This window comes from Magnolia sinica, chromosome 9 (assembly GCF_029962835.1).
Source record: "Magnolia sinica isolate HGM2019 chromosome 9, MsV1, whole genome shotgun sequence".
NCBI lineage: Eukaryota > Viridiplantae > Streptophyta > Magnoliopsida > Magnoliales > Magnoliaceae > Magnolia > Magnolia sinica.
In genome coordinates this window covers 26629817-26701905 of record NC_080581.1, presented here as the reverse complement: position 1 = coordinate 26701905, position 72089 = coordinate 26629817, and the positions used below count along the sequence as shown (strand labels likewise).

General features: G+C 39.3%; 1 protein-coding gene and 1 pseudogene across 1 annotated transcript; both read right to left on the bottom strand.

Annotated features, from left to right (window-relative positions):
- Nucleotides 1-5939: 5939 nt before the first annotated feature.
- LOC131254916 (pyrophosphate--fructose 6-phosphate 1-phosphotransferase subunit alpha-like) lies at nucleotides 5940-7021 on the bottom strand. Its single transcript, XM_058255619.1, has 4 exons — nucleotides 6858-7021; nucleotides 6676-6780; nucleotides 6476-6592; nucleotides 5940-6071 (listed from the first exon to the last, which is right to left on the bottom strand). The coding sequence occupies exons 1-4, from the start codon at nucleotides 6942-6944 to the stop codon at nucleotides 5940-5942; spliced, it is 441 nt and encodes a 146-aa protein (XP_058111602.1). The 5' UTR covers nucleotides 6945-7021.
- Nucleotides 7022-33820: 26799 nt separating this feature from the next.
- On the bottom strand, nucleotides 33821-46579 carry LOC131254754 (aquaporin SIP1-1-like; annotated as a pseudogene).
- Between the last annotated feature and the right edge of the window lie 25510 nt (nucleotides 46580-72089).

The window sequence follows — 72089 nt, the reverse complement described above, 5'->3', positions numbered from 1 at the left end:
TTAATGACTCAATTGGTCTGATTTTTTGTTCATATGATCTCCGTAATGGGTTGCATATGTTAGATGGCTTGGATGTTATACACATATCACATGGGTGAATTGGACTTTTTTTTAAAAAGGGAAATTTAGACGAATGTAATTGTATAATTTCCTTCCTCAAATAAGCTTATCCCAATAATATCTAATAAATTTAAAATGTATTTATAAAGAAGGTTATTTTACGTGTGAAATTAAATATAATTAATAGTGAGAAATTTTGTCACAGCGAATCTCTGCCTTTTTCTTAGAATGATTGATAACGAGCACTGGCAAATATAGCAGGTGGCATTCAGGTAAGTCTGAACCGTCCAAATATTGGGTCCTGATTTAGATTTCTTCTAAATCCAAAAATACAGTGGTTGGACTACCTAAATGAAAGATCGGTGGACATTTAGTGAACATACCAAATGAAAAAAATAGTGAACGGTCCGTGTTAAACAATTAAATTCCCGTTAATAAAATATTAGGAACCTTAAAAGCTATGGCTGATGACCTGCCCACAGTGGGTCTCTCAATTTGGACAGGTTTATTTAATTTAATTTATGCCATGTTTATAATTTCTAAGCGCCTGCATATAAACCACCCTACTGTGCCAGAGTTTTAAATCTGGCGACTTACCTTCCACCCCGGCACGAGCGATATAGGTGGGGGACCTGATCTTGGGGCCCACCTATGTATTCCTTGTATATCTATGCTGTCCATCCGTTTTGCCAGCTCATTTAATGGCAGAAGCCTAAAAACAAAGCAGATACAAATCTCAGGTGGACCACACAACATGAAACAGTAGTGAATGACTATTAAAATCTTTTTTTTTTTTTTGGGCCACAAAAGTTTTGGATCAAGCTGATATTTCTCTTTTCCCTCGGTCATGGATTGGGGAGATGCACAACACATACACCGAGGTGGGTCCATGGCCAGGGTACCATCCACATTGCTAGTGCCGGGACGATATAGTTTTAAATATTCAAATACGTTACCCTTCAATAGGTATTATGATATTCAAATATTTAATATAGGGTTGAATGCCAGGTGCGATACCCAATCATCAACTGGAACAGTTAATTCAATAGTACCGTTGGAGCAAATCATGGTACAAGAATCTACCCGTTGATGGGGACCAACAACCGTCCATTATTATTTAAAAATAGGGCTGTCAACAGGCCGGGCCTGGGGTAGTTCTTAGTAGAGCTGGGCACCAGATGGAGTCGGATCGGATTTGGCCCAACCCGATTCGGTTCAAAATTTGTAGGGTCGAACACGACCCGATCCGATCCGGTACGAGTCCGGGCCATCTTACTCGATCCAATCCGATCTTCTGCTGGCCTGAACCGATCCGAGTCCAACTCGGTCAGGAAAATCGAGTTGGATCGGATTGGACAAGGTTCGGATTGTTCTTTTTTTTCAACGGCGTGGAAATTATTTTTCTCATTGTTTCCTACGGTGTGATCTACTTGATTATTGGATATATTTAAAATTTAGTATCAACCCTTAAATTGATATGGAAAAACTGATGGACGGTGTGGATAAACTAAAAAATTCAAGACGGGCCCCACATAGTTTACTTAGTAGGATAAAACCGTAAAGCTCACGCCAGCTACATTCGCGATATAATAAGACACCAGCTTTACTAAGCCACACGTGTACAAGTCAGAACGCACGCCCCAATAGCATTGCACATACGTGAAAAACCCAATCCACCCATCATGCAGACCCAACGGTGTAGATTCTACTGCTTGAAAGATGAAGGTGGTCCACTCAGTAGTTGTGCCAGATGTGTTAGAAACTTAGCCAATTTCTTTTACAAATGTACATTTGTTCAGTTAATTTTAGTCCACTTGATTAGTGTTCCGATCCTATTCTACGAATAGGCAATCTACATAGTGTTACCCTTCTGATTTAATGGCTCGGATATTGCACATGTCTACCACACTGGCATATGTGGTGAGGCGTGCTTTGACTGACCTGCACATGCGTGTGGGCTTCTGCAAAGTTAAATCTCAAATAGCTTCTTGAAGAAGCTTATGCGTGATATGACTTCCTGAAGAAGCTTCAAGTCCTCTCTGTAGCTAGCTAACACCAGCTATACAGCTGCTCTGGGTACGTGTCGCTCGAAGACAAGAGCTAGCTAACACCAGCTATACAGCTACTCTAGGTACGTGTCGCTCGAAGACGAGCACTGACGCTCCTCGAGCTCCGAGTTGTACGAACGGTTCAAAGGAGATCAAAGTTACATGAGCCTTACAGTGATGTATTTATTATATCTACATCGTTCATCTATTTTCAGAGATCATTTTAGAGCATTATCCAAAAAATGAATCATATCCAAAGATCATCTGGACCACACCATAAATAGAAGCGGAGATAATGATTTTCACTGTTAAAAAATTTGTACGATCCACCTACTAAAATGAGATATAGGGAGGGGTAAACTTGTAATTTACTAGTTACTACACCCGGTGTTGTCCGGATCGAATTGGATTCAAACGGATCGGATTTCGGTTCGGTTTGGTCGGATTTACTACGTACCCGAATCCGATCCGATTGTCGTTCGGATCTGATCAATCTTACCCGAACCTAACCGATCCAGGCCATCGGTTCTGTTCGAATCGGGTCAGATCCACCGAATCGGGTCCATTTTGCCCACCTCTAGTTCTCAACCTTAGAGACGCAGATTGCTTCCTACCCCCACCCAGACGGTAATCCGTTCGGGCAGGGCTCTATGGGGCCCACCGTGATGTAAGTATTTTATCCACACCGTTCATCGCTTTTCTCATATCATTTTAAGGCATTATACAGAAAATGAAGCAGATACACAGCTCCAGTGGACCACATCAAAGGAAGCTGCAGTGATAATGCCACCCACTGTTGAAACCTTTCTAAGGGCCACCATGATGTTTTTTACCACCCAACCTATCAATAAGGTCATGCAGACTTGGATGAAGTGAAAACATAAATTTCATCTTGATTCGACACTTGTCCAGCTCCCAAGAAATTTTTAATGGTGGATGTTCAATCCCCACTTTGTGGTCCACTTAAGCCCTGAAACTACCTCAATTTTTTGTTCATACCTTAAAATAATCATATAAAAATGATTAATGGTGTGGATAAAATACTTATATTATGGTGGGCCCCACGGAGCCCTGCCCGGTAGGATCTGATTTTCAGGCCCGAGACCCGCCCATTGATACCCCTATTTAAAAATCATGAGTTAGCGTTCTTCTAACGCATTCTTTTTTATACAATACGATGTACTGAACACCAGTTCTCTCTCTCTCTCTCTCTCTCTCTCTCTCTCTAAAGCCCGCTTTTATCAGATTTGGACCAATGACTTAGGGGTCATTTGGCACTATGGATTTGGAGGGATTTGAGGGGGTTTCAAATCCCCTAACTCAAATCCCCTAATTGTTTGGTAGCATAAAGTAACTGGGGGTTTGAAATCCCCTCAAAAGAGGGGTTTGAAATCCACCATGAGAGCTTAGATTACACCTAAATTCATTTCAATAGTTGCATGTGTAACATGTGGGTCACTGTACTGTTATTCTATTGGGAACATGGCCCATTGATGATATTCAAAAACAATTAGATTATTAATGACATCACCATTAATTACTTTAATATAATGATCAACACCCTCCAAACATCGTCCATACAAATCAATGGTTAAAAATCGTTGGTTAGTCACTCAGATGTGATCTTATGTTTGTGGCCTATCCGAGACTTGGAATTTCATCATTTTCTGAAAGAGTATATATTTCAGCAGGCTTATTACAACCATTGTGTCAAAAATTGCATAAGTTCACTAATTAGAGATTAAAATTGATTTAGTACTTAAATTCAAACCCCTACAAATATACTATGAATAGCTACTTTTGGATTAAAGTTAATTCTTAATCTATGGTGCCAAACATAGCAAGAGGATTTCAAATTCAGGCGGTTCCAAAGCCAGGGGTTTCAAATACAATCTCCCAAACAGGCCCTCACACACTCGCCTTTATTCATCTACTGTTCCGCTCACTAGATAAGAAGGGGAACACAGCATCTGTCATCACTCGCCTTTATTCATCTACTGCAGCGCTCTCTAGATAAGAAGGGGAACACGGCATCACTTACAGCACTTTCCTCTGCCGGGGACATGGACTAAATGAAAACAACGGAATATTGATTTGATGCGCATGATTTTTGCATCATGGCTCGTCCCTTAATTGTAGGAAAGAGTTTATGGTCCTGTTAATGCCTAGGCATTTCATGTTTCAATTAAAACCTTTAGGGTTGCTAGGTCAGCAGAAATACTCAATCAGCCCCCCATGTTTGGTGGTGCTTGGGTTGAAGGCTCGAGTGACTTGTCCCAATCTGTCAACCATAGTTCCAAAACTCGACTAATATGGAGCCAGGTCGGGTTGACTCCGATACCCGCATCGACTTGACTCATTTTTTAAACGTAATGATAAGATTAGAAATGATATAGGTACATAGCAAGCTGGTTAACCGCATCTGGGTCCTTACACTTACTCCAATGATAGACTCGTAGGAGTTTCAACACCTGGTCAAGGATTCGAGTACCCATAGGTGGTGAAATCCCACCATGGCGTGAGTGTGTGAGGGTGTGTGTGCGTGGATTTAAAAAAAAAAAAAAAAAAAAAAAAAAAAAAAAAAAACCAAAATTTGCCCATGGTTAGAAAAAACTGTTTCAAAGTCAGTATTTCTGAAAAGAAAGCTTTTATTATAATTAAAAGTTTTCAATAAAAAATATTTTTTAGGGCAATTAGAGAGAGAGAGAGAGAGAGAGAGAGAGAGAGAGAGAGAGAGAGAGAGAGAGAGAGAGAGAGAGATTGGTGGTCATCACCCATTGATAAAAATTGAGTAGAAGGTGAAAACTTTTAGTAGAGAGGGACTAATTTATATGTGGATTACTTTAAAAGGAAGCATTTGAGAGAGGCAAAGAACACCATTCAACTGTCAATATATGTTGTTCTTATTCTACAAAAATACACAAATTATAATTATTTTAATTAAAATTTTATATTTGATGCTATTTATATATAATATATAAACACATATAGCCATTTGTTTCACTATGTTTTAGGCCAAAATGTATTAAACTATGACTTCTCATTCTCTGAATTTTTGGGGTTTCCATTCCTCTCTCTCTCTCTCTCTCTCTCTCTCTCTCTCTCTCTCTGAATTTTTGGGGTTTCCATTCCTCTCTCTCTCTCTCTCTCTCTCTCTCTCTCTCTCTCTCTCTCTCTCTCTCTCTCTCATACACACAGCTTTGGGCATTTAATGTGGAGCATTCCTGTATTTTGAGTGAACCATTCCTTTCCAGGTTAAAGATAGTATGGCTGGCCAGTCCAATCCTCTTGATTTTGGGGATGGGACCCATACACACGGTGACCCACGGGCGCGATTAGATACTGACAAGGTCAGTACCCACGGTGACGTCACCAAGCTTTGTGGACCCCACCATGATGCATGTGTTGTATCCATACTGTCCAACCATTTGTAGAGATCATTTGATGGCATGAGAAAAAGAATGAGATAGATCTAAAGTTCAAGTGGACCCCACCATATGGTAATAGAAAAACTTTTTCCACTGAAAAGACGGTTGGGCTGTTTGGATGCGTGGATTCCACAAAGTAATCATTAAACTTATTCACAATCTGGATTCTCTAGTGCCAAAAACTAGGTGATCGTTATCTAATAAATCTGAAGATTCCACTTTCTATCCAAACAGGACCCCTAACTATGGAATCCATTTTTCAACAACGTTCAAAGAAACAGTCATTGGATAATCATTACTTTTTCCATAGTTTCCCTCCGATTCCTTGTATCCAAAACATGCCCTCAAGTATACAAGAATCCAGATTCTGAGGAAGATTTCAACAAGCAAAACTCTCAGTAAGTCAGAGCAATAGAGACTTGGGGACATACTCATATGCTTTGCCTTTCAAGTCAATAGTAGCAGGGTGAACAGCAGGTTTGCCTATCGAGATGGCCTTAGGACCCTGCGACCATCGCTTTACAGTCATCATTGCCTAAGATCCATAGAAAACGCCATGTTATGCTTCTCCATTATGAATGATATCAAGGATAAGAAAATACACATGCTACAGTCAATACTTCAGTAATCAGAACAAGTTCATAAATTAGAGAGAGAGAGAGAGAGAGAGAGAGAGAGAGAGAGAGTTTGTCTTTATGAGAAAACAATACTTGTAAATTAAAAAAGAAAATTTCCTTTTATGAGAAAACACCACGAAGAATTAGAAGGCAGCACTGAAGATCCCTTTTTTCCTGTTGAGGTAAAAGGTAAGCTGATTTCATTTTTGTATGAAACTTCCAATTTCTCCATTTTTGCTGCTGGGAACAATCTCTGACATTTCCTTGTAGGAATCAGAACTAACGAGCATTTTGATCTAATTAAATAGAACAGAGAACATACTGTAATTGGAGCAACACCACATCGCCACTTGTTCACGGGATTTTTCAGGTTGGTCACAGTTGCCATGTATCCATTCAAACCAGCAGCTAGAATGTGATAGCAGATGTGCCCAAGAACCTGCACAGATTTGATTCTTAATCATGCACAGATCATCAACATAACTGGAAAAGGAAAGAAAGCTGCTGTTGTTTAGAACATACATAGGCATAGTCACAGTCAAACTTCGATGGTAAAGAACCCCGGGCCTGATAGCCAAAGAAGTGGCAGATAGCATTGAATTTCTTTCCTTTGTAAGTACCTTCTTTCTGAACAGATCCACTAATATGTCAGTCTACCAGAATATTAAGGATAAAGATAATGAACCTACAACATTGAAGTTTACCAATCTCTTGTTCATCTCATTCTCTACTAACTGCGCTAGGAGTTTCTCCGTCTCAATCTGAACAAAAAGCGCAAAGCACAAAATCATGGCACCGTGTAACAAGGACTTGAAATAAGCAAGTTAACCATGTCAATAGACTCAGCATCTATGATTTTCTTTTTCTTTTTTGTTCCCAAATAATTTCATTGTTTTTTCTTGGTTTTCTAGCTTTGCTATCTCTGTTTTAATGTATTACCAATTCTCCATTAATAAGATGGATAGATAAAGCCTGCATCTGTGATGACGTCATCACCTACTACTCGAGTCTCCTCTCAGAAGAGAAGTGGATGCAGCTGAGCCCAGACAACCAAATGTTCGATAGGATCTTGGAGGTGAAAGCTGAGGCCCTTAGTATGTCACGCCCCATTGTCGGACGGCCTGGATAGAATACATACCTCAAGTGGGTCCCACTAGACGACTTGTAATGGAGTAGTCCTATACTTTAGTTTGTTTGTTTAGAAAAAAATGACCTTGAAATGATGGTGAAGTGAAGGGAATTGACTGTGAAATGAAACGGAATCATTGGAATTGACCGTGAAATACATGGAAATGACCGTGAAGTGAAGGGAAATGACCGTGAAGTGCATGTAAATGACCGTGAATCAACATGGAATCAGCGGGATTGACCGTGAAATGCATGGAAATGATCAGTGACCACACTAGCTTCCCTCGAAACATGATAAAAATATCAGCACATACCTTATACCAACTTTTTTAGTTTTGCTAACAATGAAATTTGATCTGCATTTTCTACATCTCTTTCCACTTTAACCAGCCTAGAAAATAAATGAGACTCACCTGCCTTGTTGGAGTCTCACCGGTCTGAAACACCATATTGTTTCTCCCTAATCACTTCTCATAACACGAACTGAATTTTTTTGTCCTTGTTGTCGCTGTTCAAGCTCTTTCCATACAGATGTCAAAGTGACACAAAACCCATTTTCACTAATTTCAACCAACTGATGAAAAATTATTGATCATGTCTCTCACTCACTTCTAATCATACTCTATTTTCAAAGAATTTCTTATTCCTTTCCTTCTAGATCCACCAGATTATGTCAAATGAAAGCATCCTCAAAATTCGCCCTACTTGATTAAACAACAATTTCATCCACCCACCTACGACCAAGGCCACTTTTTTGGAGAACCCAACAAATTAAAAAGCGTTTGAAGAAGTTCCATATCCCTAGGTATTCTACAAACAAGATATAGGTGATAGAATGATTTTTCTATTTCTCTACACAAGTGGCACATTTCTTGCTTGCTAAGGTCATATGATCTTTGTTGAAATCTCAGACTCTGGAAGATCCTAGCCTTTTTTTGCTGTTGTAGCCTGAAAATATCTTTGGAGGCTTCCTGTCTCTTCATGGCACCCAACAATGTAATAATGACATTAAGTAAACATGGCAATTAGAAAACACTGGTTTGATGAGAGTAATTCAGCCTCTGGACAAATTGAATGTTTTTTTTTAAAAGACAAATTCAATACCAAATTGACCCGCTCATTTTCCATTTTGTCCCGCTCATTTTCCAGTTAGGCTAGTTTGGCCCACTCATTTTCTAGTTTGTCCCGCTCATTTTCTAGTTTGTCCCGCTCATTTTCCAGTTAGGCCAGTTTGGCCCGCTCATTTTCCAGTTAGGCCCGCTCATTTTCCAGTTTGGCCTGCTTAATTTCCAGTTTGGCTCGCTCAATTTCTAGTTTGGCCCGCTCATTTTCCAGTTTGTCCTGCTTAATTTCCAGTTTGGCCCGCTCAATTCCCGCTAAATTCGCTTCACTTCACGGTCATTCCCGGCAATTCTGTGTTGATTCACGTCATTTCCATGCATTTCACGGTCAATCCCAGCGATTCCGTGTTGATTCACGGTCATTTCCATGCACTTCACGGTCATTTCCCTTCACTTCATGGTCATTTCCATGCATTTCACGATCAATTCCAGTGATTCCGTTTCATTTCACGGTCAATTCCCTTCACTTCACCATCATTTCACGATCATTTCCCTTCACTAATTTTGGTTTAGAATATATTCTTACTATATGAATAAAGAAAGAAATGAGACAAAGTATAACCGTGAAATTTTTTTAATATGCGTATATATATACACATATTTATATAAAATATGTGTTAGAGAAAAATTGTAGGTAGAATAAAATTTTACATGTCAAAACAGGAATACGACTATAGCTACGGTTATAATCCGTAGCCATAGATTCGGCGATCAATCGCAAATCCTGCGATTCCGCCCCAATTTGCTGTCCCATTCAGGGATCAATCGTAGATCCCGCGATTCCACCGCTGATCTATGGCTACGGATTATAACCGTAACTATATCTGTATTCCTTTTTCTTTTCTTTTTTTATTTAAAAAAAAAACATGGAATCAATCCTCTTTGCCTTAACCTTTCCCTCACTATTTTGTGACCTTTTTTTAAGTACATATTTATCTTTATGCTTCAATGGTAGCATTATTAAACCTGAGATCTGCATCCGTGAATTTCTTGGTTTCCATGCAGAGAAACCTCACAGACCACCCTTCTCTTGAGGTTATAAAATTCAAACATAGAGTAATTTATATTAGACTTTCAACATTTAGGTTAGAAATAAACAATCTGAGTTCATGTGGACATTTTCCATTAATGAATGTAAGGTTGAGTTCATGACCTACACATGCATGTGTACCTCCTCCCGTTGGGAGTTATGAATGAATACTTCTTTTATTTGGGAAAGTACATACTAGTAGGCATACTAGTCATGATGCAATGTACACTGAAATGAGAAAAAGGTATAACAAAAATGTTGATAAAGCATGCCAAAAACATCACCATTCAGTAACAAATGCACATCCACCCATGCCTGCCTAACATCACCATTCAGTAACAATGTACACTGAAATATTGAGGAACCTTTGGGATTGAAGTGAAGTAGATCAGCAATTCGTTGCAGTTAAATCCTATTGGACCAAAATACCCTTGGCGGCTATCTTGTGTTGGGATTAGAGCTTGATGAAAGAAGGAGAGTGCACGTGCATTAGCATGGGTGAGGGTCGCAACTATGATGCGGCCAGAAGCTGACACATGTGAGAGAATTCTGAGTATATTTGAAAATTCCAGCAGCGTCAAGGCCAGAGATTGGTTCTTTAAGAAAGAGGACACTTGGGTTTGCAGCAAGCTCAACGGCAATGGTGATCTTCTTCGCTATCTCGAAGGTTTTTCTAGTGGCATCACGGAGGGACCCAACAAGTTGGTTAGCATAAAGCTTCAAGCTGAGTTGGTTGAGGACTAGCTCGACATGGATGTGCCGGCTCATGGAGCTGATTGTTCGGTCAAGCCTGAGGCCAGCACTGAAAAGGAGGGACTCGCGCACAGAAAGGTAAGGCTAGTGGGCGTCTAGCTTCTCAACATAGCCAACAACTCTAGAAAAGGCATTAGACAGGTTGTAGCCATTGGCTTGGACCTCGCCATTAAGGCTGCCATCTGGAGGGACTCTGCCAGAGAGGCATTTGAGGAGAGTGGTCTTACTTGCTTTGGAGCCACCTAATAAGGCTAGCATGGTTCCAGGTTTAGCATAGCTAGTGACACTGTTGAAAACTTGAACTCTTTCTTTCAGTCTGGCATCATACCTGTGGCAAAGGTTAAAATAGATTTAGGAGATGAAGAGATTCATGCTATTGATGCAAGAAGAGATTCATGTATGTACAGATTTAGGGGAATTTTGTGGCAGTGAGATTGTGAGCATCTTATCGAATGATAGTTGGAAAAATCTCAACATACCTAGTGAATGAAATATCCAGGAACAAGAGTGTCACTGGCACAACTGGCAGGCCTAGCCGGCCCCACTCCATATCTAATCCAAACTCCTCAATCCAATTTCCAACCCTTCCATCATCCTCCACCACTCTGGGACCTGACATGGGTGTCCGTGGCCTGGCATGCTTGGAAATGCTGGATTTGTCTGGAAACTCATCATAACCATCGGATGAACACCCAGTGGAAGATCCACATGCACTTAGAAATTGCAGAAACAGAAAAAATGTTTCAGTCTAAGAAGTTCTTACAGAAAGACTTCAAATAAAATTCTGCAAAAAGAAAAAAGAAAAAAGAGAAATAGCAAAGATACACAGAACTCTAACAAATAATAATAATAGTAACAACAACAACAACAGGAGGAAAAAAAAGTGTTAAATGTCTCAATGGATAATTTCAAAAAAATAAAATAAAAAATACACTCACAATGTAGCAAGAAAACTAAAGAGAAAGTACATATGTCTAAAGCTGTTTTGCTAGATCTAATTCAATATATATATATATATATATATATATATATATAGGCCACCTTTTCTCAACATACCAAAACAAAGGGGGAGGCAAAACTCTTTTCTTTCAAAGCCCCAAAATGCCTTGTTGGGGAACGACAGCCATTCCAGTTGGAAGTCTAGAGAAGTTGTAAAAACAAGAAATTTCTGGTTTTGCAGAATTTCCAATCAAGAGTATAAATTCCTAGAACTGAAAAGAAATTAAATTAATAATTAAATTGACCAAAAGCAGTTTATGTGACTTGAAGCAACTTATCCCACTCTATTTGTTCTCAAAACCTAGTATGCTAAAACCATACAAAAGTCATTAGAAATCAAATTAAGATTATTACTAGGGTAAACAGAACTGTAATGAAAAATATGCAGAAAGAAAAGGCAACCTAATTTACACAGATCAAAAGCAGGAAGCAAACCTGCCAATTGGTGTCATCAAATAACAATTAATACCAGCAGTGACTGGGGAAACTTTCTAGAAAACTAACAAGTGGAATCTATTTTAGCATATTGATTCCAGTAGAAAATTGCCAAAAAAAAATAATTGTAAAAAGCAACTCAAAAGAGCACAGTTCAGAATCTTCAGATTTTCTTTTTATCAATAACCACAAAAATTATAGAAGCTTAGTTCAGACCATTTATTGTAGCATAATGCAAGGACTGCACAAAGAAAAGAAAACCAGTGCCTAACATACAAAGAACAGACCATAGCAAAGGGCAAATTGCTAATCAATTTCAGTGAGAAATTGCAAGAAAATTACACAAACGCATTGAAAATTGTGGAAACCAACCAGTGGACCTACTTTAAAATTCTGCAGAAAGGAAAGAAGATCACAAAACCGAACATGTGAATATCAAACAACAGCAAAATATGAAACTACTAATAGACTCCACTCTTGAGTGAGAGATATTTCATAAGCAAACCTTGTAAAATTGCAGTAAAACTCGATAAAAGCAGTTCAGATCACAAAATGATAGCCTAGGAGTAAAAGACGAGCACAAAGCAAATCTACCAAGGGATTATAGAGACAGGTTTCCAAAAAAATACAGAAAAACTCTGATACTCTGGCAGAGTGTGATGGATGATCCACATGCACTTAGAAATTGCACATGTTGCATATGAGTAGTCAAATTAGGCTGTCTAAATTATGCTACCCAGTGTAAATGTTTCATGAACCAAAAATTGAGCTTATATGATTATCTGACCATCAGATTGGTGGACATTTCTTGGACAGTTAACAATGAAAAATATCTAACTGTCCCATTTACGCAAACAAATGTTCGCGAGCTAGAGGTTAGGATTGTTCGTCCAATTTGATATTGGGATTTTGGATTTGCCCAGTGGTCCACACAATCTTTTCTATTTATTTGACTTAATATATAACACGTGTGCAGTTTCTGAGTGCCTATGTATCAAGTGTCATACACAGCCTGAGTATCATATATAACTCGTTGAAGAAAAAACAGTTCAGAGCACAAAAGAGGAGGGCGATCCATTTACAGTTACCACCATACCAGGCAGATGTAGATCCAGTGATGTAGATGCTTCACCTCAGAAAACATCCAGAGCCTAAAAATCATACTGGTCCAAAACTCAGATGGGCCACAGCACAGGGATAATATTGAGAGAGAATGCCCACCAATGATTAGCATAGGGGACCGGCCGTGTTGAATATATATATAATCAAAGCTGTTCGGACGCTTTATCCAGTCCAGATGAACAGGCATGCCAAGATTCAGGCTGTTTTCCGACTCAGGTGAACCCCTGTGGAATTCACGGGTAGGAATTCCCTCGCACTTCATTCTCTTTGCAGTGGCCGGCATGAGTCATCTATCCCGCTGACTTTTGGGCAATAGGGATTTTCAGAGACAATGCATCTGATAGACAGGTTGGATGGTGAAAATGCATTGCGTTGGCCCCGCATCTGCCCAGATCACACACTAAAAGAAAGCATACAGAGATCAAGCAAGATATGCTGAATTTTCATACGAAAAAATGATAAACTTGCCGGAATAGAAAATAATCAGATCACCCAAAACTACTAAACCACAATAACCAATACAAAATCAAATTGAAATTGCACTAACATATTTCCATGCTAGGAATTCAAACAATATATAGAATCACAAAGAAAATCAATTTAATTCAAAAGGCTAAAAGGGAGATGGGATCACATAGGTAATGTAAACATTAGAAACATCATGGTAAGCAAAGAGTAATCATAAATGTAACTTCAATTCATTATTAGGTGAGCTAATATATGAGAAATAAACAAAAAAGTGAAGTTAACAGCTATGCTCCTCCTAAATAATAAACAATAAATGGATGAATAGTGAAATTAACTTCATCTATCTCTACCTTTCCCCTGGTATATAATATACATGGATCATGTTTTCACTTTCATTCACTCATTCACTCTCCCTTTAACACTAGAAATGAACGGGGGGGCAAATTGACCGATGAATGGAAGTAAACTTGTCAGAAGAACTGCAGTTCACCTTTTCTGCAGCTACTTTTGATGGAAGAGGAAGATATAAAAACTAGAAAAGAAGTACAAAACTGAACTCAAAAGGGATGAAGACCAAGGGTGAAGTAGCAGACAAAGATGAACAAACCCAATAAATGGAAACCAATAGATTTTTGAATTTCTCAACTTAAACTCCAGCAACAATGAGTGCATGTTAGAGACTGGGTCTTGAATGACAACAAAGGGTGGACAGAAACTTACGTATGGGCATTTGATCCTTTAAGCAGAGCTGCATACGATTAGATTGATTTCTCCCAAACAAGCTACTCCGTGGGCATTTCCTCTCTTCGTTGGAAACACCAACCAACCATTGAGAGTTCTTTTTGGTTTTTCACACTAAAAAGAGCATCAATCCAAACGATGGCAAAAGTAAAAACAAATAAATTTCCATGGAAATTTTAGTTGCAAAACAAATTGCAGACTGTGGATTCCTTCCATGATTTTCACATTTTTAGTTTTCCATGGAGGTTTCCAATATGCACATTTTGGATTCTTCCTATCCAAACAGGCCTAACTATGAAAACTCTTGATGTTCTAGATCAATGCTATCCTTGATGACCGGAGAGGTGTTGGCCGGTGGATATCAAGGTGTCCAATGGCTTAAATCCTTAGTTGCACAAACCTTCTACCTAGGTACCACTCCCACTATAAATCTCACTCCCCTCCCATTTCCAAGCTGTTCACATTTGCGAACATCTTAAACGAATGCTTCCCCACTCCCATACCCAAACCTATTTCTGCTTCCCCCTTACCCTTTGTGCAGCTGTACTCCAAAACATAACACTTCAAGAAACAATGCTACTTCAATCCACCACACAAGAATATCTCAACAGCTAACTTTAACAAAACAAAGCTATGATGATATGCAGTGGCCATAGAAATAAGATATGCCTTTTGTTGAAATAACTCGACAGCAATAGGACTTCCTTCTTAGATAGAAGAACAAGAACACGAGAGGAATCTCAGTAAGTGGACCTGGGATTTTTCTAGGGTGCTCAATCCATCAAAAGTATGAAATAAGCTTTAAAATGATATATTGTTGACACAATCACATAGAGACTGCCCACGAAATAAACATTGGATAAGAAGAATTACCTGGTTGTTGTTTTCAGCATACATAAGCATCTTATCTGCATTTGTTTTGCTGCTCGAGAGCACGCTCACCATCTGCATTAGTTTATAAACTCCCTTCAGCACTTGAAACAACAATAAATATAAAGGTTATGAAGCATTGGGTCCAGGTGAAAGAGAAACTAAGAGCAATTTAATAAACAAAGCACACCAAAGAAACAGTTCTGGAGTAGATAAACTACTTAATTCAACCATCACATTATAAACATAAAGGGACTTAGATAGAGAACAACAACTCTAATGGCGGTCTGATAGTATTCAATCAGTCCATGATCATAACTGAAACCTGTGAGACTTCACCATGCAGTCATCCAGAAATCGAGACCACAAATAAAAAGCTGTTCCACAAATAAAAACCTGTGAGACTTCACCATACAGTCAATCCCGGTGATTCCGTGTTGATTCATGGTCATTTCCATGCACTTCACAATCATTTCCCTTCACTTCACGGTCATTTCCATGCATTTCACGGTCAATTCCACCAGATTTTGTTTCATTTCACCAAATGATAGAGCAAAGGTTAGTGCTGAATCAAACTGATTCAGTCTATGAGATTCTTCTCCTCCTCATATATATGAGCCTGAACAAAGAAAACAAGCCCATACGATTAGATTGACATGATGAATGGACCAAATTTCTCTTACATATAGCCAAAACATTTCTCCTCTTCAATGAAAGAATTTACGAACTTAACAGGTTAATGGAAGTGTTGCAGCCGCTTTTCAAGCAATGGCCCACTAGATGAGCGGTTTGCATGTGGTTGAAATAATGCAGTGCTCAATGGAAAGAAAAATTTATCTAGGAGTATTATCATCCCACACCATTAATAACATGAAGAAAAGGAGATTTCATTTTCATTGCATAACGGGAAACTAAACTTAGGCAATACATATCGTGAACTCCCCATAGGGAGAAGATGACACCATGCTAGGGATGGGGCCACAAAAAGGGGCGGCATGAGGGCCTACTGCTAGTCCTTGGATACAAGTTGTACGTACAAATGTGGTGGAGTAGTCAATACGGGAAGAGCAGCTTGGAAGCAGCCACGCTGCTGCCACGCTTCCACTCGACCAGCTTCCCACACAGGTGCATAATTCGCTCATCCCTATCCTGTTTCTTCTTCATAATTTTCACATCAATATGCACTTTCCCTACAAGGGCGCTGATGAGCTTGGAGATGACTTGTATGTCAACGCGGATCGTCTGCCCGCCAAAAGGGACGTCGAACCCTAACGGGTTCAAACTTGCCCTACGAATTACAGAGTAGAAGGACCTTACCAAGCCCGCATCAGAGCGATAATTACCCTCAAACATGTGTGCCCAATCGTTGTGCAAGAGACGGTCAAGCAACTCGAACTCGCCAAAGAACTTGCCTTCGACGGAGACCTCAAACACGACTTTTCGATTTTGAAATTTCCCTAGGTTCACCTTGGGGTGCGCGATAGGAGCCATCTTTTCAAGACGGTCGTGATTCCTCTTCGAGCGCCTCTCACGGCTTGGCTCCGTGGCACTAGGAGCAATTGTTAGCTTCAGCTCACTCTGCATTCGCGCACGCATAACCCGTCTCTGCCCCGCCTCCTCGGGAGCTGCCCTCCTCTTTCCCATGAGGGAAATGATCAACGAAAAGGAGAAGAATGAGGCGATAGCTCCAAGAAAGGCCATTTTCTTACAAACTCAAAGGTGAATGATGCAAGGGTTGAAGCTTGGATAGAGGGATTCCACCGCGATTTGACGATTTGGGGACTTGAGGATTTCGAAGTTGGTAGGATTTGGGGATTTGAAGATTTCGAAATTAGTAGGATTTGGGGATTTAAAGATTTCGAAATTTTTATAGGAGTTGGGGATGTGAGGATTTCAAAATTTGTAGGGTTTAGGGATTCGAAATGAAAAGAGGGTGAAAGAAGAAGACACGATGGATGTTGAAGTGGGAATGATGTAAGGGAGAATGAGATGAAAGGTGAAATGGAGGAAGGCTTGGGGATTCCGATTTGAGAGGGTTGAGGGAAGCAAAGACGGTGAGAGTAGTGAGGAAAAGGAGAGATTTGAGTGAGTGAGTGAAGTTTTGCAATGCCCCACTCACGTACCGACTTAAATGGGGGGTGGCCCGATCGGCGATTAATCGCGGATCCCGTGATTCCGCCCCAACTCGCTGTCCCTTTCGGGGATTAATCGCGGATCCCGCGATTCCGCCCCCACTCCCTGTCCCATTCGGGGATCAATTGCGGATCCGGCAATTCCGCCCCAAATCGCTGCCTCGATCAGTGATCAGTTGCGGTGGGCCCCACTTTGGTGACCACGGGGGGAAATAGGATTGCGTACTGAGTTACTCAGTACGCTTTTATCGTACTGAGTAAACTCAGTTGGGCCTAAGTATGAATGTATGTGGGTTATCCACGCCGTCCATCCGTTTTTCAAGATAATTTCAGTGCTTGAGTCTAAAATAAAAGTATTCCCAAAGCTCAAGTGGACCACACTATAAGAAACAATGGGACTAATGACTTCCGCTGTTAAAACCTTGCTAGGGCCGGCAGTGATTTTTATTTGTCATCCAACCTGTTCATAAGATTACACAGAGATGGATGAAGGTAAAAAACAAATATCAGCTTGATCCAAAACTTCTGTGGACCCCAAGAAATTTTCAACAGTATAATTTCAATTCACACTATTTCCCGTGGTGAGGTCCACTTGAGATTTGGATATATCTCATTTTTGGCATCAAGCCATATAATTATCAGTTAAAATGGATGAAACAGCAGCTATAGAGGGGGCTTCTATGAGCAACAGGACTCTAATAATTGCTGTCATAAAAAGAGCATACGGCGAGGAGAAGGCCATGCTAGATATTCTCATTGAAAGCTTTCGCTTAGGCGAAAATTCCGAGTTCTTGCTTGGTCACCTCCTCCTCGTCGCTGTCGACCAGACATCCTTTGATCGGTGCAATCCCCTACGCCTGCATTGCTACAAACTTGTTACAGACATGGTAGATTTCACTGGAGAGAAATTATACATGTTGGGTGATTTTATTAAAATGATGTAGAGGAGAACTATCTTCCTTGCTGATGTTCTTAGACGTGGTTATAACTTCATCTTCATAGTGAGTCAACGAAAAAATGAAAAAAAAAAGAAAAGAAAAGAAAAGAAAGAAAGATGTGTTTCAGCTGCAATTGGGAGTATGTTGCTTGGCCACTAGGGATGGGGCCCACATGGCTGCAATGTCAGATAATCTGTACTGTCCATTATGTGGGATCAATTGTTAAGGGCCAGTATAGAAAGTCAGTGCAGATGGACAACTGCACAGTTGACATCTTCAAATTGTTTATAAGCATAGATTTGATGGAAGAAGGATAAAACTGAATCCATATGATGCTTACTTATCCAATTGTCAGTCCATTCTCAGGCACATCAAGTGGATGGTGCAGATCATGATATCTTATCAGACACTTGAGCCCCATTGTAGATCAACCAGTCAATGGGGCCCCAACCCAGCAATTGTCTTCATTTTCATATTTCTTATCATAATATCCATTTTGTGGATAGCCTTGTCATTGAAGGTACTGTGTTTTAAATAGTTGGGAGTGGATGGGAAACCACTGGAGGTTTTATATATATATTATGCACACACCCTCACACTCACACACACCACAATGGGTACTCGAACCCATGACCTTAGTGTTGAAACTCCTGTGAGTCTACCACTAAGCCATGAGTAGGGACCCAGAAACCACTGGAAGAGGTAGTGTGGTTTATAGAGTGGAATAAAATCACTAGGAGGAACAAATACCTGCAAATTTGTTTTCAAGTACACTATGACAAAAGATTTGCAATTTCAAATACCAACTTCTAGATTTAGGAACTTGTATTGCATAAATGATTGAGTGAACACATAGCATGTAAAATAGGAACTATAGGCATTAGTGAGCAGAAATGAGCTGAAATGAGCAAGAATGAATTAGCCATTTCATCGAACAAATGGACTGCAATGCATTTCATAAAACATATCATTTGCAAATCATTTCAAATAAACAGCACAACAAGTTCTTCAGCGTAGATCGCAACCCGTGATCATTATCTGGGCCCTCAGGGGCCGATAAAACGGTAACATAGGGTTCAAACTTGTCGGCGGTTTTGAAGTAGGAGTTCGACGTAGGGCGTAAAGATCTCTACAATAGACGTATTCTATTAGCAAATGTGAAAAAAGGCCTTCGATAGTCTAGGTTTTTGGGTCGAGGGTCGGATCTCACCTGTTTGTGGTCCCGCTCGCGGCACGAAGTCTTCCCAAGGAAAAGAAGATCAATGTTCCTTGGTTGGATCCCACTTCTCCGAGCTTCCTCTTCTCTTCTCCTTATCTCCTCTTTTGAAATGCCCTAGGAAAACATAGAAAATTTGTGCAAGGTAGAGAGGTGTGAGAAAATGGAGTTATATATAACTCTAGTTTTGATCTAAATGACCCTAGTGGCACTTATACTCCCATATTAACCCTATATGGGTCATTTTTGGTCAGTAAGGTCACTAGAAATGCATGGAAAATGTGCCTAAATAAGACTTTAACTTCACTACTAATCTTATTACAATCATTCATTCAATAACTCAGAGAAAAACTATAAGCAACTGTTTTTCCTACAAGGACTAGCAAATCTAACAAAAGTACATTTTCTGCCCTTTAATCCCATCGACAAGCCTTGCACTATACTGATTTTTTGAAGCATGCATAGTAATTTATGTCAAATGAAACTGGAAATTGAGTGGGACAAACTGGAAACAGTGTTGAATGAGCGTCGACCATTAGAAACTTTTTGGGGGTCCATTGTGATGTTTGTGAGAAATCCTACCCGTCTAAGTTCATTCATAGGGTCACAAAGACCTGGATGAGGAAGAAAAACAAATTTCAGAATGATCCAAATCTTCTATAACCCCAAAAAGGGTTTCAATGGTAGATGTTCAATTCCCCATTGCCTTTTACAGTGTGGTCTACTCGATAGTTAGATCTATCTTATTTTTCGTCTCAAGCCTTAATATGAGCTCGTGAAATAGATGGACGGTTTGGATATAACATAGACCTCATGATTGGACCCACAAAAGGACGTGGGAATTACAACAGCAAAAAAAAAAAAAAAAAAAAAAAAAGAATGGAAAAAAAAATGAAAGAGGAAAGAACCAATGGCTACGGTTTTCTATGGCTACGGATTGTAACCGTAGCCATAGACTGGCGATCCATCGCAGCTACCGCGATTCCACCGCAAGTCGCTGTCTCAATCGGCAATCAATCGTGGATTCGGCGATTCCACCCCCGATCTATGGCTACGGATTATAACCGTAGCTATAACCGCATCCGTATCCAATCTTTTTTTTTTTTTTTTTACATGGAGAATTTTATTTTACCTACATTTTTCTCTAACACATGTTTATATAAATATGTATATATAAGCATATGCCTCAAAAAAAATTATCGCTTTTTTTTTTTTAATTTCTTTCTTTATTCATATAACAAGAATATCTTCTAAACCAAAATTAGTTACTTAACGTACCGTATATGATTTTAGGGCTAGAAGTTGGGCGGGCTCAACCCGACCAACCTGTGGCCGACCCAACATTGGGTTGGGCTTGGGCAGGATGTATCGAGTTTGGTCTTGGGGTTGGGCCATACAAACACCAACCTGATAAAACTTGGGTTGAGTTCGGATTGAGGTCTTGGGTTGCCTGACCCAACACAAACTCGATTAATATATAGGTTTCTTATAAATTAATTATAATTGAGTGCAGATCATCTGTGTTGAAGGCAAAGGAAATTCCAATGCCTCCCCTCAAGCTAACAAGATATGCTGGATTTCCCTCTCCCAAATAAATTGCTTGATACAAAATACGACTTGTAATGGAGTAGTCCTATACTTTAGTTTGTTTGTTTAGAAAAAAATGACCGTGAAATGACACGGAATCACTGGAATTGACTGTGAAATGCATGGAAATGACCGTGAAGTGAAGGGAAATGACCGTGAAGTGCATGGAAATGACCGTGAATCAACACGGAATCGCGGGGATTGACCGTGAAATTCATGGAAATGATCGTGAATCAACACGGAATCGCTGGGAATGACCGTGAAATGCATGGAAATGACCGTGAAGTGAAGCGAATTGACCAGGAATTGAGAGGGCCAAACTGGAAATTGAGCGGGCCAAATTGGAAATTAAGCCGGCCAAACTGGCCAAACTGGAAAATGAGCGGGACAAACTAGAAAATGAGCGGGACAAATTGGAAATTGAGTGGGACAAACTGGAAATTGAGCGGGCCAAACTAGGAAATGAGTGGGCCAAACTGGAAATTGAGCGGGCCAAACTAGAAATTGAGCAAGCCAAACTGAAAATTAAGCAGGCCAAACTGGCCTAACTAGAAAATGAGCGGGACAAACTAGTAAATGAGTGGGTCAAACTGGAAATTGAGCAGGACAAACTAGAAAATGAGCGGGCCAAACTAGGAAATGAGCGGGCCAAACTGGAAATTGAGCGGGCCAAACTAGAAATTGAGCGAGCTAAACTGGAAATTAAGCGAGCCAAACTGGCCAAACTGAAAAATGAGCGGGACAAATTGGAAAATTTGGTAGACAAACTGGAAAATGAGCGGGACAAACTGGAAATTGAGCAGGGGAAACATGAAATCAGCGGGGCAATTTCCACATGTGACTAGCAGGCAATTTCCTGCATTTAAAAACATTATAATCATTCATTCATTTAATTACCACCTGCACAATTATATATACATTCAATGACAATCATTCATTCAATAATGAATCAATTACAATCCTTCATTCAGACTAAAACTTACAATTATAATCATTCATTTAATAATGAATCAATTACAATCCGTCATTCAATCAATTACAATTACAATTACAATACTAATGAAAATATAAATCTTAGTGAGTCTGTGTGCACTCGCATATGGCCAGGTGCATCCTTCATCCATCCTAGATTGAAAATGGATGCAAGTATCAGTAGTCCACTTGCACATCCGACAACTATACCGATAACTTCTCTTGTGTGTCTTCTGTAATTTTTCAAGGGCGAACCACCACTAGAAGACTTTATAACATAAAAACAAAGAATCAGTCAATTGAAGAAGGATGAAAACTAAATGCAAGGAAAACATAGAATTCCTCTTATGTAAACTGAATTAATGCTCCAAACAGCGTTCCCACACGATCATTTTCCGAAAGGACATTCATCCAAACATGCTACGAAATAAATTTCCAGACTAAAAATTTGTTTTCGCTTGGCCTGGGCCTGGCTCATTGACAGTCCTACATGTGACCAGCAGGCAATAAATGAATGTGCGTATTTGAATGGAAAGACCTTTTGGTATTGAATTTGTCTTTTAAAAAAAAACATTCAATTTGTCTGGAGGCTGAATTACTCTCATCAAACCAGTGTTTTCTAATTGTCATGTTTAGTTAATGTCATTATTACATTGTTGGGTGCCATGAAGAGACAGGAAGCCTCCAAAGATATTTTTAGGCCACAACAGCAAAAAAAGGCTAGGATCTTCCAGAGTATGAGATGTCAACAAAGATGATATGACCTCAGCAAGCAAGAAATGTGTCACTTGTGTAGCGAAATAGAATAATCATTCAATCACCTATATCTTGTTTGTAGAATGCCTAGGGATATGGAACTTCTTCAAACGCCTTTTAATTTGTTGGGTTCTCCGAAAAAGTGGCCTTGGTCATAGGTGGGAGGATGAAATTGTTGTTTAATCAAGTAGGGCGAATTTTCAGGATGCTTTCATTTGACATAATCTGGTGGATCTAGAAGGAAAGGAATAAGAAATACTTTGAAAATAGAGTATCATTAGAAGTGAGTGAGAGTCATGATCAAGAATTTTTTATCAGTTGGTTGAAATTAGTGAAAATGGGTTTTGTGTCACTTTGGCATCTGTATGGAAAGAGCTTGAACAGCGACAACGCGGACAAAAAAATTTAGTTGGTGTTATGAGAGGTGACTAGGGAGAAACAATATGGTGTTTCAGACCGGTGAGACTCCAACAAGGCAGGTGAGTCTCATTTATTTTCTAGGCTGGTTATAGTGGAAAGAGATGTAGAAAATGCAGATTAAATTTCGTTGTTAGCAAAACTAAAAAAGTTGGTATAAGGTATGTGCTGATATTTTTATCATGTTTCGAGGGAAGCTAGTGTGGTCACTGACACACCAACAAAGGAATGCATGTTACCTTTACCTTGATATTGCATTTCGAGTCCCTTAGTTTTCATTAACAGAAGCTGTGTCAATTACAGGAAAATAAACAATAAAAGAAAAGGAAATAGTTGGTTAAAAAAGAAAAAGAAAAAGGTAGTTCTTGGGCTCGTTCATGTACATCTCAAACATTGTTCTCGCCCACAAATGTCAATATTAGGCTGTGTCATTGGCTGTTACAACTTAAAACATACAAGATTTAGTTTATTTAACTTTCTGTAATCCAGTAAGATTGAACGGGATCCCACAACATTAATAAAGATGATTTCAGAGCCCAAATGAGAGTGAAATGGTAAATTAGTCACTATAGAGAGAGATTTGTGATCAGTCATTTCTTCAAGTTTGCATTTTAAAATGGCTTGCTAGTTATACCAGGAGATAGATACATGTAGAGCCAACTCCCAGATTGCCCACTGATTTGCATGACCATTCCTTCAAAATTGAGAATTGCCTTTGAAAACTACCAAACGTCACCAAGATTATATGACCACGATGCAACCAGCAGTTTAGATAAACCAGATGCAATTGATAATTATTATAGTTTCATTCCTACAACCTAGATCACACAATGTTCCTAATATCAAAGCTCCATTCCAAATAAAATCTTTGAAACAATCAATGTAATGACAAAAAGAATAAACAAAATTTATAATAGAAGCAAAGGAAATAAGCACTACCAAATGATAGAGCAAAGGTTAGTGCATTATCAAACTGATTCAGTCTATGAGATTCTTCTCCTCCTCATATATACTAGCCTGAACAAAGAAAACAAGCCCACAAACATGAATGAATTTGTCTCATGACTTGAACTCATTTAACCTAGAGAGCATCCAAGAACCAAGGCCCACAAGTACATATCAAGTTCAATATTGTGCTAAAAGTGAAATCGATCAATTTTTGGACAAAACTAATAGGAACCAAAAAAAAAAAAATGGGAGATTTAAAATTGTTGCAGCATTTTCTTAATGATCTATATGCAGCTAGCACATCCGTAGCTGGCTTAGATCAGTAGCCTGCTCACCAAACCATGGACTGCTTTTGCATCTTTTTACTGACCAACTGTTTTCTTAACTGATGGGTTGCAAACATACGATTAAGAAAAAGCTGAAACAAAAATCAAAATTTGATAGAAAAAAGACAAAGATTGGACCTATTTACAATAGTCACTTGCCCATCAGTTGGGTCAGCTTAGCATCAAATTCCTTCTCCAATTCCACCTCTTCTTCCAAATACCTCCACTTCAACTCAGTCTTCTCATCTTCATGCAATCGTATCAGCTTCTCTATCTCTCTCTCTGCTTCAAACTCTTTTATCTGATTTGACTGCCTATCAATGAATTGAGCAATCTCCTCAAGCCTACTTTAAGGATTGTTTGGATTTGTGGATTTTTTATTTTTTATTTTTAACGAAAATGGAGTTTTTTGGGAAACTTCATATCTCAAAAACAGTAAGAAATGATAAATTGTTTCCCATGATGGTCTTTCAGCAAGATTTTCTTGAAAAAATTTCATCGTTTACAAATCTATATTCATGGAAAATTTGTTGCCAGTCTAGGCAAGGAAACTAAAAGGGGGCATTTTTCAGGAAAGAAGCTGAAACGAATGGATTGGCATATTTCATCGTTTACAAATCTATATTCATGGAAAATTTCATCGTTTACAAATCTATGACAAAAGTTTTGCAATTTCAAATACCAGCTTCTAGATTGAGCAACTTGGAAAATATACCTAAATAAGACTTTAACTTCACTACTAATCTTATTACAATCATTCATTCAATAACTCAGAGAAAAACTATAAGCAACTGTTTTTCCTACAGGGACTAGCAAATCTAACAAAAGTACATTTTCTGCCCTTTAATCTCATCGACAAGCCTTGCACTATACTGATTTTTTTGAAGCATGCATAGTGATTTATGTCAAATGAAACTGGAAATTGAGTGGGACAAATTGGAAACAGTGTTGAATGAGCGTCGACCATTAGAAACTTTTTGAGGGTCCACTATGATGTTTGTGAGAAATCCTACCCGTCTAAGTTCATTCATAGGGTCACAAAGACCTGGATGAGGAAGAAAAACAAATTTCAGAATGATCCAAATCTTCTATAACCCCAAAAAGGGTTTCAATGGTAGACGTTCAATTCCCCATTGCCTTTTACAGTGTGGTCTACTCGATAGTTAGATCTATCTTATTTTTCATCTCAAGCCTTAATATGAGCTCGTGAAATAGATGGACGGTTTGGATATAACACAGACCTCATGATTGGACCCACAAAAGGACGTGGGAATTACAACAGCAAAAAAAAAAAAAGAATGGAAAAAAAAATGAAAGAGGAAAGAATCTATGGCTATGGATTATAACCGTAGCCATAGACCGGCGATCCATCGCAGCTACCGCGATTCCACCGCAAGTCGCTGTCCCAATCGACGATCAATCGTGGATTCGGCGATTCCACCCCCGATCCATAGCTACGGATTATAACCGTAGCTATAACCGTATCCGTATCCAGTCTCTTTTTTTTTTTTTACATGGAGAATTTTATTTTACCTACATTTTTATAAATATGTATATATAAGCATATGCACAAAAAAAAAAATTATCGCTTTTTTTTTTTTTCATTTCTTTCTTTATTCATATAACAAGAATATCTTCTAAACCAAAATTAGTTACTTGACGTACCGTATATGATTTTAGGACTAGAAGTTGGGCGAGCTCAACCCGACCAACCTGTGGCCGACCCAACATTGGGTTGGGCTTGGGCAGGATGTATCGAGTTTGGTCTTAGGGTTGGGCCATACAAACACCAACCTGATAAAACTTGGGTTGAGCTCGGATTGAGGTCTTGGGTTGCCTGACCCAACACAAACTCAATTAATATATAGGTTTCTTATAAATTAATTATAATTGAGTGCAGATCATCTGTGTTGAAGGCAAAGGAAATTCCAATGCCTCCCCTCAAGCTAACAAGATATGCTGGATTTCCCTCTCCCAAATAAATTGCTTGATACAAAATACGACTTGTAATGGAGTAGTCCTATACTTTAGTTTGTTTGTTTAGAAAAAAATGCATGGAAATGATGGTGAAGTGAAGGGAATTGACCGTGAAATGAAACGGAATCACTGGAATTGACCGTGAAATGCATGGAAATGACCGTGAAGTGAAGGGAAATGACCGTGAAGTGCATGAAAATGACCGTGAATCAACACGGAATCGGCGGGATTGACCGTGAAATGCATGGAAATGATCGTGAATCAACGCGGAATCGCCGGGATTGACCTTGAAATGCATGGAAATGACTATGAAGTGGAGCGAATTGACCGTGAAATGCATGGAAATGACTGTGAAGTGGAGCGAATTGACCCTGAAATGCGTGGAATGACCATGAAGTGAAGGGAATTCACCATGAAATGCATGGAAATGATCGTGAATCAACACGGAATCGCCGAGAATGACCGTGAAATGCATGGAAATGATCGTGAAGTGAAGCGAATTGACCGGAAATTGAGCAGGACAAGCTGGAAATTGTGCGGAACAAACTGAAAAATGAGCGAGCCAAACTAGAAATTGAGCGGGCCAAACTGGAAATTGAGCGGGCCAAACTGAAAAATGAGCGGGGCAAACTGAAAATTGAGCGGGACAAACTGGAAAATGAGCGGGACAAACTGGAAAATGAGCAGGACAAACTAGAAATTGAGCGGGCCAAACTGAAAATTGAGCGGGCCAAACTGGAAAATGAGCGGGACAAACTGGAAAATGAGCGGGCCAAACTGGAAAATGAGCGGGCCAAACTGGAAATTGAGCGGGCCAAACTGGAAATTGAGTGGGATAAACTGGAAATTGAGCAGGACAAATTGAAAATTGAGCGGGCAAACATAGAAATGAGCGGGACAAACTGAAAATTGAACGGGACAAACTGGAAATTGAGCAGGACAAACTAGAAATTGAGAGGGCCAAACTGGAAATTGAGCGGGACAAACTGAAAATACAGTGGGACAAAGTACAAAGTTCATTTCACTATCCACCAAAATTACATAGCATGTTATACATCCACCCATGTACTTCCGGCAAATATGCAGCAAATTTCCAAGTATGTGCATTTCAGCCCAAGTTCTTTCTCAAATCACGATAGCCTTGAGAGGGTTGATCCGAGGGATGGGTTGATTGCAAAAGGGCCGATTAAAATTATATTGGGTTATCTTACTGGCTGGCATAATAATTTCAGAACCAGCAAGATAACCCAATATAGTTTTAATCGACCCTTTTGCAGTCAACCCATCCCTCGGATCAACCCTCCCAAGGCTATCGTGATTAGAGAAAGAACTCAGACTGAAATGCACAGACATGGAAATTTGTTGTCACTCCAAGATTACTGTAAACCTCATACAATGTATATAACATGAAATGGTACATGAGCGGGACAACAATGTACAAAGTATATTTAACAATGAAATTAATACTCCGTATAATACATCTTTCCAAAAATCCTCCCATGCCCTGGACAAATATCATCTACGGACTAGAGACAAACAATCATATGCTATTGACTTCCTCCAATCGGCAGTGAATTTTTGCATGTCTGTTCCCGCCAAGGTGAGACCGCTACACAAAATGTCAATGAATTTCATTACGAATATGCCGCAGTCATAACCATTGTGCTGCTTCGGTGCAGATTCATCCACTCTAACGAACCAATTCTTCCCTTCAAGCGCAGTGCTGTCTCCAGTGGCATGGAAGAGAATGGGGAGTGCATCAATCATGTTCTTCATCTGCTGCTTATACTTCGGCATTACATTTGTGCATAAGCTATCTACAACAACGATTTCTCTTACTCTAGGATAGATGACCAACAAAAACCAATGTGAATTTTCATGATTTATGGGCGCATATACCTGTCCATGATTCACAAAATAATATATTAGTCAAAACATGATAGAACATATAACAGTAACAGATGATGTTCTGTGACGAGTGCATTACCCGTTCATAACTCCAAATCGCTTTGGCGTATGGTTTATCTCGCTGCTTGGCAATTGCGTAAGCTGTGGTCAGCTGGCCTATTAGCGAGGCCCGTTCTGATGCTGATTTCGAGGCCCGGTATGTGATCAAAACCGGCAAACACCCCTCAAGGCTTTGTTGTTACAAACATGCTCAAAGTTCAATACATGTAAGAAAATAAAATCTTCAAACAAATTAAGGATTAGCGAAATAAACAGTTACCGTAAAATACGTAGGACAGAACTTGCAATCCTGGCGATATGTTATTGAAAGGTCGTTATGCGTTTTTTCAAGGAACTCGATGTATGTGTCGATAGCCTTATCAATAGGATAGTATAATTTAGTCATAGATTAATATAACAATTACTTATATGTTAATCAATGCATATAGAGAATAAATTAGTAATGATTACCTCGCTATCAACCCACGCATCTTTCATCCATATTGTACTAAACCATTTCCATGCCGGGATGTCCTTGTTTCTCTCATACCAGTCCTCTACCTCTTTCACCTCATATGCGGATAATGCTTTGAAAGGATCCATATGTAGAGAAAATGGTATCGGAGAAGTAGCAAAAGCGGTTACTTGGTTGGGTTCGGGAACCGACCCATGGGTTGTGTCGAATGCAGACAGGGACAAGTACGGAGACATCTTGTAATATGATGGCTTCGGTATCCTTTTGGTTCTTCTTTCATAAACGGGATGAGAAGTGAATGCATTCAATACATTACCTTTGGCATTACTATACGATTGCACATCCAGATCCTTGTATCCAGGTTCTTTATCGTCAATATTATTTACTTCCCCTCTATTCCTCAACTCCTCACCCTCCTCCTCCATCACAAAACATCCCTTTTGTGTACGACTACCTTCCTTCTCCTTATTAAACTCCTCCCTCTCATTCGCTAACTTTTTCTTCTCCTCAAAAAACAAATCCTTCTCCCTCTTAAATTGTTCTTTCTCCTTCAGTAAGGTATCCCTCTCATTAAACATTGTTTCTTTCCTCCTTATCTCTTCCCTTTCTTTTCTCAATTCGTCCCTCTCCTTCTTCAATTCCTCTCTCTCCTTCTTCAATTCCTCTCTCTCCTTCTTCAACTCTTCCCTCTCAATCCGACATTCCTCTATAAAAAGAACATTCTTCATAATACCCACCCTCGGTCCCTCTCCCTCCATGCCTTTCTTATCATTATCATCTGACTCATCATCCTCCTCATGATCAATCTCATTACCCTCCTCATCCTCCTCATCATCTTCCTGAGTCTCAGTGAGCTGCAAAATGTATACATGGATATGTCAGAGTAAGGATAACTTAACAATGGTAGATAAAATATAGTTCATTTTTCACAACATCTCACCTGGAAACTGTCATGCACCGAGCGAACGGCATCCGTTTCCCATTCTCATAGCGTTGGTTCTAATTTCATTACTACTGATGTCTGCAAAAGAACAAAGAGTAATGTTAAATATAAAAGCATATACGTCAAGTTAAGCAAAGTAGATGGAAGAGATATATATAAAAACTTACAGCTCTACTCTCGAAAATAGCATGTATTCTCTTGTACCTCCAACCCTTCTAGCCTCGATATTGAATGAACCGTGGAATTTGATGGGGAACATATGAAACAACACATTCTTGTAGGGCTGGTAATATCTCTACTGCCCATACCTATTAGAATGAAATTGCACCCGGTTAAAAATCCAAAATTAACTATAGAGGGAAAACATATGGAAAATAAAAGGTGTTCTTACTTGTAAAGGAAGGACACAACCATACACAGTGTACCGAGGGGAACTTGATGCGGCAACGGCAGATTCGATTCCTTGCGACATTGTATTGTATCCCAAACTACCCCAGGGATACCTATAGAAATCATTTAACGAGTCCACCAGATGAATATAATCCATGTTACACCTGGTTTTCGGTTCGTTTCCCCTAAGAAAGTACTCCACAACTAGAAGTAGGGCAACCTTTACGACGTCTTTATGCTTATTGGTGTCAACTAATCTTTCAAACACGTCCATTAGGTGCTTCTTTAATACTGGATATTCTTTAAAGTATTTCTCTTAATGTACTCGTAGTGCAAGAAATATTTGGTACAGTAAGATCTCCAGTCTTAAGACCGGTAATGAGGGCGAAGTCCATCTCGGTAAACTGTAATCGTCTCCCCCTGATCTCAAATACTAGATCACCTTTGTATCTTACAAGAAGAATGTGAAATAGAGCCCCTATAAATCTAAATGATGTAATATGCAATAGAAATGAGAAAGGGGATTGCCTAAACAGATTTAGCCGACTATCGTGCTTCTCTACTCCACCCTTCACACTGTCAAATCACCATGTCAGTGTACACCTAGATGTTGGGTTGGAGATTACAGCAGAATATTCGTCGCCTGCAGAGATGAATTGAAAAACATATCAAACATAAAATTTATAAGATAAACATACTGGACAAAATCAGACATAATTGAAAACAAGGTATCTATGATCTTATGAATAGGTTTGATAACAAACAAACAAGTTATCCTAATGAGCATGTTATCCATGTTAACACAATGAACATGGTGATGTATTATTGACATCCTTATACATTGGTGATCTAATATTCACAAACAATGATAATGTTATGGTTGATGAGTTTATAAAGGCTACTTCGTAAATTTGAAATGACAAATATGGGTCTTATGGCGTATTATCTTGAATCAGGATAAATTAAATACATGATGTAATTTTTACATTTGAGAACACGTATATTCATGAAACTCTAAAAATCATTGAGATGAAAAATTCTAAATTAGTGTGCATACTCATGGAAATTACGTTGAAATTGAGCAACGACAAGAAAAACAATCTGATAGATCCTAAAGGGTTTCAAGTTGTTGATTAGAAGTTTTAAATACTTAACTCATACTAGCCTAAACATCTTGTATATTGTGGAATTACTTAACTACCACATGAAATTTCTAAGTTAGATTCATTTACAAGTAGGGAAAAAGATTTTGCATCATTTGAAAGATATACTTGATCATGGTATTTATATGTGTGTTAAAGAATATACTCTTTTTTTTTTTTCACAAATAGTGATTACGTAGGCCAATTTATATAGACAATAAAAAAGTACGTTAGGCTACTTATTCTATATTCGAAGCAGTTCATTCACATAATTTTTTTTAAAAAAAGATGTGATAACAAACAAACATCACTGTTGGGCCCACTACGGTTTCAATGGTGGAAATCATTATGCCCACTGTTTACCGTGGTATCATCCACTTGATCTTTTGATATGCTTCAATTTGGGGTTAAACCGCTTAAATTAGATGGAAGAATGGATGGACAGCGTGGATATACTACAAGCCAAACTGGAAATTGAGCGGGCCGAGCTGGAAATGAAATTGAGCAGGCCAAACTGGAAATTGAGCGGGCTAATCTGGAAATTGAGCGAGACAAACTGAAAATACAATGGGACAAAGTATAAAGATGATCATTTCATCATCTACCAAAATTACAAAGTATGTTATACATCCACCCATGCATTTCCAGCAAATATGAAATTGAGTGGATCAAACTAGAAAATCAGCGGGGTAAACTAGAAAATCATTATGTTCACTGTTTCTCGTGGTATGATCCACTTCATATTTTCATATGCTTCAATTTCAGGCTCAACCACTTAAATTAGATAGAAAAACAGATGGATGGCGTGGATATACTACATGAAACGGATTAGCTACTCCCCATGCCACCAGCCAATGGCTGGTGTTCGGTGCTCTGTGGGCCCCATCATGATGTATGTGTTTCAACCATGCCGTCCATCTATTTTTATATATCATTTTACGATATTATACAAAAAATGAGGTATATCCTGATCTCAATTGAACCACATTACAGGAAACAGTGTTTAATGAACATCAACCATTAAAAACTTTTTGGTGGCCATAAAAGTATTGGATCAAGATGATCTTTGTTTTACCCTTCATCTGGGTCTTTATGACGTAATAAACAGATTAGATTTCAGGTAAAGAGTACAGTGGGCCTCAGGACAATTTAAATGATGGATATCCAATCACTATTGTTTTCCTGTATTGTGGTATATCTAAGATTTATATCCCTCTTATTTTTAGGATAAAGCCCTGGATGAACTTTAAATATGGATGAACGGAATGGATGAAACACATACATCATGGTGGGGCCCACAGAGCACCGACCAACAGGCATGTACATCATGGTGGGGCCAACGGATCACCGACCACCAGCCACGGGGCTGGTGTTAGGGGGAGTAGCCAATCCGATTCCTATATTAAATACATTCAATGTGGGCCCAACTGAGTTTAAAATATACCTGTGGTGCGTGCTTTCTTCATTGGACCGACCATTTTTAGAAGAAAACAAAATGTTGATAAGGGGGGCCCACAGAAAGGGGGTTTTTTTGTCTTTCCAACGGGTGAGGAAAGAGGGTGAAAGCAATGGCAGGGAAACAGCAGTGGAATGGGAGAGGAAAAGCAACAGTGAAAAGGAGGGAGAGGAAAAACAAACAGTTGAAAGAGGGAGAAGAAAAGCAGCAGTGCAGGAGTTTTCGTCTTCTTTTTTCGAAAATGGAAAGAGGAAAGTGAGGGAGAGGAAAAGCAACGGCAGTAAAAAGGAGGGGTAGTTTCGTCCTAAAAGTCGCTGTCCGCACGTGCTAGTCTAACTTGGTAACTTAGGTTTGTCTTCCTCCATAAAAACCGCTGGGTAAAAGGTTTTGTCTACAGTGGTCATTTTCTCTCGTATATACAAGGGAACATACCATTGGTATCTAACCAATGGCGTTTTGCCACATCAAGGCTACTGAAGCGTTCAGTATCCAATCCGCTCCCCAGGTATTGTATGGACCGCTTTTCGAAACCTAACTCTCGGTGAATTTCAAACAGGTGGGTAACTAATAATTACTTATTTCCCTGTATTTGCCAGGGAAATTAAAAATCAAACAGCCCCAAGAAATGATATAGATTACATCTGTGATGAAACTGTAGGCACTCCGACCCTATAGACCTTTCCACACTGGACTTACTTTTTATATTCCTACAGTTGATCACATGGTTTGGGCAAAATCCTGACCATTGGATGGATCATTCTCAAAACTCCTGCAGATACTGGGACTTTTCATAGTTGATTACTGTATCTCTTCCTATCTATCTATTTACAGGCCACTGGATCGAAAGGTTAGTATCTGATCAGCTGATCGCTCGATCGAGAATTTTGCCCATTGTTAATCTACAGTGAGAAAACATTCACAAAAGAATCCAATGATAATTAGCTGGGACTTCACGCAAGCTGAAGCAACCCTTCCGAGAAGGATCCCGATGTGGAGTGTGCGCAAGATCTAGACTGTTCATCAGACAGGACCTGCCACCTCTGTGCCAAAGCCCTAAAACCTTACATCTGTGGTCATATTGATGACAGGGCTGCCTGACTTTCAGCAGTGGGGCATTACACAATGAGGTCAACCTGCTGAACCCAGACCTCGAAGACCTCCTTTCTAAGTTGTCGAAAATAGGTTGGGGTCACGATCTGATGAATGGCCTAGATCTTACACAGATTAACAAGTTCGTTGGAAACTTTATTTTCTGCAGGGAATCATCAAGGTATACTTTTGGCTAAATTTAGACAAGAATCTTACAAAAATCTCCATAGTCAAAACAAATCAAAATTTTGTGGGGCCCAAAACTGTTATCAGCGGTTAGGATTTCACAGAAGCGAAGAAAGGGTGTTTTGTTTGTTTCAATTATAGACAGAAGTTAGCAAAGGCAGTATATACAAAAATCTATTTCTTTGCCCAAAGGCAGTGAATTTATTTTTCTTGAGAGAGAGAGAGAGAGAGAGAGAGAGTACTTAGTATTCTCAGGCTTTCTTCTGCTTAACAGTAGGTGGGAAATAAACCGGAAAACCCAAGCAGCAAGAATCGCTCCAATGAAGGGGCAAATCCAGTAAACATAGAACTGCTCCCATGTATTGTGGGATTTATTGAGATATGCCCAGCCAAACGCCTGCAATAAACCATGAATTTTTAATTTTTTTTTAAGTTACTAAAATTAATTTTTTTTTAAAAAAAGAAGAAAAAAAGAGAAGTTATACAGCAAGAATAAGCATCAAGAGCAGTGACAGATAATGCGACAATGAACTTGTTGCATGTTGCATTCAATGCGCAAATATAGAAGCTGCAAGTAACCCAGGTCTCTACATGCAGGCAAATGTGAAAATCTGAGACACCCATGAGGTGGGCCACACCAAGTAGATGCATGGCCCAAAAATCACAAAATGTACAAAATAGACAGACACCTAGAAAAGTAAATTTGTTTCAGCAGGTCCATTTGTTTTCTATGTTTTGGACCATCTCATGAGTATCAGACATGGGCTATACAGCCCCCTGATGAACTGCTTAGTTCTCAAAAGTGTGTGCAGCTGTTCTTCACCACTAACAGTAATGTCGAAATTTACAGCAGCAGCACATGTGGTCTGAAATGGTCTGGCAGTTATCAAGCTGTCCAGTAATCTAGCCGCTTGGAATTTACTTGTGCATTGATACACTTTCAGATCATTCATCAAGTCAATCCCTGGGTAAAATTCCCAAATTGATTCTTCAATGAGTAATTTTCCACCTTTAATTTCGATTAATAGAGTGTCTGCATGAATTTCAACCTATGAACGGAATTCTTGAAAAAGGCATTTTTATTTTTCAAACTATTTACAAAATCAAATAAAAATTGAATTACACCAACCAAAGTCGATCGGTCTACACACTCAAAAACATAACACTTACATAGAAAGCAAATGGTAAAACAGAAGAAATTCGGATTTCACCAATTTCATCCATTTTTCACTTTGGAAATCAAAACTTTCTTACTTCAAATCAATTTCAGTGCATCAACATCATGCATAGACTTGGATTTCAACTTGTTTTTGTTAAGATCTCTTGAAAAACAAAACAAATTTATCAAAAGAAATTTTAATTTTTCTCACTTTTGGAGTTCTGGCTCAAAATCCCTCTCTGATAGTGATTTCTCTACCACAAATCGTGTTTTTGATCCAGAAAACTCAAGTGTACTTAGTCTAGTGCCGATATATCACAATAAATTAGCTATTGTGATATATCTTCAATATACTGTAAAATGTGTATTCCATGCCAGTTTGATATGGAACGCTCGCCGATGCAGAAAATATCAGCGATGATGAACCATTTCCTCTACTGATGATTATTGATAGTCCTCGCAGTCCAGTTCAAGATCAGTCCAAGCCTGTTGAAAAGCAGTTGAAGGTGTACACTCAGAGGAAAGACAAGGCCCTTAAGAGTCGCTCATTGATCATCACCTGTCCTCGTACTCGATACCTTTGCTTTTCTCACATGAGTTTCTGATTGCTCTTCGGAAGGCAAAACAGTCACACATCTCATCCCCATCATTAACTGGGTCATATACACACTTTTCTACCTCGACGACTCTACTTTGGATCCTAATGCTGTAGATGCCCTGACCATCACTAAAACGAGATGACAGCCTCAGAGAAATAAGAAACTTGGGATCTACACTAAAGTTGCTGGAAGGTAAGCATGCAGTGGGCTGCAAATTGGTGTTCACCATAAACATAAGCATGATGGATTAATAAAGTTCATATGAAGCGCATCTAGCCGCAAAGGGATTCAGTCAATGTTATGGAGTCGGTTATCACGAGACATTTGCCCAGTTGCCAAATTGAACTCTCCAACTACATATAGCCCTTAACAACAGTTGGTTGTAGAGAATGCATTTCTTTACAGATATTTTTAAGAGGAAGTATACATGGATCCTCCACCTAGTTTGAGTCTCAAGACTCAATGGAAGAATGGGAAGCTGTGTATGTTGAAAAAGGTCATTTAAGGGTTGATACAGTCCCTTGGGGCCTGATTTGATAAATTCAAACTATGATCTCAAAGATTGGTTTTCCGAGTAAGACGGATCACTAGCAGCCTTCCCACTATACTAACCATATGCATCGATGATGAGCTTTGCTAAGCGCACATGGATGTGCAATAAAGCTCATATGCACGCCACAAATGTACCAGCATGGCACTTGTATGGGATATAATCTATCCATCGGGTTGGTCTGACCTACATGTTTTCCCAAAAATAAAATCTTGTCCAATCAGCATGCGGGCCCCAATATTGGAAACAGGTAGATGGGTTAGAAAACTTCAACCAAGTTTTTCAAAGTGGTACATTTGTTTTGCAAACTGTGAGCCACCTGACCAGTGGGTCGACCTGGTTCTTGGGGCTGGGCATCAATGTAATGGCGCCATTCTGAAGGATGAATTGGATCTTAGACCTATCCTACCATGTTAGCAGGTGGGGCATGTACATGAGCTTTATTGCACACGCATTTGGGCTTACCAAAGCTCGTTGATGATATAGTTCTCTTAAGATGCAGTGATACTGAGATTGAAAATGTTAAAGCCTTCAAACTTTGATATTAAGAATTTGAGGGCCCTTTAAAAGTACTTTATTGGGATTGAAGTCGCAAGGTCAAAGCACAACATCTTTTATTTCCTAAAGAAAATGTGTTACATCTCCTCAGTGTTGCAGGCATGTTGGATGCTAGGCCATCTAATGCTCCTATTGAAGTGAATCATCATCTCCATGATAAACGATCCAAAGTTTGGATCACGCTGGGTTCTGTCATTGAGATTATGGAAGGGTGAAATAGTGGTTCTTCTAAGCCTCAAGGTAAAGCACTTTGGATGAAATTGCCCGATGGCGTAATGCAGGAAAATTGGAAAGAAAGGAAGAAAATAAAAATATTCAAAGACGAGAAGTTTTCATTGCTGTCCTTGCATAATGAAGTAAATGTTTCCCTTGCCTCTTAGGGAAGCTATTTACATGTTTTCCATGGGGATTCCTCTATCCAATGTTCTTCATGAATGGAATTGAGTCAATGAAGATTTTCAATGAGGTTCCTTAATTACTACTCAGTGCTCTCCCGGCTCAAGTATTTGGAAACTTAATGCAAATGGCAGCTCTCTTGGAACTTATGGGGAGTCGGGGATTGGAGGTATCTGTTAGCAAGGATTGAAAATCAGTATTGGCGTACTGTAACAGTCACCACTGAAACCGGGTAGTCTAATCCAGTATCGCCCTATATCAAGCCATTTCAGGCTGATACAGTCATATATTTGCTTGGAAAAAAAAAAGACCTCTGTATTGGGCAAGACTTACCAATTCCGAATGATACTTTTAACTCTTCACATGGGACAGAATGTTAGGCAGTTGAGGAACAACACATTCATCGGATGAGCATAGATGAAATGAGGATGTTGAGAAGGATGCATGGCAAGACAAGGATACAATTACACATGAATGCATTCAAGGGAATTTAGGAGTAGCACCAATAGGTAATAAGATGAGGGAAAGTAGACTTAGATGGTTTGGTCATGTGCAATGGAGACCAAAAACTTCGCAGGTAGGACTGAGTTGGTACAAGTTGAAGGCTCTAAAAAGGCAAGGGGAAGGCCCAAAAGGATGTAGGTGGAAGTAGTAAGAAAAGACATCGATGACCTACGGTCTAACTTAAGCTATGGTCCTCGATAGGGTGGAATGGCGGAAAAGGATTCATGCAGTAGACCCCAACTAGTTGTGAGAAGGCTTAGATGCTTTAACCGACTCTGTTGTTCTCTCATTCTCATCGCAAAGGGTATCGACAATTATATAAGAGCTGAAACCATGGCGGTTAAAATCAGGATTGAGCTATTTGCTGATTGTTTCAGTGGCTGGCTCATTCTTAAAGGACACTCCTTGGCCATTGCATAGACCTTTGGGAAGGTCCCTCCTTGGATTCTACCCTTCATTCTAAATGAGATTAGAATGCAATGCCATTCTTCATACGTTCCCTTTAATCTTCTCTGGAGAGAAGCCAATTGCCTGGATGAATCTTGTTTCCTTTTCCATTTGTCTTTTTTATTAATTAGGGGTTAGCACATATGAGAGAGAGAGAGAGAGAGAGAGAGAGAGAGAGAGAGAGAGAGAGAGAGCATACGGGGGAAGGGCACAGGCTACACAGAGATAAACAGTGTGCAGTCTACTTGCAAAGAGGGACTGACCTACACAGAAAGAGATCCGCATGTAGCAAGAGAGGGATGCAGCCGACAAGCAGAGAGAGATTAGTAGGAGCTACACGTGGAAAGAGGGTGTTATGCGAGCTTTTTGTGGGTAAAATATATAAGCCATTTAATAGATTTTTGCGGGCAAAATCCAAACCCTTAGTTGTTAGGAAGCCACACCTCCAACTTAAAAAAATATTCATGGCTCTATTTAAAATATCTTCCCATGTCCTTTAATATTCAAAGTTCATCGCTCTAGGAAAACTAATTGCGCAGGTAAAATGATAATCTCCACTACATGCGTCATATATAGTAAGATAAAATTCGTTATTCAAAGAAAAAAAGTCATTTGAGCAGCCTTGTGGACCATCCCAACCAACTAGTTACACTTAAAAAAGTTGACCATTGACCCATGGGGCCCACAAAAGCAATCAATTTGGTGTTTTGAACAATCATGGGGCCCACATGATCCATGTGATCAGACAGGTGGATTCGTCAGCAGGATTAGTATCTGTGGTTTCCTATTTTTGAACAAATCAGTACTTGTTTTCCTTTTATATTTTGAAAATTGCCTGGCTAATTAAAGTTTGTTTTAGGAATTGAGGTAAATTGAGAAAGTTATTAACCAGTGTTTTAAATAGCTTCGCTATTTAGCATATAGCTTAGCCTAAAAGCCACATAACTCATGAAAATACCTTAAATAACGGGTAGCCGATGCTACATGCTTTATAGCCTATTATACATGCTACATGGCTTACACGAAGTTATTTTTCACTAAAACAGTAAAGTCAATTCATGTTTTCAAAGATTTGTTACATTTTCATTTATAAAAAGAAATTAGTTAATTTTTTCAATTATTATAGTATTTTTTTTTTTTTTTTTTTTTGAAAGATGAAGTAATAGTATTGATCTTTTCCTATTTATCAATTATTTCAGTTAGGTTGCTTAGTCTTTACCTTTATACTTAATCTTTGCCTATTTTTCCTATTATTTTAGCTATGTTTGGTCGCACCAAATGTCATTAAATTTCATTCTTAATCAGATTGATTTGGTGCAAAATATCATGAAATTTCTCGATATTTGGCACAATCAAGCACAACCTTAATTAAAAATCTAGAAGTAGCATGTAGAAGTGATTGTAGTATTGATGGTATTTATCGACATCGCACTCATAGTTGTTGGCTGCATGCTAGTCATGATCCCTACTCCGTTAAAGTCTCAAATACAGTAGCTATGGCTACCTACTGATGAGAGGGTTTGTGATGGGTTTTGTTCATGAAGAAGAAATAGTAAGTTGGATCATAGATATGAATATGAATATCATATCAGTCGATACGACCGTATCGTATCCATATCAACACAAGATGATGTGCGATACGAGGTCGTATTGGCCCGATACGAAAAAATTAACCCAATATAGCCAATACAGGCCAATATGCCCATAAAGGCCCAATTTTGTTTTTGTTTTTGGTTTTTTTTTTTTTTTTTTTTTTTTTTTTTTTTTTTTTTTTAATTATAATTTCACTCTCCTCTTTTTTCTTTTTTTCTTTTTTCATTTAAACCATGGAAGAAGCTTAAAAACTCATTTTAGGCTAGATCTAGACCTATTTTGGGATCAAAACAAATGATTTGAGGGAATTTGACAAATCGAAGCGAAGTGGACCATTATGGGAAAAATCGGAAAGAATGGTAAACTTTAATTTTCTTTTTTATGTTTTCTTCTTTTTGTTGTATTTCAATCATGGGCCCTAGTTCACCAAATCATGCTTGAGAAGGTTCAATTGTCCAAAATGAATTTCTAGATCCATGGATTCATCAAGATGGTAAAAAGAGCCGAATTGTTGTGATCAATGCAATTATGTATGATCCAAAAAAAAAAAAAAAAATCATGGAAAATGTTATGCTTGCTTTGTTTATACTGTTTTTCTGCGAGATGCCAGAAATTGCTTGTATCCCATTCCTAATAATAGTATGTATATTGCGAAGAAGACTATTTGATCCCCCTTCTTTTTTTTTTTAATCAAAATGGGCATGTTGTGACTATGCTAGGCCTCCCATCGGGAGATTGTAAATGCCATGTAATGCATCAATAGTTTTTTTGTACCTAATAGAATTGAATTCTAATAGATAATAGGCATAAGTAGGAGGAGAATACACGCAGATAAATGAAAGGAACAAATGATTCTAGGAGCGATTACTCATCTTCCTAATCTTCCACACAAGAAAAGGAATTTTCCACCCTTTTCTTGTGTGGAAATAATAATGATTCTTGATCCTGCTCGTCAAAGATTACTATTTATTTGATTTTCCAGTTTTATCGGAACTCGTTTGTTTAGATTCATAAGTAGTGGACAAACCTAAAAAAAGGGGTGGGAGTAAATAACCGAGCAAATAAAACTTCTTCAAGGAACTAAATTTATTTTTTATTTTTTAAAAAGCAAACAACAAATGTAATGAGTTCATCAATAAGGATTTGGATATGCGCAAAAATCCAAGATTTCATCTCTTCACCCAGAGCATTAAAAGTCTTTTTTTTTTTTTTTTTTATAGAGTAAGATCATTATCGAAATGATTTGCAAGATGTCTCATCTATAGAAATCGATATTGTGTCATCCAGTCCAAAATACGAAAAAAAAAAAAAAAGATTGTTTGTTGAATATCTTATTATTTTCTTTTTTCCTAATATTTTCCTTAATTCTTTGACTTAAAAAAAATAAAAATCTGACCAACATGGGCTGATAAGGCCCTGATACCAATACATATGACGCCTTATCGTATCATTTTCTTGCCGAGCCAATATGCCGACTGATACCGACATTCAGAACCATGGTTTGGATACAACAAATTTATTTATTTATTTATTTTTGTTATGGTTAAAAAAAGACTAGAACTAAAAATAATAGTTAAGCTTCGTTATGTACAAAATTTTAACCCTGTTTGGCAAACATGTGTTAATATGGAGAATTTTGAACCCCATTTAAAAAATAATGTATTTTTCTAGAATTGAAATTAAATACACAAAGTATCATCCATCAGGCATCCATGAATCTGACAGTTAAAAAAATGATTTTTACAATTTTATGTTTGTTTATGATCCATCTAAAGTGACACACTATTTGGACAGTCTAATTTGAGAGATATATTTGAGTGTTGACATATGCAATCACATTTGCCATTTTAACTGCATACACCGCATATATCATAGTGCCGTATGCAATTTTAGACCATTGGGCATTTGTTTGCAACCGCATATGCCATAAGTATGTGATTATGCCATCACATGGCTGAACTTTCTTTTTTTTTGCCTTTTCTTTGATGTTATCCTACCTTAATCATCTCTACTAATCCTCTTTGATTCATCTTTCTTTATAAATAAAGGAGTTCCTCAGAGAAAATACACATCGAAATGGAAACTATTGAGAGAATAAAGAGAAACAAAAGCACGTTTACATTTGTCCATTGGCTCTGCTCATACAATAAAAAAACATCGATCCTATCTAGTGGGCATACATAACTATGTTGGATTGCTGGAAGAAGGCCATGCATATGCTGCCTTTATGAGTGAGCCTGTTTTTGTCATTGCCCAAACCTTATAAATAAATTAAAAACAAAAATTAAAAGTGATACCAGCAGTGGTAACCATGGCCACCATCACCAAACAAAGAGACTGACATCCATGGCTCACCACCGCTAGATCAGCAATGTGAGCTGCTGCCGTAGCAAGTTGCTGCTAATTGCATGCAACAAAATCCCCTCCTCCCCATCTCTTTCCTTTGTTCAAATCCTATTGCAATCGGCTACCGGCCACAGTTGGCTCCCATGGCTGCTAGCTGCAACCATAGCCCACAACCGTGGCAGCTGGCAGCAGCCAGCACTCATGGCTATTGGCTGCATGCTGGTGATGATCCCTGCTCTATTGAAGTCTCAAATGCGGTAGCTATGGTTATCTAGTGATGAGAGGGTTTTTGGTGGGTTCTTTCCATGGAGAAGAAACACTATGGGGCTGTTTGAATACGACAATTTTTCATTTTTTATTTTTCTTATGGTTAAAAAAAAGATCAGAACTAAAAATAATAGTTATATTTAGTTTTGTAGAAATTGTTAACCCTGTTTGGTGAACACGTGTAAATATGGAAGAATTTTGAACTCTGCATAAAAACAATAATGTACTATTCAGGGAATTGAAATTAAATACACAAAGAATCATTCATCAGGCATCCATGAATCTGACAGTAAAAAATGACTTTTACGATTTTATGTTGGTTTATGATCCATCTAAAGTGGGGCCTACTATATAGTTTAATTTGAGTTACATATTTGAGTGTTGTCATATACCATCAGTTGAGGTTCTACTGGTGTTCAAAATTCGGGCATCGTTCCTATGAGTGACCAAAAAGGAAATGGTTAAGACACAGTTCAACTAGTGAAGAAAAATAAAGATGATCAATGCGCAACAGAAAGACAAATGGAGGTAGTGATTGAGATATAATTATGGAAGACCTAATACATCTCTATGTATGACATGTGCTATGGTCTCCAAAATCTTCAAGGGAAGAAGATTGGAGTACCAATGCTTCCATGACAACTTGCAAGCAGAAAGAGAGCATAAAAGTTGGACATCGATAATGGGTGCTGAGGGAATTACACGTCAAAGATGATATTGGAGAAATTGAAGATGGATGCTGAGAGGCTCAAACTCACTTGGCGAAGGGGTTTTGAAATGAGAACAAAATCAAGGTAGCATACCATTGCTTGATTTCTTTTTCAGCCAATGATGACTAACACAGGTTTGGCATGATGTAGTGTTGATCGATGTGTGTGATAGATCTGTGCGATGTATTACTCAGAAGGCCATTCTAATATGTTCTAGATCCTATGATCTGTAAATGTAAATTCCGACATGATCAAGAGGGATAGAAAGCAATTCTAGTTCCATCCTAATCCGATTGATGGAATGTATCGAATATCAGGTTTAATCATGAAGTGAGCCAAGGAGATTAAACTATTGAGACCAATCGATACTTGTCCCCTAGGCAAGAAGATCAAAATTTTGACAGAGAATAGTGCAAGCAAAAACAACCACAAGAAGCATAAGACGAAGAAGCACACCCCTATAAAACACATTTTGCAAGTCATATGGCTTGTCCAGTGGGTCCCACACATGGAAATGTGTGTTTATAAATTTTTAAAGAGATATTGATGGATTTTACCAGGAGTCCAAAATTAGATTGCTTTGATCGTCTTTAGTTAATACTTTCCAAGTATATGGAATCTTATGTTAAGTCATTAGCAATTTTTCAGTTTGGGAGATTAGTGTTTTCAGGGATCTTTAATAGTATATGTTAAATAAGAAAGGGATAAACATGAGAGAATAAAAGTAAGGGTCCATTTGTATACTATTTTGGGTTATTTCTTCACTCAGAATTATAGAGATTTTATGTCTTCTTAGATGTCATATGGCAATATAATTATGAATGAAAATAAATTTTCTTCAAGGGAATTCCTCCTCATGAAGAAGGTGAACACCCTAACCCCAGGCTCCAAACATGCATACGCAAAGGTTCAGTCCTTCTTTATCCATCTTCCATTATTGCTTGTGCAAAACCCTTCTACCCTATGTCAGACTCCCCCAATGAGAAAATCCTAACAAGGAGATTAGTGGCCTGCAAGAAATGGGTGGCTTCCAAAGGAAATACAAGAATGGTCCCATTTTATAACTGAAAGAAGGCCAAAGATCCAATGCTGGGATCGTCCAATGTGGAAGATATTTGGAGCATGCTCATCCAACATGGGGACCAACAAACTAATGACTGGATGGATCACTGAACCATGGACCCAAATTGCAGAAACTGAAAACCTAAGGACCATATGTATTTCCTAAGATTAAAGGATTTAAGGAACTTTACAAACTAAGTTTGTTCAACAATCCTAACACAGAGATCAGTGACCCAACAAAATGGGTGGACTGCCAAGGGAAATACAAGTACATTTCGAATTTAACTGAAAAAATAAAGGCCAAAAATCCAAACGCTAGGATCATCCAATGTCAAAAATATTTTGGGCATGTCCATCAAACACAGGGCAAAACAAACTAATGGACCAGATCACTAAAACATGGGTCCCACTGATAGAAACTAAAAACCTATGCATTTCCTACAGTGAAGGATTTGCGGAATTCTACAAATTAACTTTGTTCTGTGATTAAATTTTTTTTAAAAAATGCATCCGCATAGACCATTTACACAAAATAAGGAGGCATATACATCAGCCATATATTTAGAAAGAAACATTTGCATTACAAGTAGGTTAAAGCCTTAGATTCACAAGCAACAAAAGACTGGGAATATGAAATGAAAAATCAATGAGACGATAAAAGAAAGAAAGAAAGAAAGAAAATTCATAGAAGAAGAGGTCCAACTACTCACATTGACAGGATTCATGGATGGCCCAGTATAACCAGATCCTGCAACAATCATTGACATGGTCGAAACAGATAGCAGACATGTCTGCAACAGTACATTTTTGGGCCCCTTCTGGATTATGAGAAGAGCAGCAAAGCTTATTAGGAAGGTCAAGACACCTTCAGCAATGGCCCCAGTGTGCTGGTCGACTTTTAAAGAAGGTCCCACAAGCATAGGTTTGTACTGTGGAGGCATGAATTCCATGATCGCCATGGCCCCACCAACTGCCCCAGCTGCCTGTTAATCGATAATAATAATAATGTAACTGCAATCAATACAAGTCTAGAAATCTCTCCATCCTTTAAGGGGGAATGTGAACGGCACTCGCTCAAGTAACATGACGAGGGCCTTGATCACACATGGAAATGTGACAAATATGTGCAAGATCCAGACCATTCATCAGATGGGTGCCACAAAAAACCTCCCCTTGCCCAAAGTTCGAGCTGGTCTAATCATTATGTTGGCTACACCTGTATGTTGAAAATCGACAAGTGGACCCATCAAATATTTTTAGGTTCCAACTGATTAACGGCCTAGATCTTTCTTAAGCGTGCCATGTCAGCATGTGAAGATGAGTCCCCACTCCATCTCAATCTAGCAAGCCCCATCAGGCATCAGCAGCATTTATCCATCTTTTAAAAAGGATGAAACTTGGGGAAGTTCAATTGAGAATATGAGATTCTGTTGGCCAGGCCTACCTTCCAGTGATCCAGGCCGTTCATCTTATGCACAACAGGAAACACCACAAGAAACTTCACCCATCAGATGATCCTAGCCGTCTGATTTGGCCCAGTTTGCTTTCTTGCTTTGATAAGTGGCAGTGATCCACCAACAGACAGCTACGATCCTCTGCAAACTGTACATGTGGGGCCCACCTTCTAGTGTAATGTGGGCCCCATGGTGGATGGAAGATAACCCCCAGAATCTCCCCTTGTCAGATGATCCTAATCATCCGAATGTAGGTTGGAGGGGACGCGACTTGCCTGTGCCCCGGCTACAGGAAGTTCCTGTGATCGGAAGCTATGTGGGGCTCACAGAGATTCCCATAACAAATCCAATCCGTCCATCAGTTTCTCAAGACCCCAATATGATAGGAGTCCAAAAATCATGCAGACCCAAAACTCAGGTGGGCCACACCACACGAAACAGCAGGAATCGAAGGCGCACCATTGGAAACTTTGTGGGGCCCATCAGTGTGATATTTGTGCCTACAGCTAATCTGAGTGGTAATAACACTATGAACGGTTTGGATGGCATATAAAGATCATGGTCGGCTCCATGAAGGTTTCAACGGTGGAAATTTCTGTTCTCACTGTTTCGTCTGGTGTGGCCTACCTGAGTTTTAAATCTGACTGATTTTTGGAATCGTATCTTATGGTGATCTGGAGACACTGATGAACGGAGTAGATCTGTAACGGACATCTCTGTGGGCTCCACATAGCTTCCGAACACAAGAACTTCCCGTGGCCAGGTGGGCCCACCAGATCGAAACTGGGCCCCAACGACAATGTTAGATCATCTCCATTTCTGTCCCTCGAATGCTGATAAATAAAAAAATAAAAACGTGGGGAATGGGGGATTGCTAACCTGCGCAGGGAGGCGCAGGCCGACAGAAACGAGGTCGTCGTGGACCCCACCGACGCCAGCAGCGTAGAAAGAGGTGGTGGCTGTGGGATTGAAGCTGGCGCCGCCCAAGAGCTGGCCGAGGAGTGTGAAGAAGAAGACGATGAGAGAAATGAGAACGGTGTCGATAACGAGATTGGGGAGTGGGCCCACCAGATGATGGTCCAGATTGAGAGCTGACGCTATGATGAACGCCAAAACGCCTAGTCCGGAAACGCAGAACATCCACGTGAATGTGATGAGCCCATCGCCAATAGCCAGCTTCACCACACCCATTCTCTCTCCTCTCTTCCAACTTCGATTTTAACAACGCACCAGATGATGAAAAAGAGAATGTAGCCACGGCCTTTTTAAAGATACTAAGGTAAGGGTCATAGTTCACCACCACTTATTGGGAAACAGATTGGCTACTGGCTGATGGTCGGTGTTCTGTGGGACCCACAATGATGTATTCGTTTCATCCATTCCGTCAATATATTTTTATAGATCATTTTAGTGATGAGGCCAAAAATTTGATATATTCAAATCTCAAATGGACCACATTACAGGATACAGTTTTGAATGAACGTTGACTATTAAAAACTTTTTGGGGGCATAAAAGTTTTGGATCAAGCTGATATTTGTTTTTTCCCTTCATTTAGGTTTGTCAACAGATTGGATGTCAAATAAACAGTACAGTGGGCCTTAGGAAGATTTTAATGGTGGATATCCAATCACTATTGTTTTCCTGTGGTGTGATCCACGTTAGATTTGTATCCCTATAATTTTTGGAATCATGTGCAAAATGATCTTTAAAAATGGATGAACGGCATGGATGAAACACATACATTATGGTGGGGTCCACATAGCATGGACCACAGCCACTGTGCTAGTGGCAGGGGGAGTAGCCAATCCGTTTCCCACTTATTACGTCAGTCACTTGCAACATGTCCAAAGAGAAATTTACGACTGTGGACCCCACCTTTTATCCAGCGATTTTTTTGAAGCAATACAAACTTAGAATACAAACGGCTCTTCCTCTCCATTTTCTCTCTCTGCTTTTCCTCTCCCTTTCTACTACCACTTTCCTTGGAGTTGCTTTCACCCCTCATTTCCTCACTACATTTCCAGTAGAAAGACCAAAAGAAACACCCTTTTTGTCAGCCCCATATCAACATTTTGTCTTTTTTTCTTGAAATGGTGGGTCCATCGAAGAAAGCACACAAGACAGGTATATATATATATATTATTTAATTATTATTACACACACACACTCACGCTGCACACACACCCCCACACACACTCACGCTGCACACACACCCCCACACACTCACGCTGGTGGAATTTCACCACCTATGGCACTCGAACTCTTGACCGGGAGTTGAAACTCCCGAGAGTTTACCACCCGAGCAAGAGTAAGGACCCCACCTTTTATATTTTAAACTCAGTTGGGCCCACATTGAATTTACTATCCACGCCGTCCATCCGTTTTTCCATCTATTTTAAGGGGTTGAGCCCCAAATTGAAGCATACCAAAAGATCAGATGGATCATACCACAGGAAACAGTGGGCATAATGATTTCCACCGCTGAAACCATAGTCGGCCCAACAGTGATGTTTGTTTGTTATCAAACCTATTCATAAGATCATACATATATGGATTAATAGAAAACACAATTATAAGCTTGATCCAAAACTTCTGTGGCCCCTAAGAAATGATCAACATTAGAAGTTCAATTCAAAATTTCATGTGGTGTGGTCCATTTCAACATTGGATATGTTTAGATTTTTCAGTTCACGCTACGAAATTATTTGTTAAGTTTGCCCCGCTGATTTTCAGTTTGCCCCGCTGATTTTCTAATTTTCCCCGCTGATTTTTCAGTTTGCCCCGCTGATTTTCTAGTTTTTCCCGTTGATTTTCTAGTTTGCCCCGCTGATTTTCCAGTTTGCCCCGCTGATTTCCTAGTTTGCCCCATTGATCTTCTAGTTTCCCCCGCTAATTTTTCAGTTTGCCCCGTTGAATTTAATGATTTGCCCTGCCGAATCTCATGTTTCCCTCGCTGAATATCAAGTTTGCCCCGATCAATTTCATGTTTTCCCCACTGAATTTCATGCTTTCCCCGCTGACTTTAATGTCTCCCCCGCTAAGTTTACTTATTTGTTAAGTTTTCCCTACTGATTTTCATGTTTGCCCCGCTGATTTTTCAGTTTGCCCCGCTGATTTTCCAGTTTGCCCCGCTGATCTTCTAGTTTCCCCGCTGATTTTTCAGTTTGCCCCGCTGATTTTAATGATTTGCCCTGCAAAATTTGTAGTTTGCCCCACTGATTATCTAGTTTGCCCTCCTCAATTTCATGTTTTCCCCACTGAATTTCATGTTTTCCCCGCTGACTTTAATGTCTCCCCCACTGAATTTCATGTTTGTTCCGTTCAATTTCATGTTTATCCCGCTGAATGTCTAGGTTTCCTCCCTCAATGTCTAGGTTCCCTTCCACATATGGGGTTTTGGTGTATACATATTGCGATGAAAATGGATGGGTATTATATAATCCGATGAACATGATGTATTACAAATAAAACACCATCATGGGGCATAGCAAGCGTAATCGAATTGCGTACTGAGTTAGTCAGTACGTTCCCATTGTACTATGTAAACTCAGCTGGGCCCACAATGAATGTATGTAATATATCCACACCGTCCATCCGTTTTTTCATTTATTTTAAGGGGTTTAGCCCCCAAATTGAAGCACATCAAAAGATCAAGTGGATCATACCACGGGAAATAGTGGCCATAATGATTTCTACCGCCGAAACCATAGTCGGCTCAACAGTGATGTTTGTTTGTTATCAAACCTATTCATAAGATCATACATATATGGATTAATAGAAAACACAATTATAAGCTTGATCCAAAACTTCTGTGGCCCCTAAGAAATGATCAACATTAGAAGTTCAATTCAAAATTTCATGTGGTGTGGTCCATTTCAACATTGGATATGTTTAGATTTATTGGCTCAAGCGAGGAAATTATTTGTTAAGTTTGCCCTGCTCATTTTCATGTTTGTCCCGCTGATTTTTCAGTTTGCTTCACTGATTTCCTAGTTTGCCCCGCTGATCTTCTAATTTTCCCCGCTGATTTTTCAGTTTGCCCCGCTGATTTTAATGATTTGTCCTGCTGAATCTGTAGTTTGCCCCGCTGATTATCTAGTTTGCACTCCTCAATTTCATGTTTTCCCCATTGAATTTCATGTTTTCCCCGCTGGCTATTATGTTTTTATAAAAGGGTTTAGGCATGCCTCTTTAAAGATGACAACTCTCTTGAAGAAGAAAATATGGCCAATTCACCAACTATAAAACTAGTTACAAATAACATCTTCTTGTTGATACTACCACTATAAATGTTCACTAATTTGGCCAACATTGAACTTGGTAAAATGTCCAGCTTGCCCTGTTCAATTTCCAATTTCTTGTTAGCTCCGATCAATGTATAGCTTATGTTGATGGTTTGTCTCTATACAATTTTTGGTATTTCCTTGCTCATTTTCTATTTATATTTCATATGAAGCTTGTTCAAATTAATGAAATGCTACATTGTTTTCAGAAATGATTCCAATTTTGTATACTATGTTTATCTTATGAATTTTATATTTGATATATTTTTCAATTCATTTTTGCAGGCGACGAATATTCTGCCGTAATCTCCAACCCAACATCTAGGTGTACACTAACATGGTGGTTTGACAAGGTGAAGGCTGGAGTGGAAAAACACAATAGTCGCCTAAATTTGTTTAGGCAATCTCCCTTCTCGTTTCTATTGCATGTTACATCCTTTAGATTTATAGGGGCTATATTTCACATTCTTTTATTAAGATACAAAAGTGATTCAGTATTTGAGATCAGGGGGAGGCGATTGCAGTTTTCGGAGATGGACTTCGCCCTCATTACCGGTCTTAAGTTGGAGATCTTACTATACCGAAGAATCGTTGCACTACAAGTACACTAAGAGATAAATACTTCAAAGAATATCCAGTCGTAAAGAAGCACCTAATGGATGTGTTTGAGAGATTAGTTGACACCAAAAAGCATGAGAATGTTGTGAAGGTTGCCTTACTTCTAGTTGTAAAGTGCTTTCTTAGGGGAACCGAACCGAAAACCATGTGCAACTTGGATTATATTCACCTGGTGGACTCGTTAGATGAATTCTATATGTATCCCTGGGGTAGTCTGGGATAACTATACAATGTTGCAAGGAATCGAATCTGCTGTTGCCGCATCAAGGTCCCCTCGGTACACTGTATGTGGTTGCATCCTTCCCCTACAAGTAAGAACACCTTTTATTTTCTATATGTTTTCCTTCTATATTTAATTACGGATTTTTAACCATATACAATTTCATTCTAACAGGTATGGGCAGTAGAGATATTTCTGACCCTACAAGTGTGTATTGTTTCATATTTTCCCCATCAAATTCCACAGTTCATTCAATACCGAGGCTGGAAATGTTGGAGGTACAACAGAATAAATGCTATTTTCGAGAGTAAAGCTGTAAGTTTATATATCTCCAGCATTTACTTTGCTTAAGTTGACGTATACGCTTAATTATTTAACATTACTCTTTTTTCTTTTCCAGACATTAGCAGTAATGAAATTAGAGCCAACTCTACGAGAATGGGAAATGGATGTCGTTCGCTCTGTGCGTGACAATTTCCAGGTGAGATGTCATGAAAAATAAACTATAATTTTCTATTATTGTAAAGTTATCCTTACTCTTACATATCCATCTATACATCTTGTAGCTTATCGAGACCTAGGAAGATAATGATGATGAGGGTAATGAGACTGATCATGAGGAGGATGAGTCGGATGATAACGATGAGAAAGGCGTGGAGGGAGAGGGACCGAGGGGGGGTATTATGAAGAATGTTATTTTTATGGAGGAATTTCGAATTGAGAGGGAAGAGTTGAAGAAGGAGAGAGAGGAATTGAAGAAGGAGAGGGATGAATTGAGAAAAGAGAGGGAAGATATGAGAAGGAAAGAAGCAATGTTTGCTGAGAGGGAGAAGTTGTTGAATGAGAAAGAATAATTGAAAAGGGAGAAGGATTTGTTTTTTGAGGACAAGGAAAAGTTAGTGAATGAGAGAGAGGAGTTTATTAAGGAGAAGGAGTGTAGTCGTACATGGAGGGGATGTTTTGTGATGGAGGAGGGTGAGGAGTTGAGGAAGAGAAGGAAAGTAAATGATATTGAAGATAAAGAACTTGGACATGAGGACTTAGATGTGCAATCATATAGTAATGTCAAAGCTAATGTATTGAATGCATCCACTTCTCATCCTGTTTATGAAAGGAGAACCAAAAGGATACCGAAGCCATCATATTACAAGATTTCTCCATACTTGTCCCTGTCTACATTCGATACAACCCCTGCGGCGGTTCCCAAACCCGAGCAAGTAACAGCTTTTGCAACTTCTCCGATACCATTTCCTCTACAGATGGATCCTTTCAGGATACTATCCGCACATGAGGTAGAAGAGGCAGAGGACTGGTACGAAGCAAACAAGGCCATGGCAGCGGGAAAATGGTTCAGTACAATATGGCTGAAGGATGCGTGGGTTGATAGCGAGGTAAGCATTACTAATTTATTCTCGATATGCATTGATTGACATATAATTATGTGTTATATTAATCTATGACTAAATCGTACTATCCTATTGATTAGGCTATCGACACATACATCGAGTTTCTTGAGAAAAGGCATAACGACCTTTCAATAGCATATCCTCAAGATTGCAAGTTCTGTCCTACGTATTTTACGGTAACTGTTTATTGCGCTAATCTGTAATCTGTTTGAAAATTTGATTTTCTTACATGACGTGAACTTTCATCATGTTTGTAACAGCAAAGCCTTGAGGGGTATTTGCCTGTTTTGATTGCATACCAGGCCTCCAAATTGGCGTCAGAATAGGCCGAGCTATTAGGTCAGATGGGTACGGCCTACACAATTGCCAAGCAGCGAGATAAACCATACACCAAAGCAATTTGGTATTATGAACGGGTAATGCACTTGTCACAGAACATCATCTCTTACTATTATGTCTTCTATCATGTTTGACTAATATATTATTTTGTGAATCATGAACAGGTCTACGCGCTCATAAATCACGAAAATTCACATTGGTTTCTTCTAGTCATCTATTTTAGGCAAGAGAAATTGTTGTTGTGGATAGCTTGTGCACCAATTTATTGCCAAAGTACAAGCAAAAGATGAAGAAGATGACTGATGTACTCCCCATCCTCTTCCATGCCACTGGAGACAGCACTGCGGTTGAAGGGAATAAGTGGACCGTCAGAGTCAATGAATATGCACCGAAGCAGGACAATGGTTATGACTGCGGCATATTCGTAATGAAATACATCGATATTTTGTGTAGCGGTCTCACCTTGGCGGGAATAGACATGCAAAAATTCACCGCCGTTTGGAGGAAGTTAATAGCATATGATTGCTTGTCTCTAGTTTGTAGATGATATTTGTTTAGGGCATGGGATAAATTTTGGAAATACGTTGTATACATTGTATTATATACATCGTTGAATGTACATTGTAAGTTATGATATATAGCATACTTTGTAAGTTTTGATGTATAACATACTTTGTAATTTTGGTGGATAGCATACTTTGAAAAAATTTTACATATTCGCCGGAATTGTAAGTTATGATGTATAACATATTTTGTAATTTTGGTGGATGATGAAATGAACTTTATACTTTGTCCCACTATATTTTTTGTTTGCCTCGCTATGCTTATCGATCAAGTTCAATGTTGCTGTGACTCAGTGCTTGAGATTGGCCCGCTCATTCTCATGCTTGACCCACTCATTTTCATGCTTGTCCCACTCATTTTCATGCTTGCCTCGCTGATTTTCTAGTTTGCCCCGCTGATTTTCATGTTTCCCCTGCTAATTTTCTAGTTTGCCCCACTAATTTTTATGTTTCCCTCGCTGATTTTCTAGTTTCCCCCGCTGATTTTCTAGTTTGCCCCGCTGATTTTCATATTTCCCCCACTCATTTTCATGTTTGCCCCGCTGATTTTTCTGTTTGCCCCGCTGATTTTCTAGTTTGCCCTGCTGATCTTCTAGTTTGCCCTGCTGATTTTCCAGTTTCACCCGTTGATTTTCTAGTTTGCCCCGCTGATTTTCTAGTTTCCCCCGCTGATTTTCTAGTATCCCTCGCTGATTTTCTACTTTGCCCCGCTCATTTCCTAGTTTCCCCCGCTAATATTTGAAAGTGATGATGGATGAATGGGATGGAAGGATTGGGGGTAAAGCATAAACATAGGTAAGAGCCACGATGATTGGTTGAGTTTATTATAGATTAGGCAATGGAGAGACACTGGAGTTAACTCAACTCTCTTAGCTCCATTAAACCAAAACCAAACACATTCCACCAGCCAACCCTATGACTGAAGTAAATAACATCCATTTTATCACTTGATTAGTACTCTATGGAGTATGGAGGTCCAATTGGGTAATGTTGGACAATGAAGTTTCCATGAGTGTCAGGCTAGCACATCACGAGATTGCTGCTTCAAATGATAAATAATGATTTCTGACTTCTGAGCAAAGTTTTAAATAATGCTGTGACTGTATCAGCCAGGCCCTAAAATGATACGATACTGGGCATATCAGATTATAGGATCCATATCGGCCGAAATTGTCTCTTTGCACACACACACACACATCAAGAAAACAGGAAATTAAAACAATGGAACATGCACAACAGAAAATAGGAAAAGTTAGTGAATGAGAGAGAAGAGTTTATTAAGGAGAAGGAATGTAGTCGTACACGGAGGGGACGTTTTGTGATGGAGGAGGGTGAGGAGTTGAGGAAGCGAGGGGAAGTAAATGATATTGAAGATAAAGAACTTGGATATGGCACCTAGACGTGCAATCATATAGTAATGTCAAAGCTAATGTATATCAAATTGGCCACACCAATGGGCCAAATGTTTATCAAATTGGGCCCACCCTTATGTATTTTGAGACCCAACCTATTCATAAGATAACATAGAGATAGATGATATGAAAACAATTATTAGCTTAATTGGAAACTAACGTGGCTCTTAGAAGTTCGAACGGTGGATGTCACTGTCCACTATTTAAATGGTGGAGTTCACTTGAACTTTAGATTTGACCCGTTCTTTTCCTTAAGCTATAAAATGATATCACAAGTAGTTGGACGGTATGGATACAACACATGCATCATGGTGGGCCCCACCATCCAAACAATGGGCCATGAAGATAAAACACATACTTCCTAGTGGGGCCTACACGTAGGATAGCAGTGGGTCCCACATAACTAATGTATTGAATGCATCCACTTCTCATCCTGTTTATGAAAGGAGAACCGAAAGGATACCAAAGCCATCATATTACAAGATTTCTCCGTACTTGTCCCTGTCTGCATTCGATACAACCCCTGCAGCGGTTCCCGAACCCGAGCAAGTAACGGCTTTTGCAACTTCTCTGATACCATTTCCTCTACAGATGGATCCTTTCAGGATACTATCCGCACATGAGGTAGAAGAGGCAAAGGATGACTGATGCACTCCCCATCCTCTTCCATGCCACTGGAGACAGCACTGCACTTGAAGGGAAGAAGTGGACCGTCAGAGTCGATGAATATGGGCCGAAGCAGGACAATGGTTATGACTGTGGCATATTTATAATGAAATACATCGATATTTTGTGTAGCGGTGTCACCTTGGCGGGAATAGACATGCAAAAATTCTAGTTTTTGTAGTTTGTCCCGCTGATTTTACAGTTTCCCCGCTGATTTTGTAGTTTGCCCTGTTGATTTTCTAGTATCTCCCACTGATTTTGTAGTTTGCCCCGCTGAGTTTATAGTTTGCCCCACTAATTTTCCAGTTTCCCCCGCTGATTTTGTAGTTTCCCCCGCTGATTTTCCAGTTTCCCCCGCTGATTTTGTAGTTTGCCCCGCTGATTTTCCAGTTTCCCCCGCTGATTTTGTAGTTTGCCCCGCTGATTTTTCAGTTTCCCCCGCTGATTTTGTAGTTTGCCCCGCTGATTTTATAGGGTCCCCCGCTGATATTCTAGTTTGCCCCGCTGATTTGAATGATATGATCGTTGAAAAGATAATATGAATAGTACTCTGGGTCTTCAGTTTATTCAACTGTGACGCATGGTTTGGTGATTCAGTTGAACCTACAACATCCAATAAGTCTTATTTTGGGACATATACCCATCAATGCAATGTGCTTATTGGAATGAACTTTTCGAGCATGATCCAAAGCATTCCTTAGAAGATCCATAAAGTATTCTTTTAAGACACCTCCATAGTTTAATAGTGAAATTAAAGTCTTATTTAGATACGTTTTCCTTAGCTGGTTGCTAAAAAAGGAAGACAACAGGCCATCTATACATCTTCGAAGATAAATGATAGCACGCATTTGAAAAGGCCAAGCTATATGTCCTAGAGGGGGGGTGAATAGGATAATGCCAAATAAAACTTAAAATAGCAGAATTAAAAAAGAATATGATAGCTAAAGTAAATCACAATGCAGGAAAGTAAAATAACATCAAAATTCAGATCTTGAGAGGTTAATACAAACGTTGTTCTAAGGACAACCTTATACCAAAAACCAGAGTTTATGGTAGGACAATCTTATTTCTAGAAAGATCTTTGTATCAAATCTCAAACCGAAGAGGAATACAAAAATAAATACAAACTGAATTGAAATAAATTGTAATAAAAAATGTATTGTTCTAGGGACAGCTATACACCATAAAAATGGTAGGGCAACCTTGCTGGAACAACTTTCAAAGAAAATTGAAAATCAATCTGATAAAGGAATAGCAGAAAATAAATTCTAAACTATTACAAAATTCTCACAAAGCTTGAATTAAATGATTACAACATTCACCACCATACATACATCCCACAAAAGAATAATTAAAGATCAGAAGAATAAATTAATCAACCATAACACAAGGGTTTATAGTGGTTCGCCTGTGTGTTCACCAACTGTTAAACAACAGCTACACAAAATGCTACTCCACTCCTAATATCCTCACATAGGGGATATTAGCATTCACTAACAAAATAGGTTTTCCCAGGTTCACCCAAAACCTTTACAATTGTGTCTTTGTCTGTGGGCTTACACAATTAAAAAACCCCACTTCTGAGTTTTCCTGGCTCTCCTCAGATAACCAAGACAACAAGATTTTTCTGGCAAATCTTAAAAGAAACTAAAACAAAAAGGAATTTACAATTAAATGTAAAATACCTGATTATCTCCTTCGTTGTAGCAGCCCGGTAGAACCAAATTAAAGTAGATGATTGAATGTCCAAGTTCAATGTCCAGTACTCGATTACAATGGTTCTAGTTCTAATAGTTTTTAAATTAAACCAAATAGGGCTTGCCTTAATTGATTTTGATTTCAAAGAAAGGGAATAACAATTCCTCTTATCAAATCAGATTGGAATAGCAGAAACAAAATCAATTAAATAAAGCTAAGGAAAGAGAATATTAAATAAGCACACTTAGCTTAGATGGAGCACAGAATTATCTCTCAGAAGTTCGACGAAGATTGGCTTGAATGGATTAAGTAATTCGATAATTTCTTCTGAGATTCGAGCTCTATTTATAGGTGAGAAGATCGCGTCTTCGACTGGTCTAGAGAGCTCTTCGACTAGTCGAAGCAATAACAGATATTTGAAAAATCCGGCGGGATATGCTTTGACCGTTCTACGACTGGTCGAAGGTCTCCTACGACTGGTCGTAGGTCACCTACGACTGGTGTAGGTCTCCTTCGACTGGTCGAAGAAACTATAAACCATCGCTGGATTTCGAGTCGAAGATGTTCGACTGGTCGAAGATGCAGTCGACACTGTTCCTACGACTGGTCGAACAGATTCCTGGACTAGTCGAAGCCTAACAGATTTTATCCGGAATTTGTAACAAACTCACGACTGATCGAGGAATTTCTTAGACTGGTCGAAGCAAGTCTAGGACTAGTCGAAGAAGGCCTAGGACTAGTCAAAGAACAGACTAAACTCATGTAAAATAAACATTCGGTTTATGTATCCGAAATGACCTACTTCTAAGGTCACCCTATGGTCAATCAAACCTCAACTATGAAGTAAGGACATTGAAACATTCGGAACTAGTGACCTTGAAGTATGAGCCTTGAAGACTTGATGTAGATCAATCTTGAAATCTTGATGTAGCTCAATCTTAAAAGGGTCTTGAGTTCTTTACCAACTGCCTTGTACTCTTCTTGAAGTCTTGCAGCTTGAGTCTTGTCTTGTGAGCTTTGCTTGTTTATGAATATTGATCCTTGAGAGAGCTTTACTTATGCAGGTTATATATAACATAACAGTGATTTTGACACCACAAATTTGACAACAGAAAGGGATATAAACTATAGCACTTACAACATTTAAATGTCATGCGCAAAGACAACAGGCCATTTATACATTTATACAACTTTGAAAATAAATATGAAAATTAAAGACCAGCTGATTTTTCGGTTTCCCCCGCTGATTTTCTAATTTGGCCCGCTCATTTATATGTTTCCCCCGCTGATTTTCCATTATCCCCCACTGATTTTCTAGTTTGCCCCGCTGATTTTCCTAGTTTACCCCGCTGATTTTCTAGTTTGCCCCGCTGTGGTTTTAGTTTGCCCCGCTCAATTTCATACTTGCCCCGTCCAACTTTCATTTTGCCCCGTAAAACACGGGCCATAGAGCCGATCTGTGCAAATTGTACTTGGTGACTGTCTTATCAGGCTATGCATCGCCTAGTGAAGGGCAAAAAAATCTGACTGAATGGGAGGTCTTTGGGCTCACTGGGCTTGTGGTACATCACGGACGATAGATCCGAACCGCACTTGCAAATGAACGAATCGCATCGACCAGTGGGCACTTGTAAAGTGCAAATCGCTATAGCCCTGAAATAAAATCTTGTATTTTTTAAACAAATGGCCCTGCCAATTGGGACAGTCAACTGCGGCATTTCGGCCTTCAGATTTCACCTAAAATTATGCTTTGAATATTGAAGATATGTCCTTACAGCGGGGCAGTCAAATCTGACCCTTGATTGAGAAATGGTGATCGGAATAAAGTCCAATAAGGCCATTTGGGTGAATTAGCGAAAGCCGGGGCCAACTGACCTAAAACCAGGGTATAAAACCCTTTAACCCCTCTCTCTCTTTCACTCACTCCTACAACAATTCCAGCAACATGGACGGAGTGTGTGTGGGTGTATTCACCAGAGACCTCGGTCCTATCGTAGTAGATGCGAAGTGTGGCTGATAAAAGGTAACAAATTCGAGCTCTCTTCCAATTTTCGTAGCTATGGCCGCATGCATGTGTCCTGACACAACTAACACAAAGAGAACCGGAAGACAAACCGTTCGGAGAATTTCAGCACTAAAGTCTTATGCTATGATTCATGCATGTGCCTCGCTAGAATCATAGCCTAAGAACTCCTTTGTTGTTCGCTAGAATTAACTAAGAGGTGAGATCCGAACCTTGACCCAAATCCTAGGTTAATTGGATTTTCTCTTTCCAACTATCCTTATAAACTTCATGTGTTGGATAGGTTCTGACGACCCTTGACCCAAACCCTAAGTTGAAGCATTTAATCAGGTTTTCTCTTTCCAAATATCCGTAAAAATACTATACATATGTTATATTTGAGGATTATATAAATATGCAAACCCACCAATGTGTATTGTGTTCGACGAAATGCCTGTGTGGGCCTGATAATAACATTACTTGCTAAGTATGGTTGACAAAATGAGTTGAAACCTGGTTTTGCTAAGTGAGGTTGACAAAAAAGAAAAATGCCATTAGGATTATTGTGAAGGAAAAAAATTAAAAAAACATTTGCCGTTATGAGGGACATGGACCCGGTCAACTGGATATACCCGGTCGACCCCATCTCGCTGGTGTGACCTTACCCGGTTGACCAGGTGGACCCGGTCGACCCCATCTGGCTCTAATGGCCGTTTACCCGGTCGACCCCATCTCACTGTGTAAAGGGTTACCCGGTCGACCGGGTCCCAACTCGCTGTCCTGTGTGTGTAGCCGGTCGACGGTTTCGAGCATTCCTTCACCTAACAACAGGCCCGAAGCCCGAAGCCCGAAGCCCGGTCGAAATGTAAGTTATATCATCCTAAACCCATTGCCTAAAACCCACTTCCTCTTCTTCCACACACCTTCTCATCTTCTAGTCACGTTCCCTTCTTCCACAATCCTAAACCCATCATCATTTTCATTCCATTCTCTAAAATCTTTCCTACTATTTTCTAAACCCTTTCTCAAATCCTCCACAAATCCAACAAACCTTCCCTATTTTCTAAATCTTTTCTCAAATCCTTCTTTACTCCCATACAAATCCCATAATCCACTTTCATTTCCTTCATTTTCTTCATTTTTCTATCTTATTCCATCGAAATCTACAAAATTCTAAAAAAAACCCATTGATAATTTCCAATGGGGGCTTTCATTCTTCTCGTTTCTTCATGGCTATTGCTCCCATTAATGGTGAGCCTTATGGTTAAGAAGCGTGGTGTACAGGAAACAGAAGAAGAACAATATAATTGTTGCTCCAAGCGAAGGGAGGACATTGGAGCGCCAACCTCAACGGTCTTAGCTACCCGGGAGAAGAAAGTTAGCTCAGGACCTCAAAAGGGTCCATCCACGTCTCGGGCGGGTCCGTCAACGTCTCACGGCCTGGGAGTCGGGGCAGAACAAGCAGTGGATTTTGGAAGATTCGCCAAACGCAAGATATGCTTTGAGCGGTACGTGCATAAGGACTTGTTCGCCGATACCCAAGAGCGCAAGTGGCTTGCCTCACTTAGGTGGAATCCCATCTTCACACCCTACAACAATGCCGACGCCGATACTGTGTGACATTTCTACGCTTCAATTAAAAATCCAAGTCTACAGTCAATGACCTTCGACGTGTTAATCGGTAATTCCTTGAGAACTTTTAGTATTACTGACATTGAGAGGATTTCTAGGGTGCCACGTGGGACAGTGGTTGTTCCATATAAGGATTCGAAGAGGTCCAGGTACAAGGAGGAGATGACTGTTCTTGTTTGTGGTGAAAATAAGCCTTAGATACAGGATGATAATTGTTTGAAGGTAACAAAGATGCTTCCAGTTTATAGGTTCCTCCACCTTGTCTTCACGTACAATGTGTATCCTAGATCGGGTAATCATACACAACTAACATAGTATATGTTGGAGGTTCTGTACTTAGTAGGTACCCGCAAGAAGGTTTACTACCCATCTATTATAATGCGGCATATATTGATGGCTGCCACCACCAATTCCAATCTGTCCTTACCCTTCGGACGGTTGGTCGGTAAGATGGCGAAGGATCGTGGGTTTAGTTTCATCTGTAATGCGAGGCTTGAGCCGCAGAATTTTATTGATGCTAATTCTATTAAAAGGATGAAATTGAACAAGGAACAAGAGGGTGAAAGAGGAGAAGGATATGAGGAAGGATAAGGAGAGGAGGAGGAAGAGGAAGACGATGACGAAGACATCGACGAAGATTTTGTGGCCCCCCCGCTTATACATGAGCGCTTCAATCGGGTGGAAGAGGAGTTGACATCGGTTCGGTCTGAATTAACTGATTTCAGGACTGAAATGAAGGCCAAAGTGACCGAACAAGAGCAATGGAACAAGAAGATCTTACGCACCTTGAAGGAAGTGTTATGCTGCGTCCAAAAGGATGGAGCAGCGCCACATCCGACTGATTCACAGGACCATTAGGTCTCGGGTGAAGCCATGGTTGTGGTTATGTGTTTTGTGTTTTGTGGGTTGTAAGAAATGGGGAATTTCCACCTAATAGTTTAATAGTTTGTAGTTGGGTTTTTTATGTTTTTTCTACTGGTTAGGTATATAGGGGAAGAATGTATGGATGTAGTTATGTTTCGGGTGATATTTGCTGGGAATTCTTGAATCTATGGTTTGTTTTTAATGTTCTCTGCTAATATGTATGCTAGCAATATCTGAAAATCCCCCCAACAAAAGGTTTGCTCACAATTCGTAGCCACCCTTCCTAGGCAAAGCACCCTAACATTTTGATGGGCTAGATTTTGATGTGAAATTGTCATTGTGGCAACTCATCCATGTTACCTGTTTGGCAACTCATCCATGTTACCCTTCATAGCTCCATCCATGTTTGTGAAGGAAAAATGCCATCAGTTGTTTACATCAGATATGCAAGAAAAATGAATAAAGTTATCAGTGCCTTGGTGGCTCAGAAGGGGGGTTTCTCAAAAGGGTGTTTATGCATCAAATGCCCCTTTTGAGGGTGCGTCCAAATGGGCCCAGGAAAACTATTGTATTCTACCAGTGCCTTATCATGTTCTAAAATGCAAGGGGCACATCTTCAGGATAATTAATCTGCATTGCTCCAGTAGTGCCTTGGCTATATATTTTTCATGGAAAATTTGAATGCTTCGGTTGATGTTTTCAAAATTTGCACACACCTGTTTTCAGAAATTGCATACACCTGTTTTCAACCAATGCATGGTTCTCCTAAAGGGCATGTGAGGGCATGTGAGAGTGGGGAAGTACTTATTTCAAAATGTAAACAAGTATAAATAGTTAGGAAGGGGGAGAGAGAGTCCTGCAACTATGCCTTGATGTTAAAATCCTCATCTCAGCTACACTCATTCCATGAACATGTAGTTCCACTGTGCTTTCTATGACGTGCAAATGGTCATCTGATTCTCTACACTGCTACTTCCATGGAGAAAGCAGTATCATTAATTAGCCAAACTACTAAAGATAGAATGGAAATCCTTAAAATATCACTAATAGACAACCCCACACCTGTGGACTTTGATCTACTCTTCAGTTGAATGTATGATATATCATGAACATAGTACTCAGTTTCTATTATCATCCAGATTAGTTCTCTATGGATGGCTTGGATACAACCTCAACATGCTTCTTCTTTTTGGAGCAGTCATGACAAATCAAGAAGAATTAGTGTTAGCACCATATACAACCTGAGGAGAAGAATGGAAAGATAACGTTTAAATTGTGAACAACAGGTACACCTCTGACATTGGTGGCTTGAATATCACGTGATGTATCTACCTTTCATTTCAACAAATCCAAACATGCCCTTTAGGATAACTATGCATTGGTTGATCCTTTGATATTTCTCTTGTGAGGCTTTTTTGTGGTCCAGTACATTGAACAAGACTTTTACAATTGATATCATTCAAAAGCGCCATCGGTTAACGGGTGTTTGATGTGTAAAAAGGAATCACAATATGCAACCATCTTTTCATTCAGTGTAAGACAGTGTGGTACATTTAGTCATTTTTAGGAGATACTTTGAGGTTGATTGGGTTATTCCAGGATTCATGTGGGGCTTGTGGATGGACGGCACAGTGGTCCCTTTAAAACCAGTTGGTGGAATTCACTATAAATTCCAGGTAGGTACTGTCTTAAAAGTTCAAAGCCTCTAGTTCTACAATTGAAGTCTTGAGGATCAATTGTGTATGCAGCCTCTAATGACAGGGTTTCAGCAAAAGCCCAATGAGTGGAACATTGTGAATGTTAAGGTTTGTCTCCTATAATGGATTTTAGGCATGGATGCACAGTGTTTTGAGAAGGGTGTTGAATGCCCCAACTCAATTCATTATTGAATGCTTAGAAAATCTGGTGACAGAATAATTGGTTCATTACTCTTTCACAGTTGGGCAATACAAACTTAGAATACGCACTTGGACCATCACAGTGGGCCACCGAATTTGAGGATGAAAATACCCCTGCCTTCCTCTGGCTGGCGTGCAGAGATGATTGCTGATGGACGGTTTGGGGGATGGGAACTCAGGTGGGGCCCACTGTGATGTTTGTGAGAAATCCTCCCCGTCTAAGTTCATTCATAGGTGGGGCCCTAAAGAAGGATTTCTGACTTCTGAGCACTAGTGGAATTTCACTACACATTGATTAGTAGATATTGTTAATACTTCTCAACTTGATTCGGAATTTTTTAAAAGAATTTTGCAATGGAATTGGATGGAATGTGTTGTTTGGAATTGGATTGAGTCCACTATCTAAATCAGTAATTCACTGCATGCATAATTTCATTTTGAAATTACATTGATTCATGAGGTGTAGTGGGTTTTTACTTTACATCGTATCCTACACTATTGCTACTGAAATGATGTCTTGGGTTTGTTGCAATTTTGAAAATAAATTGAGGACTTTTTCTCTTTCATGGCAAGTGATTTCTCTTAGGTGGCCATGATTGTTGGCTATGAAAAAGATGGACCCGATGGAATCTTGAAAAATAACTAGGTTAGTTGGCTAAATTAGCTACTCCTACCCCAAAAATCTTATGTGGTAAGTTAAGTAAATCATTCTAATTTAGGAGATATGCTTGTTAAATAAATAGACAAAGAAATGAATTAAAAGATAGAAAATATTTTTATATACTTATATATACATATTTATATAATTATGTATTATAGAAAAATGTAAGGGGGAAAATTTTCTCCATGTAAAAAATAAAAATAAATAAAGAGAAAAATAAAAAAGAGAAAAAAGTATATAGCACTACAGTTATGGCTATGGTTATAATCCGTAGCCATAGGCTAAGCTCTGACTCGGTCGACCGGCTCCCAACCCGGTCGACCCCAACTCGCTGGTTCTGATTTTAAGTAGGGCAGCCTATGGCTATGGATTTAGCGGCCTCTATGGCTACGGTTTATAACCGTAGCCATAGGTACCGAGAATCCGTAGCGATAGGTACCTTGGTCCAGGGACCTGATAAATTCAATCAGCTAGTTGGGGTCGACCGGGTTGGGACCCGGTCGACCAGGTCTGTTGTCTTGCCCACTTATTTTTTTAGATTTGTATAATTTTTGGTCTTATCTCATAATGAGAGTAGTCAATTCATTTTTTTAGATTTGTCTCATTTTTTATATTTTTATTTTTTATATGGAGAACTTCTTCCCCCTTACATTTCTCTCTAATACATAATTATGTAAATATGTATCTACAAGTATATAAAAATATTTTTCTAACTTTTAATTCATTTCTTTGTCTATTTGATTATAGGATCCATATCTCATAAATTATAATGATTTACTTACCACATATGATTTTGGTGTAGGAGAAGCTAATTTAGCCAACCAACCTAGCTATTTTCCAATATTTCATTGGATTGGAAAATCTCTTTTGACTCTTCTTTTCAACTATAAACGATGGAATTCTCTATTGCGATATATAAAAAACGATCACTTTGAGAAAACATTGAGTGGGGCAAATTAGAAATTTGATCGAGGGAAACATGAAATTTAGTAGGGGAAACATGAACACATACCCCCACACACTCACACTAGTGGAATTTCACCACCTACGGATACTCGAACGCTTGACCGGGTGTTGAAACTCCTAAGAATCTACCACTCGAGCGGGACAAACTGAAATATGAGCGGGGCAAACTAGAAAAATAGCGGGGCAAATTAGAAAAATAGCAGGGCAAACTGAAATATGAGCGAGGCAAACTTAAAAAACAGCGGGGCAAACTGAAAATGAGCGGGGCAAACTAGAAAAACAGCGGGACAAACTTAAGTATGAGCGGGGCAAACTTAAGTATGAGCAGGGCAAACTGAATTATGAGCGAGGCAAACTAGAAAAATAGCGGGGCAGACTGGAAAAACAGCTGAGGAAACTAAATTATGAGCAGGGCAAATTAGAAAAACAGCGAGGAAAACTGAATTATGAGCGGGGCAAACTAGAAAAATAGCGGGGCAAATTAGAAAAACAGTGGGGCAAACTTAAGTATGAGCGGGGCAAACTAGAAAAACAATGGGACAAACTGAATTATGAGCGGGGCAAGCATGAAAAAGTACGGGTAAAATATGAAAAAGAGCAGGGCAAGCATGAAAAAGAGGGGGACAAACATGAAAATGAGCGGGGCAAATATGAAAATGAACGGGGTAAACATGAAAATGAGCGGGGTTGGCATTAAAATAAGCGGGGCAAACATGAAAAAGAGCGGGGCAAGCATGAAAAAGAGCGGGGCAAACATGAAAATGAGTGTGGTCCATTTGAACATTGGATACGTTTAGATTTATCAGCTTAAGCCATAAAATTATCTGTTAAGTTTGCCCTGCTGAATTTCATGTTTGCCCCGCCGATCTCCTAGTTTGCTCAGCTGATTTTCGGGTTGGGCTATACAAACACCAACCCAATAAAACTTAGGCTGGGCTTAGGTTGAGGTCTCAGGTTGCTCGACCCAACTCAAACCCGATCAATATATTAGTTACTTATAAATTATAATTGAGTGTGGATTGTTTATGTAGAAGGTACACTAATGATGTCGGGTCTCATTTGTCCACGTCATTTCCAAGGACTCACGCTTGTTCTCCCATTATCTATTAAATGTTTGCAACTCATCCACCGTGCACGTAATTTAAGTCAATTTAGGCAATTGCAGTCATGTGGCCCATTTTGGATGGAGAATCAAAAGTCACTCCTCATTGGATTATCTTAACCATCTAGTTGGTAGCCACTAGAGGCTGGTTTGCAGTCCAAATTCTGTAGCAGATCTCAGGTGGATGTAATTCACCTTATTAGTGTGACTTTTTGCATGTGCTCCAATCCTTAGTTGCATAATCCTTCTATTCCCGGTGCCACTTCCACCTCCGATCGTGCTTTGGAACTGTGGTCCAGCTCTGCTTTGTAGCCATTTAAACTTGAGCGGGCCAAACTAGAAACACAGTGGGGGAAACATGAACTTGAGGGGGGCAAACTAGGAATTCAGTGAATTTCTCATGAAAATGAGCGGGCCAAGGGGTCTCCCTTTTATGCCTGTGAAGTTCTTATCTATCAGCCATTAGTTTTTGGTTTTGCTCATTCTAGTATCTTGGCAATTGCCTTGCATTGATTTCCATGTGCATTTTCCTTTTCGACGAGCTTAGCGGGACAAATTGAAAATACAGTGGGACAAAGTAGAAAGTTCATTCATCATCCACCAAGATTACAAAGTATGCTATACATCAAAACACTAAAGAATTTACAAAGTATGCTATTTCTCAGATATGGGAAACTTGCACCTCCGGCGATTATGCCTAATTTGTTTGCATCGCCCACACTTTGTTGTTTTCGATTCTTCTCCACACGATGGAATTCTAAGCTTTTTGGGTCTTCCAGCTGACCTCCTTTGTCCTGGGAGTTTAATTTGTGCACAATACTCCTTGAAGCCCACCGAAATTTCTTCCCACTCACTCTTGTCACGTACTAGGTACACCGATTCGCTATACGTGGCTATGTAATTTTACACCGTGCAGAATGGGGAACAGTATGAGTAATGAGGGAGTTGTAGTTTATACATGCTGACAAGACATGCATACAAGGATACCCCTTCACGCTAAACTCGTGACATGTACACGAAAACTTACTGAGCTTGACTGTATCATTATAATCTCCCACAACATAGTACCCGTCTCGAGAAATAGGATGACAGCGAACATCTCGCGCCTTCTGCACAAGATCCTTTAACTGTTGCTCCGCCCATGGTGTCAATGGCCCTATAAATGATGCCGTAGATTCTCTTCTCTTATAAAACAATTCCTGTATCTTCAATCTAACCCCTTCTATCAATTTTGTAACGGGGTGTTCGCGTGCTTCTTTGAAGAGGGCATTGACACACTCAGAAATGTTTGTAGTAACCAAGTTGAATCTTTTTCCTGGAAAGTGTGAAGATGCCCATCTCTCGTATTCGATTTCTGTTAGCCATTCATGTACTGTGGGGTTGGCCATTTCGATATCATGCATTAATTTTTCGAATTCAGCCACCATTCATGTCTTCACTGCCCGCCAGAAGTACATCTCCAATGACTTGTCTTTAAAGGTGTCCACCAAGTTTCTGTAGATATGATATGCGCAGTAGCCATGAATTGCACGTGGGAAGACATGGGGTACCTCTTTCAGTAAACTTTTATGTCTATCGGATATAATCACAAGATCCTCCAGAGACCCTATCGCATCGCTAAGGTAAGTAAGGAACCAATTCCAACTGCTACTGTTCTCCGATTCCCCGATGCCAAACGCAACTGGAAATATATGATTGTCCCCATCTAAGGCCGTGGCAATGAATAAAACACCCTTGTATTTTCCCTTTAAGTGTATCCCGTCAATGGCTAATACCCTCCGCAATGATTTTTGAAAACTTCTAACGTATTGTCCGAGCGCAACAAAACATCTTTCGAACCTGAAAGTCTCTTTGTTAACATGCAGGGCAGTCACTGTCCCTGGGTTGACTGTCCTCAATTCATGTAAATACAAGGGGAGTTGATTGTAGGAGTCTTCATAAGACCCCATCACCTAATTAATTGCAAGCTCCTTGGCTGCCCATGCCTTCCTATAACTGATAACAATATTATACTTCTCTTGCATGGCGAAGATAATATCACGTGGCCTCAACCCTAGGCGTTGCTCTCTGCGGCTAACAACCAAATCACATGCTAACTTACTGCTTGTTTGCCGGTGATCACTCCTCATCCATGACATACCACACGTGTGATTTGGCGTATAAGTCCATATCTTGAAAATTCCTGAATCACCTACGCGTGATGCATGAACCCTCCATTCACATCTTTCTTCGAAGCATACAATCGTAAATCTCTTAGAATTTGAGTACAGTACCCTGTACTGAAATTTATTTTAAAGGGCAAATTGGCTCAAAATATGCTGAAACCGACCCTGTCCTTAAATGTTTGCTCAACGGCTATCTCGATCGATTCACTCAACGAATCCGTATATTCCAGCATTGCTGCATTAGTGAATGCAGCATCATCAAACGGCACAGGAACTTGACGGGTGTTGAAGTTTGATGTTTCGGGAAGGTTTGGATGCGGGATGTTGCTTTCAGGACTGATGTATCTTCGGGCTATGGATGATGATGGCAGATCTGCTGTTGTTGCTAGAGGCGGTGTCATGTAATCACAAATGAGGTCAAGGTTACGTGCACCGCAGACTTGGGTACTCACAAATTTTGATGTTTGGGGCGGCTCGGACAGTTGATCATTTGTTCCTACTACTTGTAATGGATTTGGCTTATATTCAAATTTCATGCCATGCTCTTCTGCCACACTGTCAACGTGTGTTGTCATATTAATGTGTTCGATTGTCTCGATGACTAAAGGGATGAACTTTTTCGAATGCTCCAACTGTGTTGCCAGGAACACTTTGACATCATCGTCGTCCTCAAGTACGGTTGGAGGGATTGATTTATTGGAGCAGGGATACAAAACTTTCATCTGAATATCACAATCTGTTGGTGTTCTCTTAATAATCCTGTACATTCTGGATAGAAGTTCCTCGTACGTAGTATCAACATCTAGCGAAATAGTTTTCGTACTTCCACTCGTGTACGTCCATTGCTTGTTTTCACATTCTAACTCCCCGCCATAGCAACAGATGATTCTCGTAGCCATTATCTGCAAAATTCAATATAATGACAAATTATCAATAAATCGTTAAACAACGGAAGCTTCCCATAAGATAAAACTCAATTAAATAATAGAAGACCGAAAACTCGCTTTCCCTTATAGATGAGAATGATACAAAGCTTAAGGAAATAAAGAGTAAGCAACGCGTTAAATTTTTATGTAAACAACCAGAGCTTATATGGATTAGGCCTTCTACGAATGATTTCGTATCGTATTTTATTAAATTGAGTAAGGCAATCTAACATGACATTGAGCGGGGCAAACTGGAAAAACGAGGGAGACAACGTACAAATTGAGCAGGGCAAATATGAAATTCAACGGGGGGGGGGGGGATAAGCATGAGATTCAACAGGGCAAACATGAAATTGAGCGAAATGGAATTCAACGAGCATAACATGGAATTAAGTGGGGCAAACTATTAATTAAGCTATGCAAGCAAACATTAAATCGAGTGTATGTAATCCCCATCAACGCATAAAATTCAATAAGCCTAATGCATAAAATTGATTAAGCCTAACACATGCGCATCAACTTGCATTAAATTGACCGTATCTAGCATCAAATAAGTACATCAGTAAATTCATTGAGCTAGCATCAAATAAACAACCAAAGCTCATACATTGAAAATATGAGCCGAGCAAACTAGAAATTGAGCTGGGGAAACATGGAATTGAGCGGGGCAAACATGAAACTTAGCAGGGTAAACTAGAAAATCAGCGGGGCAAACTAAAATTGAGCAGAGCAAACATGAAAATTGAGCGGGAAAAATTAGAAATGGAGGGGGGCAAACTACAAAATTCAACAGGAAAATCCAAAAAATCAGCCAGGCAAACTAGAAATTGAACAGGGCAAACAGAAAATTGAGCGGGACAAACTATAAATTTAGCTATGCAAGCAAACATTAAATCGAGCGAGCGTCGCATGATATTGAGCTGGGCAAATGATATTTCGAGCGAGCATAGCATGATATTGAGCTGGGCAAACATTAAATCGAGTGAGCATAGTATGATATTCAGTGGGGCAAACATTAAATCGAGCGAGCATAACATCATATTCAGTAGGGCAAACATTAAATCGAGCTGGCATAGCATGATATTGAGCGGGGCAAAAATTAAATCGAGCGAGCATAGCATGATATTGAGCTAGGCAAACATTAAATTGAGCAATCCTAGCATGAAATTTATCGAGGCAAACATTAAATTGACCTTATCTATCATGAAATTGAGCTGGGCAAATATTAAATTGAGCGATACTAGCATGAAATTTATTGAGGCAAATATTAAATTGAACTTATCTTATCTAGGCATGAAATTAAGCTGGGCAAACATTAAATTGACTAATCCTGGCATGAAATTTATCGAGGCAAACATTAAATTGACCTTATCTTACCTACCATGAAATTAAGTTGGGCTAACATTAAATTAAGTGATCCTAGCATGAAATTGAGCAGGGTAAACATGAAATTCAGCGAGCATAGCATGAGATCAAGTGAGCTCTAACATGGAATTGAGTAAGCTTCAAATGGAATTGAGTGAGTTCCACATGGATTGGACCGATCAACACATAAAATTAACTAAGCCTAACACATGAAATTGACCGAACTTCTCATGCAATGCAATTGTACGAGCCGAGCATTTTTTAAAAATATTTGTACCACCGACTATCGTAGTACAGGTCAAATGTAGGTTGAAGAGAGGTGCTTTGGAGTGAGGGAATATTTTCAACCTTCTCAAGGATTGCAAATGCAGCCACTTCATGGGATTTCATGTAACCCTAGCCAAGAAAGAAAATGACAAATGTAGAATGATGATATCTACATGATTCACTAAGATTTGATGAGGAAAATGAGAAGAATAACCTCCATGCGTCAGTTTATCGTTGAAAAGGAGTGAAAGACTGTTATTTTGAGAAGCGAGTGAAAGCAACAGGGGTGAAAAAATGGAGTAAGATATTAAGGAAAGGAAATGGATTGGCTACTCACCCTGCCACCACCCAATGGCTGTGGTCGGTGGTCTATGAGCCCCACCATGATGTATGTGTTTCATCCATTCTGTTCATCCATTTTTTCAGTTCATTTTAGTCCTTCTTCCAAAAAATGAGAGGGATATAAATCTCAGGTGGACCACACAACTAGAAGATAATATTGATTGGATATTGACAATTAAATTTCTCCTAAGGCCCAATGAACTGTTTAATTGACATCTAATCTGTTGATTAGTTCGTACAGGCATAGATGAAGGGAAAAAATAAAAATCAAGTTCATCCAAAATTTTTATGGCTCTCTAATGGTTTCATGGTTTCTAGTGGTTGACGCTCATTCAACACTGTTTCCTGTAACGTGGTACACTTGAGATTTGGATATACCTCATTTTTGGTCTCATACCATAAAATGATGTGGAAAAATATATGGACGGCATGGATGAAAAGCATACATCATGGTGGGGCTCACAGAACACCGACCGTCCGCCATTAGCTGGTGGCAGGGGGAGTACCGAATCCATTTCCGTCAGGAGGGGTATTTTCGTCCTGATATTCCGACTCCGTACGAGGAGGTCCAACTGCATTTTCTAAGTTTGTATTGCTTCAAAAAAACCGCTGGATAAAAGGTGGTGTCCACAGTCATAAATTTCTCTATCAAAAATCGGGTAAATCGAAAGCTTACCTAGGCTCATTGAAATCTTACCATGGCCCACTTAAAGTTTTGGATCGGAATGGTATTTTGTTTCACCATTACCCTTTTGAGATTAGCCTCACGAACGGTTTGGATGGAGAATAAATGTACCAGTCGATCTTAAGAAAGTTTAAATGGTAACCTTCAAAGTTCCTCTGGTTTGTTGTCGTCCGTACTGACGGTCTGGATTGACGTCCAACAAATGAACAAATGATATGTGGGCTTGGATGGACGCGGATCGCATCCTACCCAGCAGTTTCCAGTTGGGAACGGGCAGCAGCTTTGAGTGGCCACCGTGATGTATGAGTCTTATCCACACCGTTTATCCATTTTTTCGTATCATTTTAAATACAAGGCCAAAAATGAGATATATCCAAGTCTCAAGTGGACCACACAACGGGAAGAACCAGTGATAATGATTCTCACCATCGAAACTTTTACAGGCGCATGGTGATGTTTATTTGCCATCCAACCTATTCATAAAGTTAGATAGAGCTGGATGAAGAGAAAACACATATATCAGCTCCATCTAAAACCTCTATGGCCTCATGAAGTTTTCAACGGTAAATCCCCTTTTTGTAGTATACTTGAACCTTGAATTTGCCTCATTTTTTGAGCTCGTACCTAAAACGATAGGAAAAAAATG

Excerpts from the sequence above, each read along its gene's own strand:
- LOC131254916 (XM_058255619.1), bottom strand. The coding sequence starts at position 6,944 with ATGATTTTGTGCTTTGCGCTTTTTGTTCAGATTGAGACGGAGAAACTC. Across the intron at positions 6,781-6,857 it reads ATGAGATGAACAAGAGATTG|AAAGAAGGTACTTACAAAGG; the intron begins GTAAACTTCAAT and ends GGATCTGTTCAG. Across the intron at positions 6,593-6,675 it reads TTGACTGTGACTATGCCTAT|GTTCTTGGGCACATCTGCTA; the intron begins GTATGTTCTAAA and ends AAATCTGTGCAG.